Source organism: Sphaeramia orbicularis, chromosome 1 (genome assembly GCF_902148855.1).
Source record: "Sphaeramia orbicularis chromosome 1, fSphaOr1.1, whole genome shotgun sequence".
Lineage (NCBI taxonomy): Eukaryota > Metazoa > Chordata > Actinopteri > Kurtiformes > Apogonidae > Sphaeramia > Sphaeramia orbicularis.
The window spans coordinates 20,516,237-20,588,325 of NC_043957.1; the positions used below are offsets into that span (position 1 = coordinate 20,516,237).

At 37.7% G+C, this 72,089-nt stretch overlaps 2 protein-coding genes and 1 long non-coding RNA gene across 8 annotated transcripts in view; 1 reads left to right on the forward strand and 2 right to left on the reverse strand.

The window, feature by feature from the left end:
• The first annotated feature begins 9,159 nt into the window (after positions 1-9,159).
• On the forward strand, positions 9,160-42,416 carry LOC115428164 (beta-1,3-N-acetylglucosaminyltransferase lunatic fringe-like). Of its 2 annotated transcripts, none has more exons than XM_030147012.1 (8): positions 9,160-9,607; positions 26,857-26,905; positions 30,289-30,391; positions 30,481-30,634; positions 33,152-33,237; positions 33,346-33,505; positions 36,436-36,521; positions 40,359-42,416. In XM_030147012.1, exons 1-8 carry the CDS (start codon positions 9,266-9,268, stop codon positions 40,423-40,425), a joined length of 1,047 nt encoding a protein of 348 aa, XP_030002872.1. In that variant the 5' UTR covers positions 9,160-9,265; the 3' UTR covers positions 40,426-42,416. The 2 variants fall into 2 exon arrangements, with proteins under 2 accessions (XP_030002872.1, XP_030002880.1); XM_030147020.1 differs by having other exon boundaries at positions 33,155-33,237.
• Positions 42,417-52,826: 10,410 nt separating this feature from the next.
• The window catches only part of LOC115414114 (protein tweety homolog 3-like), a 71,507-nt gene continuing 52,244 nt past the window's right edge, over positions 52,827-72,089 (reverse strand). For 2 of the 5 annotated variants that reach the window (XM_030127433.1, XM_030127361.1), the window contains 6 exons: positions 71,106-71,198; positions 70,833-70,925; positions 66,011-66,147; positions 63,097-63,270; positions 59,748-59,823; positions 52,827-53,950 (listed from right to left, as the gene is read on the reverse strand). In XM_030127433.1, the coding sequence (XP_029983293.1) occupies positions 53,816-53,950; positions 59,748-59,823; positions 63,097-63,270; positions 66,011-66,147; positions 70,833-70,925; positions 71,106-71,198 (708 nt within the window). In that variant the 3' untranslated portion in view covers positions 52,827-53,815. The remainder of the gene's footprint in view (positions 53,951-59,747; positions 59,824-63,096; positions 63,271-66,010; positions 66,148-70,832; positions 70,926-71,105; positions 71,199-72,089) is intronic. The other 3 variants (XM_030127662.1, XM_030127510.1, XM_030127585.1) reach the window with 3 other exon arrangements.
• Positions 60,186-61,086, reverse strand: LOC115414411 (uncharacterized). Its single transcript, XR_003934659.1, has 2 exons — positions 60,655-61,086; positions 60,186-60,623 (listed from the first exon to the last, which is right to left on the reverse strand). It is a non-coding gene; the product is annotated as an uncharacterized LOC115414411 (long non-coding RNA).

The window sequence follows — 72,089 nt, forward strand, 5'->3', positions numbered from 1 at the left end:
ATTCTCCTCCTCCTCCTCCTCTTCATCTCCCCCATTCCCAATCACGTCCCTCCCTTCCCTCTTCACTTCTTCCCCCCTCTCCTCTGGATGTGGTTTAGAAAACATCATTGTTGTTTGGTCTGTTTCCCTCTTTCCCAATCACAGTTTTACAGTTTGCAGGAGTAACCACACTTAAGCATGCACTGATATTCAATTAATTGTAATATGGGGATGAAAGGGACTTTGAAAGCTCAAGAATCACTCTGTGTGTGTGTGTGTGTGTGTGTGTGTGTGTGTGTGTGTGTGTGTGTGTGTGTGTGTGTGTGTGTGTGTGTGTGTGTGTGTGTGTGTGTGTGTGTGTGTGTGTGTGTGTGTTTTGCTTTGTTTTTTTTTTCTGACTGTTTTGAGAGACTGAGAGGAAATGGGAGAAAAAGTCCCGACTTGAGGCTTGGAAAACAGTGACCTTGCACTCTGAATCCTGCAAACATATTGACAATGAGCTGAGAAACAAGAAGGGGGAGACAAGGACGTTGAGAAAACAAAGAAAAAAAGGGGACAAAAAATGGGAAAGAAGGAGATTTGGGGAGCAGAAATCAAAGACGAGGGGATTAAGCTGTAGAAAAAAAGGGGATTTCTGAGTGAGATTTAACTGTCTATGTATGTTAGTCTTGCACATATCATACAATACAGATGCATTATTTTCCTCCAAATACACAAGGGAAAAGGACAGTGATAAACACATATACACAGAGGTTTCTGTCAAGGCTTGGACTATAAATAGTGATGATTCAATCCCAATCAAAACCCACAAAATTCTCCAGATTCACATTCATGCACAAATACAGCTTTGACTCACTGATATGGTTTGAGAGGAAATTACAGCTATCATAAAGAGGCCAACTCGTGTGGAAGTGCATGTGCAGCTCAGCTGTTGTGGTCCGCATGATCTCCACTAGGCAAGTGAGCCGCTGCTGCTGCTATCTATTCAGGTTTTATGACAAAAAACACAAACAGAGAAGGGGAAATACATATGGGTCTGCTTTTGCTCTTCTCATGTTTTATTAATTCAAGATGGGCCGGCTGCGTTAAGGTATCAGCTCTGTTTCCTCTACATGTCGAGCAGAGAAGGAAACCTGCCCCCTGTGATAAGAAAGAGTGAAAAAAAGCTTCACAGGGGCCCAAAAGCACTTCCTGCGCTTAATCTTACTGCCTTTGTGCTGAAGATTACAGAGAGAAGAAGAAAAACTGTTAAAGAAAGAAGAAGAAATGCAAAATCTGTTATAAGGAATACAATCAGATGAATTTTCCTGCATAACCTTTAATAACTTTTTTTGTATTTATTTATGTTGTGTTTAACATTGTCAGTGTTGGGAAAAATGTAAATTCATATTCTGGGAGTAGAAATAATGTTTGTGCCAAATCAAGGTCTGTGGCTTTAAAGGTTCAACATGTACAATTTGTATTTGCTTGCCCCCCCCCCCCCCCCAAAGAGGAGGCAAGGGGTATTGTTTTATTTCAGTTTGTATGTTTAACACTCTACTTGCAAAACTATTGGTTGAATTCATACTAAATTGGGTTTACAGATTGCCAGTGATGCAGAATAGGTGCCATTACATTTTGGGAGAAGTAGGTCTTTGACAATGGTCAATAGTTTTGCTGCTAAAGTGTTAACAATCAAACAAACAAACTGAACCTAAAACAATACCCCTTGCCTCCCCGTGGGTATTAATAGTGTGGGAGGCTGCTCATATTAATGAACCAACTCAAAATTCTAATCCAAATATAAAACTTTTCTCAACTTTACAGAGCTTTAAACACACACTGTCATTTCTGCCACTAGAGGTCTCCAAAACAAAGACAAGTATGTCCCTCTGAAAAACTAAAGCTAAGACTAAAACTGAACTTTGGAAAGAGTGTGAGTGTAGAATGCTGTTCAACAGATAGCTATGAATCAAAACCATGTCTTTAAACTTCTTTCCTGATGATGATTAAAAACATGACTCAGGTTACAAAGAATATATAACATATACAAACATATTTGATCACACACTTGATGAGTTTTCATGATGAGTGAAAGCACTAATATTTTCTATCTGTTAAAAACATGTGCTACTTTATCCTATTACAAACAGGGGCTTGGGAACAGGTTGACTGTATTGTAAGGTTCTTTGGTAAGATCAATTCATATTAATTATATTAGCAATGGTTATGGTTTAGTACGTCAGAGATGTTGACAGAAACATGTTTAGTGGTCTGCGAAGTCTCTTCCTCAAAGCTTTAATGCTTTATCAGTCAGATGATGACACACAGCATTTGTGCAGTTGTCATAGTGATGCAAACATTGACATGTAAGTAGTGGTTTATCAAAGCAACCACAACACTCAGCATCTTTTTTCCAGGGTTTGCATGAAAGTTCCATCTTCGTGACAAGCAAACTGAAGCCATGCATGATGTGGTTCATCCTCCACTGGACGTTGACTTGAGGCATGGAGAGTTTTTATTTATTTCACTAAGCTGTTGTTTGCTTTAATACACTTTAACATCACACTTGATACAACAACAGTTTCATATGGACGCACAGTGGTGTGGTCGCCTTTGATATTCTCTGAAGTGTAATATTAGACAGTTTGTTTGAGCGGCCAGTGCAGATATGCAGCAGAGTCAAACTGCACGTTATTAAAGAGGAAACATTCCTCAAATGGTTGGTGGATCTTGGCTGCCTGGCAAGTCTGTCGTGTGTGTGTGTGTGCGTGTGCGTGTGAGGGTGTGTGTGTGTGTGAGCACTTGGCAACACTACACACACTTCAATGTCACGGCCTCCTTCAGCATCTGTCCACTTTGAGACTGAACGCCAGACTTCCACACCAACAAACTCTAGAGTAGAAATGTAGATATTCTGTCTTCACTAGTGTGTGTCACCTAGCTGTACAGATAGCTAACAGTTGTCCAGTAAACACCCAGGAAGCCTCTTGCTGTTTTGGATACTTACTTGATGACTGTAAAACTGTACAGCTGTTTCTCAATACACATTCTTGTCTGTTCTTCCATTCTCACGTTCTCGCGAAACGTCATCAGTCACGGTCCAAGTACTGTTCCAACTGAAAGTTTGCATAAACCAAGAACACATGGAATACCTGGATGTTGTTCCTGTCAGCTAGCTTAACCCAAGGATGCACTGGTTGGTGACTCATGTAGACTTCCTGGGAAATAACTCCCAAGATGCAGTTTGTGCCGGCTCGGCTGGGAGGCGGGGGCCGGGGGGTCGTTAGCCTGCGGGTTTGACCGGGACCCGGGTGGCTGTGCCCAGCTGAACCGACGACATGTATAAGTTTTGAAAAATATACAAAATGTATAAGTGACATGTAAATACTAGTACAAATGTACTGAAATCAAATAGAGTGACATTGTGGTGATTTGAGGGAAATACGTTAGGGAGCAGATGGTGTAAATACAGCAGGGACAGGGAGGAAAGTTCACAAGTACATCCATTCCACTCACAGATTGACTTGGGTTCTTGGGATGTACGTTCTCTGAGACCGTTCTTACCTAGACCGCGCTCGCTGAGTTCGCAAGACCATACTCCACGTTCTTGGTATTGAGAAACAGCCTACATACAAAACAAAATGTACGTTACTATCATGTATAATTTATTTTTTTATGAGCAAATAAAATGTGTAGAACATCAAAACACAATCTATCATTGCTTTGTATTATGTAACCCACACACAACATTCACCTATTGTAAGCTAGAGTTCCAAAAATACAAAAAAAAGTCAGTTAATGATAGCGATTAGCACGATGCTAAAATACATGGAAAATCCCATATGTATGCTAACGCTATTAGCATCTTCTGTTAATGCAAAAAAAAAATAAAAGTATTAAGCAACACAAGGAGCCTCAGCTGACTATGTACAGTGATTTAACATCTTAATATATAACAGTACTTACAGACAGATATATTTTTAGGGCCAAAAAATAAGTAACTGGTCTTTAAAGGTCCCGTATTATGCTATTTTTCAGTCACGTCATATAGGTCTCAGAAGCCCAAAAACATAGTATTTAAGTTTGTTCGCCCCAAAATCATCCTTTTTTCGGAGTTTCAGCGGTCGAAAAAGTCACTCTCACCAGCCCTCCTCAGAACAGGCTGTTTCTGGGCCTGCTTCCGGGTACGCAAATGAACGCATCTGTCCACGCCCACTCCCCCTCCCCTCTCTGGGAGAGGACGCGGCTTCCGCTAGCGGTACTACACGCTAATGTTGACTGTGAAGCCATGGCTCTCTCGTCTACAATACACATGTCTCAGACAGAACATCTTTCCAAACACTGGCTTTCTTTGCCTTGAGGCGTGATTGAGCCCCGATGGAAAACGGCGGTGTTGTGTCGGGTTCGTGGACCTGACACGGAAAGACGCCTGCCGCCACTAATGCAGGCAGCTACTAACAAGCTTGATGCTAACTATACTGATGCCAACCACAAAAGGCCCGTGTTCAAAGTAGTTCTGTTGAATGTCTCTGGATATTATCAGCTCTTGCATGTTAACGGGGACGCAAACGTTAGCAGCAGTAACCGAGCTATGTTAGCTGCCATGCTAACGTTAGATGTACACAACCACCAGCTTATACGTAATGTAGGGTTATGCAGTAAAGATACAAAAAAAATGAGAAGAACTTACATCTCCCACACTTGTACTTGGGTCACGAAGCGTTGGTACTGCGTCCTTCTTGATTCGGAGTCTTTGTGCTAAGCCGGAGCTGTATGGGCCCATGTTCAAAAAACACTCGTCCGTGAAACGCCGGGCACACACATACAAGCGTTTGGGAATGTTGTTTGGTACATGACCGTCACAGATAGAATCCAGACACTTTTTACGGAGAGGCTCGGAAGTGGGGAGCAAAAATAAACTATCGTGTTGGTGTGTGCAGCCAACAACACCACAACTTGCGTGTCTCGCCTTCGCCATGTTTGTTGTCCAAGAGGTACTTTGCCAGGGCGGGGCTCGCTTTGCCAGGGTGGGGGCACAGTCAGGGGGAGGAGTTAAATCCGCTTATGTCGTCATAAGCGGACCCAACTCAAACTCGGCCGTTTGAGCAGGCATTTTAACAAAATGTGGTGCAGCAAGGCAGGGAGGAAACAGACAGTTTTCAAATTCGAACCTCATAATGAGGCTACTGCAACACACACTACTATAAGAAAACTTTCACAAAGTGAGATTTGCATAATACGGGACCTTTAACTGTAATCAAACTGACATGGCATCTCTAGCAGTATGACAACTACGGTAGCTCTGAACAGACAAAACACATGAACCCAAACTGAATTAATGTGTCCACCAGGGGGCAGCACAGAAGACCCTGGTGCTAAAAGTACTGAAGTCACAAAAAAAGTGTGTTAAAATATTTATAGAGTGGACTCAGCTAAACAAATACAACATGTTTACATGCTCAACTTGAATTGTCCAAAAATGGGACTTCAGTGACTTCAGTACTTTTAGCACCAGGGTTTTCAAATGCTGCTTTCATCTTCTGCATCTCTAAAAATGCCTGTAAAGTCCTGTTTTTTTTTTTCATGTATCATTAGGGAAAATGATCAGTAATAGTGAGAATCACCGTTTGTCACTGGTATTGTCGCCATTTAATTCACTGTGACTCATTTTTATAAAGCAGAAAGAGAATGGTGATGAATTAGAGGAAAACCACAGTGAGCAGAGTAACATGATGAACGCAGATGTTTGAATAAAGAGCAGAAAACACCACTTAAAGCTTCAGTGTGCCATAGTCTTTAAGCGTCACTCTGCAAAAATTCCATAATTGTCTCTCAGTAAATTGTAATTCAGGTTGTCTGTGAGGAAACCAAACCTCTGCACCTCCTCTTGACTCCATATTCAGGCTGTAGAAAAGAGCTTTTGTCCATTTATAGGTGTTTTACGGCAGGGGAAGAGGTTAAATGGCTGAACACAAGCTGAACTGTGATATTTTGACTTCAGTCTCCCTTTAAATCGTGTCATATCTACCTTTGTATTCAGTCTTTTCATTTTGAAAGTGAAAAGAATTCCAGACAAAATGCATTTTTCACATTCTCATGTTTTTTCATGTGCAGCAATATTGTAAATTGCCTGTTCAGGTCTTGAAGCTGCAAGTGTCAGAATCAAAGAGAAAATACCACTTTTTGGAAACATACACCTCACGAAAGATGAAATGTAGATTTGATATGACAGCGTTGCACACAGCTGTAGAAATGAAAAGGCACTTTTCCAAGTTTCCATATACAAGTTATCTACAGGTTTGAGGAAGTAAAATGTATGACTTTTTAAGACCTTTTTCAAGGCGTCTTTGGCCAAATTTAAGACCTCACATTCACATAAATAACAATGTATATAACCTACAGGGCCCATTGCACTAACATGCACAAAAACATACAAAAGAATAGACCAAAATACACAAGAAATACACAAAAAATATGCTAAAATACAGAAAACATACCCTAAAACACACACAAAAAAGCTAATTACACAATAAGGGATTGGTTTGATTAAGATGAATTTCTGAATTTTTAAGACATTTTTCAAATTATCTTATCTTGTCTTTAACTGTAAAGGTGAGGTTTTTGAACTTCTGTATTAGCCTCACTTTAAGTGCTGGAGGTTGCTGCTGGGTTTGAAGTCCAACCATCATCAGAACACAATATGAAGGAAAATGTTTTGAAAGAATTGTTGCCCTGCCTCCTAAGTTCAGATTTATAACAGACTGTATGTGATGCAGCATCGTAATAAATATTGAGACTCCCAGTGGTTCAACTCTTTATGACCTGATACATAAGGAAAATAAATAAAAGAATGCATTGTTACCCTGTGATGAACTGGTGACATGTCCAGGGTGTACCCCGCCTTCATCCGTTGGTAGCTGGGATCGGCTCCAGCATCCCTGCGACCCTGCAAGTGCTAAGCTTTTCAGAAATCCAATGAATGAACACATTGTTAAATTCCAAAACATCTCTCCAGAAATTCTTTCAGATAATTACACTACATTTATTTGACACTTACAATTGTTTTAAAGCTGTGAGAAGAATCAAAGGGGGAAAAAATCAACAAAATATGAATGTAAACCCCTTTCCTCTGAGAAATAAACAAAAAATAAATAGTAGGCTATTTATTTATTTATATGTTTATTTATTTATTTATTCAAGACATTTAATAGGTCTTTCTACACAGTACTTTACTTTAGTATCTGACCACTTCAACTACTGTAATAAGAGACATTATACACATTTACATTCACACTGACACTCCAATCATTATCTGATTTCTGAAATCATCAGATCATTAAGTGATCATATAAACAGCATAATCTGACATGCTTTATCAGATAACAGCAGTAATACACCTGGATTTCTCCCCAGTACTCCAGTGTCTTTATGCATGTATGATGTATTTCATTCCTTTATATCTGTGAACGTGCAAAAACAGTGAAAAAAAAAGTAGAAAACGGAACTGATGTAGTCAAAGTGCATGCAAGTGAAGTGCAGATCTGATAACTGCAATTATCTGATTACTCCCAGTTATCTGATTTTTATGGTCATGTAATAGGGCTCAGTAATCACTTTTCCATTGACCCTAAAATTGCGCAAACAAAGGGAAAAACGACAATTTCGCCCAAACTCTGGTTTTTCGATGAAAAGTTTTTGTGCTGACAAGTGGTGGGTTTTCAGGTTTGGAGAAATTGGTATATCACACAAAAGTGCAATGGAATGACCTTTTTCCACAACTAGAGTGACATGAATTTAAAAAAAAAAAACAGATGTTGATGGATGTTACAATAACTGAACAAGAAGAGTTTTAAAAGAAACATGACGTGGGATTTGTGGACACACCAGGAAACTGAATCATTTTTTTTATTTAGTTTCGGATAGAAGGGTAATATATAATAATAATGAATATATCTGTAAATCAATGTGATATTTAGGTTCGTCGCCGTGTTTATGGAATGACTTCTTGTGTCATCTCGCAATAATAATTAAACAAATCATCGCATTTGTGATTTAGTGGAAAAAATGACATTACACACTTTGGTTTTTTTTTTCGACATTTAGTAAATATCAGTAAAGTTTTGCACAGATGTCCAGTGGAAAAGCCAGTGTTGAGGATATGCTTTCCATACAGATACAGACCACGCCTCTTCTTTAGTTAGTCCCGCCCCCTAAGGAGTGCACAGGAAACTGAATCATTTTTTTAAATTTAGTTTAGGATAGAAGGGTAATATATAATAATAATGAATACAGGGTGGGGAAGCAAAATTTACAATGAACATTTAGTTGTTTTTTCTCAGCAGGCACTACGACAAATTTTTTGAAATCAAACATATATTGATGTCATAATCATACCTAACACTATTATCCATACCTTTTCAGAAACTTTTGGCCATATGAGTAATCAGGAAAGCAAACGTCAAAGAGTGTGTGATTTGCTGAATGCACTCGTCACACCAAAGGAGATTTCAAAAATAGTTGGAGTGTCCATAAAGACTGTTTATAATGGAAAGAAGAGAATGACTATGAGCAAAACTATTACGAGAAAGTCTGGAAGATACTATTAAAGAAGAATGGGAGAAGTTGTCACCCGAATATTTGAGGAACACTTGTGCAAGTTTCAGGAAGCGTGTGAAGGCAGTTATTGAGAAAGAAGGAGGACACATAGAATAAAAACATTTTCTATTATGTCAATTTTCTTGTGGCAAATAAATTCTCATGACTTTCAATAAACTAATTGGTCATACACTGTCTTTCAATCCCTACCTCAAAATATTGTAAATTTTGCTTCCCCACCCTGTATAACTGTAAATCAATGTGATATTTGGGTTCGTCGCCGTGTTTATGGAATGACTTCTCGTTTCATCTCAAGATAATAATTAAACAAATCATTGCATTTGTGATTTAGTGGAAAAACTTCTTTTTTTTTTTTTTTTCGACATTTAGTAAATATCAGTAAAGTTTTGCACAGATGTCCAATGGAAAAGCCAGTGTTGAGGACATGCTTTCCATATGGATACAGACCACGCCTCCTCTTTGTTTAGTCCCGCCCCCTTTGGAGCGCTCACATTGCCCATTGGTTGAAGTCCAGAGGCTCCTCCTCCTGGTGGGGTTCATGTGTAGTAAACTCAGACCTCCTGGTGGATCATGTCTCAGAGGGAGGTCACCCACTCTGTCCTGCGTGGACATGCTGTGAACTACTTAGAACCTTTTTCACATTCACACTGTCAATGAGTGAACTTTTAACTCCATCCTTCACTTCACCATGTGGAAAACCTCCGGAGTACCGACATACGCAGTCAGCCCAGCGGGCCCACGCGCCGCTGCCGCCGCCGTCTGTCTGCTGCTGACCGGGCTGCTGGTCCTCACCGTCGGACACCCGGAGGACCGGCCGGCCGCTAACGGGAAGGCTTTCTCGGCTTATTTCAAGAAACTGACCCGTGAGAGGAGGGCGGTAAGCGGCCCCGCGCAGAGCAGAGTGTCCCCCGGGCCCGTGGAGCCTCTGTCCCCGGCCGACCTGTTCATAGCGGTGAAAAGCACGGGCAGATACCACCGGCAGAGACTGGAGCTCCTGCTGGACACCTGGATGTCCAGGAGCATGCAACAGGTGAGTTCAGGACAGGTAAAGCATACATGCACAGTGAGACTGCAGCCTCCAGGACACTGATGTCCATCCAGGGGTTCAGTGCAGGGTTTGTACAGGGGCTTGAAGTGCTTGAATTTGAATGATGTGAGTTCAAGGTCTGGAAAGTGCTTGGATTTTAGTGTAAATGACTGAAATCATTATTCTGTGGTTTGATTGATTGATTGATTGATTGATTGATTTTTAACCCTTCCATGCATAGTGGTCTCTCCAGTGGACAGTTATTCTCCAGCTGTTCTCTTGTATATTCATGGGTTTTGTTGTTTTACTTGCATATCAGCGAACACAGTGGACACTTATGCACCATCCCATAATACACTGACATTCAGACCATTACTGTAACTTTGCAGCTCTTGATAAACCTAATCTGTAGCTACGTATTTGACTGTAAATCAATTGCTAATTGTTATTAGACTGGTTTTTTGGGTTTTTTTGTTGTTTTTTTGAAGTTGTTGTGTTTTGTTGTTTTTTGCATATTATTTGAGTGAGTAATAACTACTATTATAGTATGTTAAAATGTGAGAAAACATCAGATTAGTGACATTAAAAAAACATTTATTTCATAAGTTTCACACAGTATTACAGTAAAGGCATGTTTCTTTGCTTCAAAAATTAAACGTATGGTGTCCATCTGAGTGGATATTTTGTTAATCCATGAAATATAGCTTCATAAAAAAAAAAATAAATAATTACAACATTGTTTTTCATGCGTAAAAAGGAATAAAAACACCCAGGAAAAAAACAAAAAATCTTGATTAAGGTTCTCATAATTCATGCATGAAAGGGTTAATATGAACTCTGCCAGGTTAGATGTCAAAGTTATTTATAGAGAGGTGATACATTTTGAAAACTAAAACTTCATGTCAAAAAAGACAATAAGTGGGTGCTCTCAGGTAGATTCCAGGTCCATTTTTTTTTATCTCAGTCTTTGGTTCTGTGCAAGTGTGTCTAAAAAATGCCAAGTGGCTTCCCTTTTTTTGGATAAAACTTTCTGTTCTCCTTTAATTTCTAAACTTTTTGCTATTTTGAAAGATAATTGTAGATGTTTATAGCATAATACAATGTATATCATTGTGATAAAAAAGTGAAAAAATAATAATCATGAGTGTATGTATTCCTGTAGATATGTATTTTACCCCAAGATAAGGTGCTGTGCTGGAAAAATTTGTAAATGACCCTTAAAAGTTCTTGAATTTGACCTTGAAAATGTGTATGAACCCTGTAAGTGTCCTCATCTCTTTTATTCCAACAGAATTACATATACTGCACTAAACGACTTTGTGGAATTATTTGTTTTGTTTCTGGGCACATGATGGATGGATGGATGGATGGATGGATGGATGGATGGATGGATGATGGATGGATGGATGGATGGATGGATGGATAGATAGATAGATAGATAGATAGATAGATAGATAGATAGATAGATAGATAGATAGATAGATAGATAGATAGATAGATAGATAGATAGATAGATAGATAGATAGATAGATAGATAGATAGATAGATAGATTTTAGTGATCCCAAACCAAAGACAAAAATTTGGAATTGTCAATATTTATAGACTTTTTTTTATTTTTTCCTATTAGTTTACTGGTTCAGTCCACTTGAGGTCGTATTAGGCTGTATGTGGTCCCAGGACTAAAATGAGTTTGACACCTCTGATGCAGACTATATTTAAATATGTCAAGAGAACGATGCCTCTGTGACTTCACCATGGATTTGATGACTACAGCTTTGAAGCTTTGACTTTGGCATTTTCAACTATTTCCAACTACAACTACAGTAGCACCATCTATCAGGAAGAATAACTTTTTCTTTTAATAAACAGAAGCTCCAAAAGTGCAACTCAACAGTGATGTGTTTATATCTGCTGTAAAGTTGAACATTTTAACACAGATGTGAGGGAATTGATTGACTTTTGTAGCTTTTGCCTTTATTCTTGTGCTGCTGTACATTTGAATTTCCCCCTTGGGGTAACAGTATCTTATCTTATCTTATCTTATCTTATCTTATCTTATCTTATCTTATCTTATCTTATCTTATCTTATCTTGTCTTGTCTTGTCTTGTCTTGTCTTGTCTCGTCTTTGAGCAGCAGCAGCATGACAGACAGCAAAACTAGAATATAAACAATAGAATACAAGAGCAAACACACTATACATAACACATTATAGTTTCAGAGGGCAGCAGTACAAACCTGGAAGACAGAATGTGGTTTGATTGGCTGATTATTATTTCTGCTTTCTCAGTCATTTACCGTCCTTTCCAGACTATTAGCCGCACTCACCTCGTCTCCAATGTCTCACCGTTGCTTCATTGATGCAAAGCTTTCATGCAGCAGCTCTATTTCCTTCTTCGTCAGCCGGATCAATCATTAGCCCAGAAAAAATAAATTAGCCGCATCATTTTAGAGCCGCGGGTTCACAGTATGTGGAAAAAAGTAACGGCTTATAGACAGGAAATTAGGCTAACTATATTTGCAGCAATTTCACTAGAATAAAATGTAATGAGTGATTGCGTTCAGTCATGCATTGTCTACAGTCCTGTCCACAAGCCTTAGGCCTTCATTAGGTTTGTTGTGTTAGTATTGTTGTGACTGTTACACATTTCCATACATACAAGCAGGACATATGGGAAAAATGTACACGCAGTATAAACAAAGGCCTCTGGAAAGAAACAGCTTCTGCAAACCAAAGTCTAGTATTTAGTGTGATGTTCCTTTAACTCTTTTAACACTTTTATTCAGACAAAATTACATGTACTTCATTAAATTTCTCTCATTTTACACCAGGGTTTATTCAACACGTCTAATGTTTCTTGACTGTTGCCCATGATGTTGGAATGAAATATTTTTACCACTTCTCATGATAAGATAGTGATCACATGATTTATTCTTTATGTATAAAGTGTAACTGGGTCTTAGTATGTAATCATTATGCCTGGTCATTGGTGATTAGTGATGTGTAGAAATAGGAATAAAAAGAGGAATGTGTCTGAAAACAAAATTATTCCAACTTTATGTGCAACAGTGTATATTAACACAGATCAAACCTGACAAAGTGGATTTAAAGTAACATTTGAACATCTCATACTAATATGAATCTTCATGTTGGCATTAGGTTGTCCACACTGTGATGTAAACTCACATATAAACAACCCCGAACCACTGGTTTAAAGGGGTCATATTTTGCTAAACCCACTTTTATTAATCTTTGGTTCATTTATTTGTGTATTTGGACTCTAATAGTTCATAAAGTTTGAATTTGAACCCTCCAGGTGCTAAAAAAGCTATGTTTATATTCATTTTGGCAAAAATTGAGTGGATTTCTACAACCTGTTTTAATTCCTGTTCAATTTGTTACGTTTATACTAATTATGTCACAACATTTACACATACAGGGGTTGGACAAAATAATGGAAACACCTTCACCTCAAGATGATAATGCCCCAATCCATACAGCTAGAATTGTTAAAGAATGGCATGAGGAACATTCTAATGAAGTTGAGCATCTCGTATGGCCGGCACAGTCCCCAGACCTCAACAGTATTGAGCATTTATGGTCAGTTTTAGAGATTCAAGTAAGACGTCGATTTCCACCGCCATCGTCTCTAAAAGAGTTGGAGGGTATTCTAACTGAAGAATGGCTTAAAATTCCTTTGGAAACAATTCACAAGTTGTATGAATCAATACCTCAGAGAATTGAGGCTGTAATTGCCGCAAAAGGTGGACCTACACCATATTAAATTATATTTTGTTGATTTTTTAAGGTGTTTCCATTATTTTGTCCAACCCCTGTATAAGGTCAAGACTTCCGACGAACATTTCTCCAAGTACACCATAATTGTTTGTCAGCAGCAGCGGTTGTAGTCCATACTGAAAATATGTCCAAACTTCAAGCTGATTACCTAAAATGTTCAGTTTCTGGTTGAACGGGACAGAGCAGCACAGCCAACAATCTGGAGGGGGTGGGGCCTGAAGTGGATCATGTGCATTTAAAGGGCCAGCGCTTAAAATGACCTTTCCGGTGTCATTACTCAGAAACAGGGTTGAAGATGGACCTGTGGAGTTGAATTAATGCAGAATTCAAACCCAAGCATAGCATTTACAGTTTATATAGACCACAGGGAAATGTTTTAAACGCATAATTCCATTTAAAATGCAAAATATCACTTTTTTACAGTAACTTAATGCTTTTACTCAGTAACTGTACATGAGGTGTTTGTACTATATGCTACTTTATACTTTTACTCCACTTCATCTTAGAAGCAAAGGTACATTTCACTCTACTACATTTGTCTGACAGCTTTAGATACTTCTGCGAATGTCCTATTTTGAGCAAAAATGGAAAGTAACCAGCATGGCATGAGGTGAAAAGCACATTTACATTTACTCTGAGTTCTCAGAATAGAGTGTGATGAAATGTTGTAAACTACCACAAGTCTATGAAATAGTTAAACTGAGTTGAACAATAAACATCTACTACAGTAAAATGAATCTAAAAACATATTTAATATTAAAACACTAAGGGACCATTTTTAAGGATGCACTGACTGCAAAACTGTTGGCTAGTACCAAAATTTAAAATAACATTTGTGCCAACTACTTACCTAATTTTCTGTTTCTTCATTTTATTATTTTAATTTACCCCCTTACCTTAGAAATCTTCATCATAAATGTTAAAATGGTTACTATTTAAAGTCTTTCAGCTCCTCATCACATTGTCTTTGAATGAACACACATTAAAACAGACACATTTTTGTAAAATCCTTTGATGTAAGAGGACAGAATAAATAAATGTCTTCCACTGGCTGACATGAAAGCACATCCTATATGCAGATATGATAGTGAACGATATCGGCAAATATCCCTCAGTACCAGTGTTTGCGTGATGTATCGGTACATTTTACATGAGTAAGGTTTGAAATGCATAATTGTAACTCTGACTCTGAACTGTGACTCTGACTCTTGACATTAAATTCTAGTCGCTTTAAGATAAAACTTGGCAACTATTTTAACAAACTTTTCAATTACAGCAGACTTTTACAGATTACACTAAAGTTTTCCAACCTTTTTGTCCTTTGACGTTTACAAAAAGCAGTGTGTAGTTGACTCACATGTCAGATGTCTGCGTGTTGGTCCAACAAATAGAGATTTTTCCCTCCAAATGTCTCACATGGTTTCATTTCAGTAAATGTACAAATCATTCAATATGTCTCCAAAATCAAACAATACAGAAAAGTGCAAACTGAAAACAGATTGTTTTTCCCTCTTTGCTTTTTCTCGCTGTGTATAAAACTGGGTATAAAGATGTTCAAATCATCTCCATTTCAAACAATATCCAACAGGACCATGCTTTCCCAACAGTAATGCTTCACTATTAATAATCTGATAACTTCTTCCCTCACTGGCCATGACCTTTTGTCCTGCTTGTATGATTTACCAGCTGCTGAAAGGTCAGATTAAGAAACACTGTCTACCTTGTACTTTATTTATATTGATCCAAGACACAATATCCAACCCCCAAAGTGCAATTCACCAGTAAAAGTCAAAGGATGTTATTGTCAGATAAAGTCAGACAAAGCTGGGTATTTTAGTAAAAAAAGGATATTTCCCCCTCTCCATTTAAAAATAAATAAATAAATAAATAAAATAACCTTGTGCAGACGTGACCGTTTTCTGAAAAATCTGCGTTTACACGGCCCCATATATCTACACCGTCCAGAGCATGCCAGGCCTGTAGATGGCAGTGTGGTGAGATGATTGAGAAGGGTCAAAACATGGCATTTGAAATCTCTCTGACAGGACATTTAGACACAATTTGACAGATTAGTTTTGCTAAATGACCCACATTTTTTACTTTTGAATTCATTTTTGCTTTAGTTGGACCAAAAGGGATTATCCAAAACAAGGAGCTGCTTTAAACTGAAATAAATGTTGGAATGGCAATCAGTTAAAGTCTGTTCTCTGACGGGACATTACTGTGTTTTGACCCCGTACCATAAAAAGAATTGCAACAAAACAATATTTCTGCTCTGAACCTACAGGGCAGAGGCGATTTCTCATAGACTGAAAGGGAAACTTGGCTTCCCCTAAAATTACAAAAATTAAATGGTCAAATATGTACGGTTGTGTTGACATTTCATTGACTACAAATGTGTTCGAACACGTTCATCTCACAGACGAGTTCGTTCAGAATCCGCTTTATCACAAATCAGCAGACTTGATGTTGTTCACTTCTCATACATTCCTGTTGCGCTGTTTTCTCATTCGATCTCTGCTCAGTGCATTTGCCCGTAGACGCTCAGCGTCCATGCACTTCAGTGGGACTGAGTGGAACAGTCTTTTTCATTGTCTCAAAACTGGACGGTAATTGGATAAATGCCACGATGTTGTCCCGCCCCCGGACGCTTGGCGTCTCTCGGGGTGAATGGAGCTGTGGGCGGAGCTTGGCCGGGCTGGATGCTGGGCTTCCACGTGCTGATTGGAGGATCAGTTGAAAGGCTGAATCCCGTTTGATTGACAGCTATTTTGAGATCTACTCCTTCACTTGACAGAGTTCAGTTTAAAACTGTCACACATTCTGCTGTGAAATCGAGAGAGAAACCACTACGAAATTACTCGTTCATTTCTTTACTGTAAATAAAACACACTCATTGTACTTCCTAGTTTCAATTTAACATAATTTCAATGTTTTCTTGTTTACTTGGTACGATAAGGTCACTGACCATTTTCTTAAAAAGGAACAGAGGGGACGAATTTTTGTTTAAATAATTTGACAATTTTTTTTTTTTTTTTTTTAATTTTTTATGTAAGCCGACAATGAGCTTCCCCTCTCTGAAAGACGAGCAGCCGCCACTGCTACAGGGGTGTAGTTTTCCAGGTTCCGGGTCCAAACAAATCTGAGACTTGTAACCAATGTGACTGCTTTTCTGATGTGACAGGAGATGAAAAAGGGTTTGGACTCTGAGTTGAACCATGTTAGTTCTGTAGTCGTCAACAGCTGCGGTCTGTTTTTCACTCATGTTTTGTGTTTAGTTGATGTAGACCGCTGCGTAAATTATTACTTCATTTACCTTCAACTGAACTGGACAGAACAGATAAACGACTGATAGACACAATATGAAGTATGAAGATGTGGAAACTCATAAATATCTTATTGTATATCCAGTAAATACATAGATCCTGTAATGCAGATGTAGTGGGCGCTAATTAGCTAAGATGCTAACATTCGCTAGCACCAAACTTAAAATTGTGGAACAAATTGTGTGTGGAGATAAGAGAAATATCAAACATAATTCAGTTTAAAAAAAGATATAAAGAATTGATTCTTGAGAGGTGCAGTATTTAATAATGAGAATGAGGGCTGTTTGTTTATGGATAATGTAATTATTGAAGAAAATTGTTGAATTGTTGAGTCTGTTTGTGTGACTGTACTGCCATGAGCATTTTATTGTGTATAATTCAATTACTGCATTATGTATTTGTTGTGGTTCAATGCTAAAATCAGGAGAAAATGTATTGTTTGATTGTTTTATTAAGTTAGTGATAAAGGTGTAAAAGCACTTGAGGGGTTGGATTAAATAAGTTCATACTTCTTCCTACTCCTTTTTGACCATGCAAAATTCAGACTTGTACGTACCTGAAGATAGATTCTGTTCATTTAAATGTTATTTTGTTTTTGTCTTAATTTGCTTCATTTTGTTTTATTTTGTTTCTTTACATGTTCGAAATAAATAAATAAATAAATTTATTTTCTTATTTAATACTTGTAACTTCACTTATCAGCTCTGTCCTGTTCCTCTATACTGTATTGTCACAGGTGTAGTGGTAGAATATTCCCTTCAAAAACTGTGACATCTGTCCAAGATCTTTGTTTCCCTCTGTTTACATGCAAATGCGAAAACGGAGATTTGCCAGAATTTCCACTTTGGCCTTTGTTTTTGGTGCACATGTCCATTGTTGTTGTGGAAACAATAAGCACAAACGCAGAGTAAAATCTACATTTTGCTAGATGCCCAGCTCCATGTAAACGTAGCCTGAGACTGTTTATTAGTGTCGTTTCTACCAGACCCTAATCCTGTTTCCTGCATCCCCTTCTGCAATTGCGAGTCCTACACCTCCTGAAATCTACCGGCTCTTTGATCCAGTGACTTGTGACACACAGATAGAAGTCTTTGTAATGGATGAGGAGATCTGAAGACTGAACGGGCTGATCACACTGCTGTTAATGTGTTGACATAATCCAAGGGGGGGTGGGGGTGGGGGGGTACGAAGAGGAAAGGCTTCAGGGCTGGAGATGAATGAATGAGCTGAGGAACGCTGGGTTTCATCCAGTCCTATGAATGAGATGCAGATTGGCTTCGAGACTGTAGAGCAATTGACAAACACAAGAAAAGTATTGTTCAGCTTTAGGGACGCCAAGACTGTCAACAACATGCTGGGTCCTTATGTTATGAAAAGCAGATTGGTCTTGGCTTTGAGTGGGTCACACGCAGAGCTGGAGAGCAATGAAGTCCATGTATCGAAGTACAAGTGGTACCTGAGACTTCACTGGAGTCATTCCTGTTTTGTTTTTTTTCTGATTGGAGTTCCTCTACAACCCACTTAAAAGACAAGTGTTGTTTTTAACACTTGATTTGTTGGCTCTGTAAAAGACTTTGCATGTTGAAGTAGTTACATTATACCCTTTGGACCTGGTGTAACATTAAAATGCTGCATGTTGGAATGAACTAAGTACTTTTACTGAAGTACTGAACAGATTTGCAGTGCTGCGCTCTACTTAAGTATTTATTTTAAGATACTTTTTTTTTTTTTTCACTGTACTTCTACTGCACATCCACAAGGCAAGTAAGGTTTAGTTACTTTTCTGATTACAGTTTTTCATCCCCATTCTGTCCAGTATGAACCATCTCCAAATGTGTCGGTATTTTCAGTGTGATAAACTGAACTCAACTTCTTCCTTTTTAAGCTCAGTTTGGCTCATTAACCGGTGCTGATATAAACTATTGGCAGTAAATAGCTCACATAGCAGCTGATTGCTAACATCATGCTTGTTAAATGGAATTACTGACTTTAAGGGAAAATAATTCAAGAAATAAAAAAGTCACATGGATTCACCAGTTTTTTTTTACAGTTAATTTGATTTGCATGTCCACAAATTCATCACTTAAGTTTGATGTTGACTGAAAGGCATGGGTTTATTGATTTGTTTATTCATTTATTAGCTCCACCAAGGGGGTTATGTTTTTGCCAGCGTTGGTTTGTCTGTCTGTCTGTCTGTCTGTCTGTCCGTGTGCAAGATAACTCAAAAAGTCATGGACGGATTTGGATGAAAATTTCAGGAAATGTTGATACTGGCACAAGGAACAAATAAATTTTGGTGGTGATCGGGGGGGTGGCACTGATCTGCCTTGGTGGAGGTCTGCACTCTGAGTGCTTTTGTGCTTTTCTAGTCTATTTAATACTTCAGCGTAGATATTCACTTCAACATTTATCCAGTTTCTAACATAACATGATAAATCAGTGATCAGCTTTTGGTGTTGCACTGGTTATTTTACTGTTAGTCAACATATATTAAAACCCTGTTGAATTCATTTTGCAAATTGAACTAAGATTTGTGATATAGTTTTTCCAAAATGTACATCCATTTTCATTTAAGAACAAAATTTTATAGTATTTCACACTCGTTCACCCCTAGAAAATCCTTCATCCAAACATTTGTTTTGGTCATGGGATTCTGGAAAGCTGTACATTCTGTTACACAGGAGTCTATTGTAAATGGTCATTAAAGATTAATACCCTCTCTATATTTACCAAACCATTTGCCTTGTGTTTTTCCTATTGGTTGATGTGGATTTCACAGATTTCATCTCTCTACCCTTAGGAGGAACTAACTCTACACTCTATTCTACAAATGTTTTCATTCTTTGAACCAGTATAGTAATGTCTGATGGAACTGTTTGATTCTGTTATGAACATACGCACTTTTGCATCAGTAATTTACATGAGCTGTGTCTGTGTATGTAAGGAATCTTTTTAATCACATTGTTTTGTGGTATATAGGTCACAGCAGTTTTTTGTCACTTGTTGGTTTGTGATGATCTTAAGTTCTTTTGTCTTGTTTGTATGTTTGATATAGTCACAAAGGCAAAAAAAAAAAAACAACTAAACCTTTTGTATTCTCTAGAAAATGCACTTAAACCTTAAAACAAGTCTGCTGATTTCTTAGAGAGGGATAATTACTACAGCAACACTAAAACATCTGATGATGCTGGTGTAATAGTGAATTTAATCAGACTAACTGTGTAACCCTTTAAAACCTGACGTGTCATCGCTGACACACCCTGTGCATATGCAGTTTGGATGGCTATAACTCTTTCACTGTTTGTGCAATTGGGAAAATTCCAACAGTTTCTGAAACGTGAGACATTGCGCTTTATAGGTTTTATTGGGTCATTACAGTAATTTCACTGATGCCTGTACTAGAAGCTGGAGAATAAGCTGTTTTAGCAGAATTATAACATGCACTAAATTCTAAATGATTTCTTGATTTTGAAAGATCTGGAAAGGGCTCTGGAAAAATGGGCAAACGGACTTGCTCACAGCATATTTCGTAACCCTTTTATAGTCAAAATAAGACCGAAGAGACCAAGGTGGACCATTTTAGGCTTAGGGTTGAAAGGGTTAATGAAATGTTTGAGGTAGGTCTAGCTCTAGTATTTAAAATGGGCTCCACATCAACAAACTCTAACATTAAATTTCTCTTACATTTGCTGGCAAAAGAGCAGAATAAAATAATTTACAATCATGGAAAGGAGCTATTCTTTATTTTTGATGCTTTGAAGTACATTTTGATGTTAGTTGAGGATCTATGTACATCTCCCACAACTGTTTACAAGTTAATTCCAATAACTGCAGACTTATTAGGGGTTGTATTTCAGAGTTTTACATTTAGATCCAGTGCATTGTCCTGCAGTACTTAACTATGTTTCCACTTTATTAGTAATTAATCTGCCTTGGAAGCCTTTTCTTCTTTGATCCGAAAGGCTTACATTTCTACTGGGTTTCAAAGGCGGATGGTGCTACAGGGGAGTTGGAGTCAGAGATAAATTTCTGAGATCAAATAGCAGGAGCAGACAGCGTTTTGGCCTGAATCTCAGTGGTGAGTGAGTCAAAGATGTATCTGCTGCTGTTATAAAACACATGGGGCTGCGGTGAGCTGCACCCAGTGGCTTCAAAAGCTCCTAATCGAATGCAGACGCGAGTGCGGACCGTTCAGCAGCCGCTCTGATTTCCATTTAAACCCCAGTGTTTAAGGAAGGACTCGCTCATCCCATGCTGCACTTGCACTGTTGACATGTAAATAGAGCTGATGTGGTGGAAATCAGCTGGTGTGTGTGTGTGCGTGTGTGTGTGTGCGTGTGTGTGTGTGTGACACATTCCTGCATGGACTCCCACGGCCAGGTGTGTAACCCTACCTGTTTCCCAGACACACCTTTATATTTTAAGACTGCTGAGTAATGGAATACAGGCAGCTCACAGTCCCACATACACGTTCTTACAGCGTTACCTTCACTAGACAAAATGCCCTGGGAACAAACCAGATTTCTCATGGGAAGTTAAAAATGTGTGTGATCACGAGAGTAAACACCCACACTCACACAAACACTACTTTCTCCTGCCTCGTTCTTGTTCTGGTTGCCGTCGTTTCCTGTGTTGTAACGCTCTACTCCTACCCCCCCTCAAAAAAAAAAAAATCACATTTCCCTCCCCCCATACACTGTTGTCACACACAGACACTCATACACAGACTCTCTCGAGGGGCTTAAGAGGCTCAAGATGAAAAAAAAAAAAAGACTGACAGAAGCTCACAGCTGGCTGAACTTTCTCTGTATTTCAGCCCACCACAGGCACCGATGTGATAAAGCTCAAACAGAACTTGGATCGATGATTTACGAGCAAATTTGTGCCGCATGGCAAGCGGGTTGCAGACTGGAACACTCTGAGCTTTGGTCTTTCCTCTCGGGAGTTTGAGGACACAGACACGTTTTGGTCGATGGCTTCTTGTCGTCCAACACGTCCAACAGTTTGAGGTTACAGCAGTGACGTACGACGGCTTTACATCAAAGACCAGAGGACAAAAAGTGGCAATTACATTAAATAAACTATTCAGTGTGATGTTGGCTTTGAAGGTCTTTGCAACCAATACATACCATTCAGTGTCTTTGTTCTTCTTTTTCCCTGCTTTTGATCTGTAAGGCTGCACTATAAGGCTGCACTACATCTATTCACAAAGTATTGATTAGATGAGGGGCAGATCAGAGCACAAAAGTTTATACAGCTCATGTGAGTTTAACCAGCATAGAATAAGTTTTGGCAAGTTTTTACAGTTGAAATATAATGCCTCACAGATTATTAGTCACCTTGTTGATCCTTTATAGGGTACTCATAGAAATACTCTGAAATTCAAAAGTTCAACCTTAGTGTTTTATTGGAGGACATAACAAGACTTTATTACTTTTGTGAAATTTTTCATATTTTGTTATTATTATGTAGATGACAAACTGGGAGAAAACTCTAAGGCACTCTCTTTAAACATTAAAATTCCTTTATTTCCATGGCATGGTCATATCTAGACCTTAAAAAACACTTCTACATGTTTCGGCTTCAAGCCTTCATTAGGAAGTCAAACAGGAGCCTGGAAAACTGTAGCTTCCCATATAGTAAATTTATAATATAGTAAAACTGTAAATTTCCCTGTGGGATGAATAAAGTATCTATCTATATCTCTCTATCTAGTAGAACCTAACCAATAGGAACTTGCCAACTGGGCTTGAAGCTGGAACATGTAGAAGTGTTTTTTAAGGTCTAGATATGACCATGCCATGGAAATAAAGGCATTTTAATGTTTAAAGAGTGCCTTGGAGTTTTCGTCCAGTTTGTCATCTGCTTTATGAATCCCTTTTTCCAAAGAGCACCTCGAACAAACTCTTTTTTGATCCTAGAAGCATTCCTTCCCATGAATTTTTGTTATTATTATGTTGAAAATCGTGGTCCATGAAGTTACCGTATTTGGTTCCTTACCCATAAGTGGCAACAAAAAAAAGTATAAAAAATACAAGAAAAACGGCGAAAGGCGAAAGGAACATCACTTTTAGAGCATTCCAACAACATAATTACCTCCACCAGGCGGTATTGTGGTCACTTTGCTTTGTGTGTTTGCGTGCATGTTTGTGTGCATGTTTGTTTGTTAGCAAGATAACTCAAAAAGTTATGGACGGATTTTCATGAAATTTTCCGGAAATGTTGAGACAGGCACAAGGAAGAAATGAATAAATTTTGGTGGTGATCGGGGGGCGGGGGGGCAGATGTGTCTTGGTGGAGGTCTGCGCTCTCTGAGTGCTTTTCTTGTTACCTCCGCCAAGGAGGTTATGTTTTTGCCAGGGTTTGTTTGTCTGTTTGTTTGTTTGTCTGTCCGTTAGTGTGCAACATAACTCAAAAAGTTATGGACAGATTTGGATGAAATTTTCAGGGTTTGTTGGAAATGGGATAAGGAAGAAATGATTAAATTTTGGTGGTGATCGGGTGTGGGGGGGCCCACGGGGGGGGGGCCACTGATCAGCCTTGGCGGAGGTCTGCGCTCTCCGAGTGCTTCTAGTTATCTGTGTTTTTGATTGTGTTGGGGTGTTTTTAATGCCTGAGTGTGGTTTTATACTTTGTCTTATAGCTGTGACAAAAGATAAATTTCTGTTTTTCAAATTTTTTACTTGGAATATCTATCTATCTATCTATCTATCTATCTATCTATCTATCTATCTATCTATCTATCTATCTATCTATCTATCTATCTATCTATCTATCTATCTATCTATCTATCTATCTATCTATCTATCTATCTATCTATCTATCTATCTATCTATCTATCATTCTATTCTATTCTATTCTATTCTATTCTATTCTATTCTATTCTATACATATTTTAAAGTGGATGATAAAGTTGAAAAGTCCTATAATTTAACCCTGGCAGTACATCAGTATAACCTGACAGGAATGTTTCCATTTTTATTGTTGAATATTCACGTGAATTAACTGATCTAAGAAGTGTATTACATTAATGCGTTTGGCCTTGGCAGAAGACAGACTCAGTAAAAGGCAGAGCTCTGAATCTGAGGACGTGCTGCCAGTGAGCGGAGCCTCTGTTGACCTGTGGAGACAGATCCTTGTAAGCCATCCCACTTTTAATGGGGCTGTACTTAATGTTGTGCCAACAGGTTTACTGACCTACACTGTGCGGAAATTTGTGTAAAAGAAGGCAATCTTGGCCGGAGATTAGAATGAATGTAATCAAATGTTGGCTTGTTGTGCTCTGTGTAATTACTATTTTGATCATTAACAGTAATTTAAGTATAGATTTCTTCACAGTAACACATTATAGTTGCTTTCAATCATATAGTGATGCAGTCGCCAACACTGAAAGAGGCTGAGCAGTTTAACCTCTTCAGTGTATTGTCCTGGAATACAGGCCCATCAAAACAGACTATTTACAGGCTGAACATGGGTGTGCTTACTTCCTGTGGAAACTTATGGGGTCTACTTGGCTTCCTGAATGTGTGGTGACCCTTAACCCTGTCACTCATCATACAAACACTCATGTACGCAGACACACACAGTTCAGGGCTGCGACCAGCTGCTGTGTTGGTGATAGACAACAGGCTCGACGTCGTGTTGGGCTTCGTCCTCTGTCAGCATCAGCTGCTGCAGGATGTGATAACATGTGTTAACAAGGGTGTTTTTGAAGTTTTGCACTGAAAATATTTATGGAAATGACAGAATTTGATGAAAAAAACTCCTCAGTCTTGCACGTCTTTAATTTTTTAAAAAATGTATTTAACCAGGGAGGTGAATTTAGAACCAGTTCTCAATTACAATGACGACCGGTCCACGAGGTAGCATAAGAGACAGATACCATAAGAACAATAAGCACATAAAGAAAAACATGTAGTAGTCCTGACAGAGTAATGTTTACGATATTTATAGTAACACAATGTTAAAAAATAAATGGCTAAAACATTCAAATGAATAACCCCTTACTGCATAAATATATTTGTAATTATAGGGAAAAAACTATGTTGTTGCTGTGACACAGATGCTAAATTAAGTGAGGAGTGTTAATTTGAATATAGTTATCTACAATAAATGATGCAAATTAGTGACATTAGGTATTATTGTTATAATAGTAATTAGTGCTGGGCGATATGGACAAAATCCTATGTTACGATATGGATTATTTTATATCACGATAACGATATATATCACGATAAACCACAATAAAGTATGTTTTCAGTTATTCTCTGAAAAGTTTGACAAAAATTTCATTGCTTACTTTTCTCCAAATTTATTTTGAAGTGAAATTTAACTGAACTGTCACAAATGAACTGCCACCACACTACAAACATCCTTCTCTACTTTGGCCCGGCATGCGTCATGTAAGCGAGGCAACTCGACTTTACTGAAGTGCTTACGACTGGGCATAACGTACCTCGGATCAAGGACGAAGTCTCAAAAGCTGTCCTTCTCAACTACATACATGGGAGCCATACCTTTACAGATGTAACACGAGATGGCACATGTGATTTTTTTATGGCGCTGGGACGTTTTCTCATACGGCGTGCCTTGAGTGAAAGACTGCTTTATCTTCAGCTGGCTATAGTTTTTCTTTTCACAACTTGCCCCTGCTGTTCCACAACTTGGTTTAGCTCGGATTTTTTGGATTCTTTTGTATTCTTTTTCGTGGACCTTCTTTAGGTGACAGAAGAGGTTTGTTGTGTTGGCATCAGACACGGGAATAGTCTTGAAGCATAGTTTGCATTTGGCCGCTTTCTGCTCCGTGTCGGACCTCTTGAACCCAAAATGTAACCAAATCACAGACATACCACCTCTTTTCGGTAAAAGTGCTTCTCCTTGGGCTGCCTGCATAGCTGTCTCTGTCTGTTGCGACTCCGGGCATGAAACTTCAACCTGTTGCGCGTCCATCATTCAGCACTCATGAGTTAAGTAACGTAAAGCATGTCGCAAAACCACGTGAGAATCAAAGAATGTAAAGCAGCGTCATGTCACAAAACCACAAGACAGCGTTTCTTTGCGAAAAATCTATTTTTTATTCTTCTTTATTTTCACTTATGTAAACTTAGAGTATGCATAGTGACAAGACAACACTAATACAATCGTCGCAGGCTATTTAATGATATATTTGCTGTAATAATTGATAAAATTAGGTTAGAAACGATAGAAGAGAAATGGCACGATAGACACTTTTCTGTCGTCCCCACAATATGTATCGTCATATCGCCCAGCACTAATAGTAATTAACCAAATTTTCCAATCTCAGGGATGTAGATTATTTTATTGTTGCCTCTATCGATCACTTCCTCCAGTCAATAATCCAAACAAAACAAAAATTATCCAAAAATCAGTAGAATGTCATTAAACTTAATTAATTAATTAATAAGACTGTTATGGAAACAGGGCATCGAAATTGATCCATGAACGTCAGAGGTCATAGATTAGCAGGTAACATGTACATTCACAAAGAGTGTTGAGCAGCACCTCATTACAAAAGCCGTGGAATACTGAGGTGAATTCATGACAGTAGTCTACAAAGTACGGTGGCCATGAAGGACAAACCACAACGACAAGTCACAAAGCACAGAAGAAAAAGAAAAGCACATGAGAAAAAACAACGCACACAAGAAAAAGAAAATCACGCAAACAAGAAAAAGTGACTGACCCCCACTCTCTTCTCAATATTCCCATTAAATGCTTAAGTGCTGGTTGGAGCAACAACTGATGTGGACTGATGAGGACACAGATAATTCCTGAATCACATCTATGAAAAAAACGCAAACAACACAACACTCTAATTCTTCTCTTCAGTCATTAAACTGCCATCGCTCTGACGCAGTTTGTGGAAACACCTATAAGCCACATTTTCTATTTTTCTTCTTTCAGCTTTTTAAGAGTTTGTTTCCAATTCCCTTGACTCGTTATGGAAACACAGTTCATATGTGTTCGACAGAGGAAACATGTGGTGTCGCACCTGAGATAAAACCAACTCCGTGAACATGAACTGATGATGCAGCTTCTGGTTGACTGTATCTGTTTCCCTGAAGGAATAACATGAACTGTTTCCCTTTGTTTTGTTTTTTTCCACAGACGTATGTGTTCACTGATGGAGAGGATGAAAACCTGAGAAAAAGGATAGGTGAGCTGAGGTTTACACACAGACACACACTCACAGGAGTCATGCTGAGTAGCGGCCGGCTTATCTGCCCTTTCAGAGGCAGGAAGGCAGGAAGCAGGCTGCTGACTGGGCAACAGCGTTTCCATGAAGAACAGGAAGTCGACTGAGTTTCATCAACAGACCTTTCCTCTTACTCATGGAATTGTTTTACTTTCAATGAGGTATTCTTCTCACTATCAAACTCACTGTGTCATTAACTCATAAAGACCCAAACATCCACCATCAGCCAAACGCATCTACTGATCTAAACCGCTGATCCACTAATTCTATCAATCCATGTAAATAATTGGTGTAAAATAGTTTGTCATCTTTTCATGGTCATCACATATGACCCATTTGGATGTTCTGAAGCTCTGTAGTTACCATGGAAACACCGTCATCTTCTACAACATTGATTCACAAATAAAATCCACGGAATTTGATCAGTGACTGGATGGACACACTGGATTTATGTTCAGTTAATGCTGTATTTTATTGAAAAAGTCACATTTTCTTAGTTTTTTCTGTTGTGATATAATAGCTCTTGAATTTACTCTGAGCTTTAATGAACATCTACATGATCAGTCAGTTAAACATAGGAAAATAGATGATTTTCACTGGAAAAAATGCTAAATTCAGAGGATAATAGTATAATAAATGGTGATGAATCATTTCGAAAAGGTTAGAGAGAAGAATTTGCTTGGGAACTGACCCAAAAATCACAATGGGTCCTTATGGGTTAAATTAAAAAAAAAAAAAAAAAAGTTCAGTAAGTGAATTTACTAGGCTGAACATAATAAAGATCATATGGCGGAATACTAAAAGCTCCTATGATTTGGTCATAGTTGTATTTAGATAATTACTTATATTTATTTATTTATTTTTGTAATTTAAATCTTTATTGAGTTTTATGTAGAATTGTAACAGTAACCAAAAAAAGACAAAGACAAACAAGAGACCCCCCCCCCCCCCCCCAAAAAAAAAGAACAGACAAATGAGAGCACAAATAAGTATGTTCTCTATATTTGTGCTCTGTACTTATTAATATTACTTATATTTAAATCTATTGTTCACACATTTTTTGTATTGGAAAGAAAGTATTCATAAGATAGACACCAAGATACAGAGGTTACAATTCAGTATTTGTGTGTTTATGTTGTGATACCGTAATACAAGAGCCTGACCAATATAAATTAAATTTTAAAAATAAATGTAACTAAAAAAATAGTTCAGATCCTTTCATTGGATAATTACTGCAGTGATAAATATGTTTCAGCAAGTTGAACTAAATTATACAGTGAGGAGCTTCTCATTTCTAAAACAATCATCAGTTTGTAGAGGGAATAAAGATTAGACTGTGTTTCAATGGATATAAAAGTCATGTGGTCTGATGAGTCCAGAATCACCCTGTTCCAGAGTTGAAGCAGGGTGTTTGTGCAGGTCTTGAAAGTCTTAAAAAGTATGGGATTTTGAAACACTGTTTTCCAGACTTTGAGAAGTATGGGAATTTTGTGTGAAAGTCTTAATAAAGTATGGAAAAAAGTTTCTCTCATAGTTGAATTTTAGAATTTAATGATTTCATGAACCGGTCGGTACTAGAAGGATTTTAGCTTGTTTGTGTGATATCCATGCACTTTTGTGATTTTCATATGTTCAGTCAGTAAAACATAATTTACTGCGAATTATGCATTCATCTATTTATACATTTATTAAAATGAGCTTTTTTACTAAACACAATAGGTACAAACTCAACCAAAAAAGTAGGCCCGCAAGTATAAAAGTACATAAAGTCAAGGTCTTGGGGAGGATTTTTTTTTCTTTTTTTTTTTTTTTTTTTTGGATAAAGAGAAAGCACCCTGTGGAGGAAGTGATTACCCATCATGCCTAGAGCCTGCAGTACAAGCCTGTGGGGGCAGTGTTATGATCTGGGGTTGCTTCAGTTGGTCTGCGTTATGTGTCCAAAAAATAATGGAAATAAATGTTGTGACGTTGCATAAGCTTATTGAAATGATGCGACAGAAAATTTGTGGCATAATCAAAGCTAAAGGCAGTCCATCTAAATATTAGAGTGGGGGTCTATAATGGCAGTTTTAGCAGAATTTTAACTGATACTTGTCATCGTGTAAAAGACACATCCCATATGGGTTAAAATAGTCGGATCAGTGGGCATTCAAAAAAGTCAGGGGAAATTGCAAAATTAGATAAAAATAAGCAAATTTCACAAACGTTCTACATTTGAGTGATGTAATATTTGCTTTGTCTTGCTGCGCCTTATTGGAAAAGTAGCTGATACTCTTAACAGGAGACATTTGTTGCTTTTCTCAAAAATATTCTAACACGAACATGTAACTGCTGTTTCCCTGGTGTCTACCTGAATATTCTAATAGTGTGAAAACATGTACATGATGAATAAATGAAGAGACATGCATGATGTTGCCTTTAGCTGTACCCTCTGGTGACACTACACGGCTAATTTGTATGTAAAACAGGCCAAAAGATCCAGGTCTACATTGTCCATCTTTTGGACAATGTAGACCACATCACTCAGTACATTTACCCTAAAATATGAGTTACATTTTCTGTCATTTACACATCACAATACCCCATAATGTACTGAGGTTTATGCTGAGAAACTCTTGAAACTGTTATCCATGAGGAGAAAACGTATTTTTATTTTTAAAATCAGAATGTTTAATGTTTTAAAGGATCCCCGTCAGCTTCCACCAAAGTGACAAGCTAATCTTCCTGGGGTCCACACAGAAGGACAACACAAAACACAGAACATAACAATACATGACATGACAATCACCATTCACATTATTGATCTAAAATCAAACTTAAAAGTAATAACCTTCATAATCATTAAAAACAAAACACCAGAAAAAATCAGAATGTCTTTTACTTACTACCTTTCTCTGTTGTCTTTTTTTTTTTTTTTTAAAGGATTCCTATTAAACATTTGTTACGGTTTCTCTGCCTTTTTAAATTTTTTAAGATTCAATCCAGCCTCGTCCTTGATGATCACCTTATTTCTCTGCATATACCTACACTTTTACGCTAGGCACTTTTTTGCTTTTCATGCAGTGTAGCCTTCATTATTGACGTTTTTCCTTCAATACTGAATTTGCACTTTGTTGCATTTCAGTTTCACTTAAATCCAGTTAACTTTTTCAATGTAAAACGTTCATAATACACAAATTTTTGCATGTAAAGTCAGTAGAGTGTTGTTTTTTTTAACAATAATGCAATTATACTCAAGTGTATCAGTATTTTCTTACAACTCTAGTGATTTGGTTTTAATGAAAGTCCAACACGGTGCTTACTTCACCTCTACTGTTGTTTTTCTGTTGAATGTTGATCCGCAGGAGTCCATCTGATCAACACAAACTGTTCAGCAGCTCATAACCGCCAAGCTCTGTCCTGTAAAATGGCTGTGGAGTACAACACTTTCATCAACTCTGACAAGAAGTAAGGCAGTTCACTCACACAGCTGCACACGGACATTTACATAAATGCACTCAAAGCTGTTTACTAACTCCCAGCATCCTCTCCTCCAGGTGGTTCTGTCACATGGATGATGATAACTACCTGAACGTTGGCTCCCTTCTCAAACTGTTGTCGCAGTTCAGACACACTCAGGACGTTTACATCGGCCGACCGAGCCTCGAACATCCCATAGAGGCCACAGAGAACATCGGCACCTCTGAAATGGTACAAAATCCAACTCATGGGTCCATTTAGACCACAGGTGTCAAACATGCGGCCCGGGGGCCAAATCTGGCCTGCCAAAGGGTCCAGTCTGGCCCTTGGGATGAATTTGTGAAATGCAAAAATTACACTAAAAAATTAACAATCATATTTTTTCAGGTTCCACATTCAGACCAATTCAATCTCAAACGGCTAGGACTAGTAAAATACGATCATAATAACATAGAAATAATGACAACTCCAAATATTTCTCTTAGTAAATGTAAATATTTTCATGTATTTACACTAAAACAAAGTTTAATTTTGCAAAAAATGTGAATAACCTGAACAAATATGAACAACCTGAAATGTCTTAAGAGAAGTAAGTACAATTTTAACAATTTTCTGCCTGTTACGGAATGTCGTTGCATATTTGTAGATCCACTGTGATCTGTAAGTTATAATGTACATGTGGAAATGATGAACTGAGGCAGAATATTGTTAAAATTACACTTATTTTTTCAGTTTGTTCATGTTATTCACATCTTTTGAAAGGATAGTTTGTAGATGTAAACCATCTCATAATGTAAATTTACTTTTCTCGCTCTAAAACATAGAAAAAAGTTTGGAGTCGACATTATTTATATATTATTATGTTATTATTTTACTGGTTCGGCCCACTTCAGATCAAATTTAACCAAATGTGGCCCCTGAACTAAAATGAGTTTGACACCCCTGCGCCAAAGGGTCCAGTCTGGCCCTTGGGAGGAATTTGTGAAATGCTAAAATTCCACTAAGATATTAACAATTATTTTAGTTCAGCTTCCACATTCGAACCAATTCAATCTTAAATGGGTCAGACCAGTAAAATACTACCCAGTAACCTATAAATACTCATAACTCCACATTTTTCTCTTTGTAAATGTGAATATTTTCATGTATTTACACTAAAACAAAGTATAATTTTGCAAAAAATGTGAACAACCTGAAATGTCTTAAGAGAAGTAAGTGCAATTTTAACAATATTCCACCTGTTACTAAATGTTTTGTGTATTTGTAGACCTACTGGGATCTGTAAATTATGTATAATGTGCATGTGGAAATGATCAACTGAAGCATGATATTGTTAAAATTACACTTATTTTTTTCACTTTTTTCATGTTATTCACATTGTTTGAAAGGATAGTTTGTAGATGTAAACATTTTCATAATGTAATTTTACTTTGTTCACTCTAAAACATAGAGAAAAGTTTGGGGTTGACATTATTTATACATTATTATGTTATTATTTTACTGGTTCGGCCCACTTCAGATCAAAGTTAGCTGAATGTGGCTCCTGAACTGAAATGAGACTGAAGAGGAATGTAAGACATAGAGGTGCTGAACATGAATATCTAAAGGGGTTATGGTTCAGTTTGGATTAATTTAACAGGTTTCACTGAGTCCATTTACATGCACAATAATAATGATTATTATAGATTTGAGATTATTCAAAGGATCATATAAACAGCATAATCTCATCTAGTTTATCAGATAACAGCAGTAAACTGATAATGAGAAATTAAATGAACACACCTGGACTTCTCTCCAATACTTCAATACCTTCGTGCATGTATGCCAGTTAATCGGATTTATTTCATTCTTTTTATATCTGTGCATGTGTGAAAATAATTAAATTGTACAAAACGGAAGTGGCATAGGCAAACCAGGGTTCCTATGCAAGTATGGAAAAGTACGGAATCTGATTTTATAAATTTCCAGGTCTGGAAAAGTATGGAAAATGGAAACAAACGTATGGAAAAATATTGATGTTTCCAAGATTGTTCCCACTGTTCTATTTTCTAAAACATAAAATTATGAATGTCTAAAAAAAGAAATGGATCAATCTGTTCTTTTAAGGTGCTTGTTAGCGCAGGTAAAATGTTTGTGTGAGAGCACATGCTGAAGGCTACACATCCGAGAAAACATTTGGGCAGATTGACAAGTTGAATATTCCGCCTGCTGCTCTTATCCTCCTCTAACCCATTTTAAGGCCCGCCCAGGTGTCATCAAGTTTCACTGCTGCTGTGACGGACAGGTGATGTCCACACACTATTAATGAGTGAGCTATTCAACATGCCACACATGATCGTTGGCAGAACTCATAATGGGTAGATGTAAGTTCTCTGACGACTGGCTCTTAAATCCCAAATATAAAGACTGGTTGGAATTTTTTTACCAAGACGTCTGGAAGTTAGGGTCTGGAAAAAGTATGGAATTTTCACATATCCGATGTGTAAGAACCCTGTCAAACGTAGAAGTTTGATTGTGCCTTCACAAAGTACGGACACGCTCTGAAAGAAATCCAATAATGGACAGAAACGTCTAAACCAGGGTTTTTCAATTATTGCATTTCTGAAGTGCAGGTAAATGTGTCAGATCCAGTCATTACAATTATCTGATTACTAACAGTTATTGGATTTTTGTGGTCATGTAAACAGGTTCAGTGTTGTTTGTGACTTTTATATATATATGTATATGTGTGTGTGTGTTTGTGGGCAGAAGCAGGTGCGATTCTGGTTTGCGACAGGAGGAGCAGGATTCTGTTTGAGCCGTGGCCTCGCTCTCAAGATGAAACCTTGGGCGAGGTAAATTTTCACTTAGAAGAATTAATTACAAGATGATTTTGGCACTGTTAGAGGCATGTCTGAATCACAAAGAGCTCTGTTTTTACATGCTTTCTACTCTGTCATTAGCGATGGTGCTTTCATGGTCACAGCCGAGCACATCCGTCTCCCTGACGACTGCACGGTCGGTTACATCGTTGAGGCGCTGCTTGGCGTGAGCCTCATTCGCTCAGCGTTGTTCCACTCTCACCTGGAGAGCCTGGGACTGGTATCAGACATACACAACCAGGTATATGCACACGCATGTACACATGCATAAGTGTGATGTGACGATGTACAAATCCTTTGTTACTGTACTTTAAAAGGGCTGTATGTAATATTTATACTTTATAACATTAAAAAATGACCTAAACATACCTGTAGAGTGTTTAGAATAAAATGTCCTGCACTTATGCCAATGTATTGGATTATAGAGACACAAACTGAATTTATGTGACCACTAGAGGCAGTAGTAAGTCATTCTGTGGTCTCAGATGGTGAAGAAAACTAACACCACAGGGCCTATGAGCAAAGCATCAGAAAGTGACCAGATGAGAACCACTAAGAAACAGCTTTTACATTCAAAGAAAGTGACAAAATGATAAAAGGCAGAAACACTGTTGTTGTTTTCTCCACTGGACACAGCTGTAAATGTAAGGAATGGAGTTTGATGCTGAAAAAACAGCATTTCTTCTGCATGGGTGAGTTTGATTCTGAGGCTTATGAAGGTATAAAGTTATTATGGGATGTTATTATCTTTGCTAAGTTGCCATTTATTGATTCACAGTTCAGATTATACTGTGACAGTTCTGATCTTGTTTGTTTGATTCCAAACAGATCTTTAGTTCAGCTATTGACAACACAAACAGAGAAAACAGAGGTGATTTGTGGTTTAACTGTGGCTGTTTTCTGTCTAAAAACAGAGCTAAGCTAACAGAGCTATAATGTAAACTATCAGCTGATGAAGCACGTGAAGATCATAAGACAATGTTATTTAGAGTGGCTGTCAAAATAAGCGTCTATGAGTTTTAGTTTGAAGAAGAAAACTTGATGATACCATAATACAGATGTGTGTAAATAATTAATTATTTATTCAGTGACATAGTCTGTGGATACAAAGCACTGAGTCATTGGTGGTTTTTGTCCTAAGTGTGTTCTGGTATGTGAAAAACAAAAAAACTGTGCTATTGCCAAAACTTTGGGTCATTACTGTATATTAAAAAGGGTGACACAACAGAAATTTCATACACAAATTCGGTGAAGCAGTACCCACAATGTCCATTCTAATAAACAAAGTAATGAGTCCAGACAGTCCATCAATAATCTACAAGCCGTCCACAGGAGTACAGCCCCTTAATGGAAAACTGTGTCCTCAGTCCAAAACAAGACCACAAAAACCTGCACCTCCAACGATCAGGCCGGTAATAATCCACAGCAGGTCCGTTGAAGCGGTCTCTTCATAAGGCCCAGTATATATTCAGTGTAAATATCCTTCCTTTATTAGTCACAGTCTTTCTGAATCCCATTCACTCACTGGTCTCCTCTGTCGACAGCTGAGGGGACGTTTTGCCGATCTGAGAGAAACTAAACAATACCTTAAAACAAACAAAGGGACAACTTCACAAGAGAATACAACCACAGAGTTATCTGATACCCTTCTCTAGTTACCAGTGCTGTATTTATTTATAATTACCCATTACCCTAAAAACATGAGGTACCTACTGTATGTATTGATGCCACAATCCAAATAATTATTTCCTGTCAACTTGTCAAGACAAGAAGGTGTATTTGTTAAAATACAGTATCTCAGGAATGGTTTGGGACTAACCAGAACCCAAAGATGAAATAGAAATAGACTGGCCAAAGGTCAAGGTCACTAATTAAACAAACTAAAGGTAACTAATTGTAAGTTATAATTGAGATGACTGCATGAACAGTTTATGATGAAAGTATCTTGTCTCTTCTTACTTTTACTCTTTATATTTTTTTCACATAAATATCTATACTTGATTCCTTACAATTTCAAAACAGGCTTGTTACTTTACTATTGCATTATCACGACATTATCAAGACTGATTGTAATCTAAAATAATAGACAAGGAACATATAGAGTCTGGTTTCGACCAGCTCTATATGTAAAGTGTCATGAGATAACTTTTGTTATGATTTGGCGCTATATAAATAAAAACTGATTGATTGATTGACATAGAAAGGGCAATACAACAACAAGACAGCCAGTAACTAATTGGTGCTATGAGTAATATTAATATCGTTGTGTTATTTCGTTCAGGGCAGGACTATTATCAAACATCAAGTTTGGTTTTAATCGGATGAAAAATGGCTGAGTTATAACAGTTTTGTTTTTCATATTCATTCAAATTTTTCCAGCCCACCCTGAACACGTCGAAGGTCACCTGCCAAATCGGTTCATAACTTTTCATCTACAACCTTTTAAGACTTAACTGACCGAGTGTGAAGTCAATTGAGTTTAATCCCTAGGAGGAATTTGACAAAATAGAAGGTCAGCGAATTGCCAAAAATGGTTGGTGAATGGTTTATGAAACCTATAAAATATCTAATTTTAAGCCGTCACTCATGATTTTGCCAAAAACACTGACTTTTCAAACATGTTCAGGCCCTCAAAAATGCAAAGGAAGATCCAAAATAATCATAAACACATGAAATACAATAGAGCCTTCGCGGGCCATTGCATGGCCTGCGCTCAGGCCCAAATAAAACCAAATGAAATCACTGCTGTATTCTAAGTTTGTTATTATGTACTTATTTTGTGAATTGAACTAAGCACTCACAGTGTTACATCAAAATAATTCAAATGAGCACAATCTGAGTGCTTTATAATATGATAGAAGCTGCAAGAAGCAATAGTTGAATGGTAATGTTTCACTGAAATCAGATTTGCACATTAGAGCAAAGTTAATGTTCATTATTTTCAACAGAAATGACTTTGGAGGACCTACTGTTCATGTTTATACTCCGAGTGCATTTTAAATCCTGTCATTTTTCACTTTTACTGCAATGAAGAAGTCGAATCAATGCTTCTATTTAAACCAGAGTCTGTTGTACTTGATTAGAGAATATGCTGCCCATGTTCATCTGTAATTACAGTATCTGTCAGTGCAGACACTCATCTGTGTGTTTACATTCTCATCCTTGCTGCAGGTGACTCTCAGTTATGGCACTGTGGATAACAGCAGAAACACTGTGAGCCTGAAAGGACCATTTTCAATAAATGAAGATCCCACAAGGTAATTTGTATGTTTTAGTGTACGACAATGTTAGGGGGTTTTGTATCTTTGTTTGCAGGCACTAACACCTGAAACATCCAAAATATGTGAAGAGTAGAAAATGAAATGTCCTCACTATTTGGGTAAATGGACCAGAGAGAAGCTAGTGGAACAATTGGGTACAATTATCCTGCTTACAGTCCTTACACACACAAACACAAACAACACATCAGCAACTTTAAAGATTATCCGGCGTCCTCTGTTTTCAGCTGTGCTTAATGAACTGTTGTTATCGCATTAAGGAGACAGGACTCAGAAAGTTTTCCTTTGGCTTTTATGAAAGTTGTAGTGAATAGAAATTGCTTTGCTTGATGAATTAATGCTAAGCAAGCTGTTTACATTTATTTTCCTTATCAGTCTGTTTTCTAAAGGTGGAGTAAGTGGTTCCTGAAGAGGACTATTGATATATGAACTCCAGCCAAATAAACTTCTGTTCCGTCAGATCAGAAATAGAGAACAAGGGCAACCTGCCCCATTAAATTAATGGGAAAAAATGATGTTTTTCTGCAGTTTCACATAGAGCTTATATATGGAGAGAGTAAATACTGTGTCTTTCTTTTCTGTCTTTTTCCTTTTAATCAGTCTCTCAAATATACTTAACTGTCCCCAATAACTGCACACCAATATACGCACATAGTACAATTACACACATGCATACAAAACAGATACTGAACAACTCTAAATTCACCATATTGTGCATAGATTATTGCATTTACCCCCCCCCCCCCAAAAAAAAAAAAAAAAAAATTAACAAATCATCATTAGCCTAAAAACACTTGAAGTAAAACCTAATCAACAACTAATGGGTAAGATCAATGGGAAAAAAAATTATGACTAAAATAAACTCAAACCAATAGAGATAAAAAAGTCTCAGGAGTAAATGCATGACATACATAAAATCGAAGCAACACTCACCAGCTGTGCAGCACCACCATTGTTCAAATAATCTAATAATTATAATAACTAATGCATACTTATATTTAAGTACACATTAGTTTAGAAATGAACCTGTAAACATGACCACAGACGCATTTTTATACACTATCGGAAATGGCATAAATCCAGATTAAACTGAACTGTCATGACATCACCAGTAGAAGATGGAGCAGGAATTCCAATACACATTATTATTATTATTATTATTATTATTATTATTATTATTATTATTATTGTTATTACTATTATTATTATTATTACTGTTACTTATATCATAATATTGGAAGGTTTCAGAGCGTCTGTGTGTGTGTATCTGCACAGATCTGAAAAATTGAGTCGTTTTTACCAGGCCAGTTGCGGAATAGCCCCATTTCCACAATAAATATATCAGCAAGTTGATAGGACCGATATTTTGGGAGACATTACTCATTTTGGAATACAATAGCCTTACAATCACATTGCTTGGTTGACTGGAAGCGCTGTACCAGGCTGCATGATGGGAAATGAAGTTAAAAACAGGAACAACGCATTTTACTAACTTCAGTCCCTAGATATCTGTATTTATATGACCTGTGGTTCCCCATGGGTCAACGCGCTAGTTGGATATAATTTTGAACTGCCTGATCACTGTTAATCAAGACTGAGCATCCTTTCTCTTGGGTCAAAGCAAATGCACAATCTTTGACCATAATCAGTCTTTGTCATATGATCTTGCAGATTATGTCACCATTGTCCAAACGTTCATACTTTGATAACATTTGTTTTCAGTGGCTCATTTATCGGTGCAGTTTTGGCATTTGAAGGAGAGCATTGTACTAACCAATATAAGTGTAGTTCATTTCAGTCCTTTTAGAGCGGTAATTTTAACATTAGTCTGCATTAAAGTGTTCAGGTTCAGTCTGTATTAAGTTGCAGAGTTTGTGTGATGTGTTGTTTTTGGTGGTGCTGGAGAAATTATGACAGAGTTACACAAGTCCTAGTAAAGCAACATTACACGGGTCTACAGTTTTTTTTTTTTAATAACTGATCTGCCTCGGAGATTAAATGTACTGAACCTCACATACTTTAATAAGATTAATTGGAAACAAATGACAAAAGTGCAGGTCAGCGGATGTTTTCTTTTTTTTTATATATATATATAATTTTATTTTTTCATTTGGAAAGATACTTTACAACAGATAACTAAGCACATTTGTACACCATGTCTGAAAAATCAATGATGGTGAAGCATGAAAAACGACATACACATGTTCCATGCAAGTTCTCTGTTTGGAAAAAAACCAAACAAAGACAACTGTTCTTAAAGTCTTCCCTTTTTTTGTTATCTTTTGTTAAACATACCTTAGAACAAAAAAATGTCACATTTTTCCCTTATTTTCATTATTCTTATTCCAAAAAACAGCTCCAGTACATTAAACCAGTTCAAATATAACCTGTCAATTCCAGTTAAGTTGAATCTGGCCTCAATGGGGTCATATACAGGGTGGGGAAGCAAAAAGAAAGACAGTGTATGACCAATTAGTTTATTGAAAGTCATGAGAATTTATTTGCCACAAGAAAACTGACATAATAGAAAATGTTTTTATTCTATGTGTCCTCCTTCTTTCTCAATAACTGCCTTCACACGCTTCCTGAAACTTGCGCAAGTGTTCCTCAAATATTGGGGTGACAACTTCTCCCATTCTTCTTTAATAGTATCTTCCAGACTTTCTCGTAATAGTTTTGCTCATAGTCATTCTCTTCTTTCCATTATAAACAGTCTTTATGGACACTCCAACTATTTTTGAAATCTCCTTTGGTGTGACGAGTGCATTCAGCAAATCACACACTCTTTGACGTTTGCTTTCCTGATTACTCATATGGGCAAAAGTTTCTGAAAAGGTATGGATAATAGTGTTAGGTATGATTATGACATCAATATATGTTTGGTTTCAAAACAATTGACGTAGTGCCTGCTGAGAAAAAACAACTAAATGTTCATTGTAAATTTTGCTTCCCCACCCTGTATACAGTCCATTTTAACCACATTTCCATACAACGAATGTTTTCAATGTATATCATAAAGTGGTATTACACATATATACTGGTTTATGTCTATTTATGCAATAGTTTTATAAATGTTCCAGTATAAACAACCTGTAAAGTGAATGTATGATAATGTGCAGACAGTGTTTTGAAGTAGATCTGGTAGTTCTGACTCAAACATTCATATGGAGGAAAACCCATTCTCTCTTTAATTCACACAATGTCACACTTTAACCAAGACTGTTTTTATTTTTAATTAGTGACTCAAAATTGGTAGAGTTTCTGTAGAGTTTCTCTTAAGTTTTTTTGATTCCTACATGTCATTTTCCTAAAAATCATTGTTCATCTGTTTTATCATTCTCCCCCATTTCCACGTTTTCCTCCTTTTCGTTTGATTACGCGTTGAAACATCTTCTTTTTACTTGTGCATCTTGTCAATAGACTGTGATGGCTGTATGCCCAAAAGAGGGTTTGAGGGAATGAGATAAGAGGTCTATAGAGATCTGTGCGGAACAAAAATATAATTCAACATGGTCTTAAACAATGAGTAAGACCTACGGTACAATAGAGTACAATATATTCTCTATATTTTTGCACATTTAACAGCTGCTTAGCTTGTTTCAGGAAAAGCTTTGGTTTTAAAACATGTGTACGACAATTGAGCTTTTATGTAAGCGCTCCGTGTTGTGTACGTCGTACTACTTTGACAAATTTCCTGGCTTTGTTTGGTGTGTGTGTGTGTGTGCACAGGGCTAATTGTATTCACAGTCTTAATTTTGAAAATTCCCTGTTGGTGACTTCCAGGCATTGTGACGCTCATTTCCCTGTCTGTCTCAGGTTCAGGTCTGTCCATTGTCTGTTGTACCCAGACACTCCGTGGTGCCCCAGTCCTTGGCGACTTTAACTCCTATCTAGATACTCCGATAGGGCACAGACTGATGGAGGAGAAGTCGTCGATGTCTGACCGAAGTCGACTTTCTGAAGAGGAGAAGGAAATTGTTGTAGACATCCAGGAATAAAGAGGCCTGCTCTGACTCCACAGGCCTGAAAGATCCTTCTGTTTTCAACTTCAATCATCCATTTACAGAAGAATACACTTAAAAAAACTCCAGCGAATGAGATGAGGAGCGGGAGTATAATGGAAAATCACAGATAAATGACTGAAATGTGACACGGCAATACTAAAAACAGAAGAAAACGCATCCAAGGACCACAGATGAATCGAAATGTGTGACCTTTAGTCCTGGTGTTGTGATATTTTTTAGATACTTACTACATCGTGTAACACAGGTCGACCAACAAGATCGAGGGTCCAATTAAAAAAGTTTATAGCTTGCGCTCTTTCATGCATGTCCGCAAACATTTTCGCTCCCTCATCTGTGAAATCTTTTACTCTGTTACCAATAGACAAAGATGTGGCGCAATGTCACACAAGAAGGCACAAGAAAGGATCGTTCATTTCCTTTTTCATTCACCGTAACATGGAGTATAACAGGATTTTGATTTAAATACGGTTTAATTGAATTCAGAATCCGTATCTGAAGTTTTATCTTGTCAGTGTGCAGTATTATTTCTCTGGAGTGAAGGCCATTATCATGACTGAGCACTTTGCAGTTTTATTTTTGCTCTTTGTAATTCATTATACAAGACACCAAAGGAACAGCTTTTTTTATGCCAAGAGTGAAATGAAAAGGTTGATACTGCTTTTCATGTCCATGCTGTAAATAAAGCAGCCACTGGCAGCTTGTGAGCTTAGATTAGCACAAAGTCTGGCAATGAGGAAACAGATTTACAAAGTAATCTCATCTAAAGTCATGTAAAGTTGTGTGTGTGTAAAGAGTGTACCAGTGTCATCACTGTGAGCATTGCATTAGCATTTCATTAGGCAGGCAGACTTTGTTGGTTTTGGAAAGGGTAAAGCTAGCTGTCAGTGTGCTGAGCTAAGCTAACTTGTACCAGATTGACTTTGGATTCTGTGTTGATTAATCAGTCAAACATTATGATTGAATTTAGTGTCAGAAAGTGTACAAAATGTCCTATTCTCTTTTGGCCCTTCCACTTTTCAGAGACCATATTGACGGGCTCATGACTTTAACTATTTGAAGCCAGCTATGGCTAACTCCTGCAGCTAATTACTGTAGCAATTTCAGCAGGAATCGTATTTTATTGCAACATCACCTACAGTGACATTAAATTTGGGTGGCGTTATGATATTTTACTGCCATTTCACCTCAATATTATATGCAATTATTTGTTAGACTTAAAATTGAGATTCCAAATATTTCTTTACATGCCAGATGCTAACATGCAGAGTAACCTTCAGGTCGACTGACCAATAGAGAGGCAGGATGCACCCCCAGTACCCGCCCACTTCACTTTTTGAGAGCCAATCACAATGTGTGACATCACCTGTAAACGCAGGACCCAAGGCTGTTTTACTTCTGGTTTCAGGATCATATTCAGCAATGAAAATATGACTCTTGTCATTTATCCATGAGCAAACTTTATTTTTCTTTATTTCCCAAATTGTCATTCTGTTCTTTGAAAAACTCTGACACAAGGTATTCTTTTAAATTGATGGATATGAATTGTTTTTAATGGGTAGTTACTATTATTGATGCTTTAAGACATTCTAGCAGTTTAACGGATATTCCCTTTGAGGTTTTATTGAAAAATGACTCATGTTGGGTCGTCTATCATTCTGTCATTGTGTGCAGTGAGAGCAGTTGTTATAATTGTGCTGCAATGTATTGAAATTTTTAAATTAATGTTCATTTCTGTCCCTTAAAATGAATGTATATGATGACAAATTGCTTGTGAAGCATACATGCTCTCTCCAGTATCTGGACTGTATGTAGAGATTATGTTAATAAAGTCATTTTCAATCTTGATTGTCAATCTTTTGACCAGACCTTTTTGTGTTGTATGTGGCATTTAGTTAGGGTGACCATATTTTCATTTCCATAAAGGAGAACAATCGACTTTGCCCCGAGATACTTGATCACACGTATGTAAGTATTGTAGTATTCTGAGCAAAGCACCCATAAACCTGGAGAAAATATTTCAATGAAACAGGCTGCATGAAATTATTTTATTATTCTAGCTGTAGAAGTGTCATAAAAGCTGCTGTGAATATTTACTGGAGTCATTTTATCAGTTCATATTTGTTCAGGTATTTCGTATTTTATTACCATCGCCAAGAAATGACAGATTATGTTTTCATCGGGGTTTGTCTGTCTGTTTGTCTATTACTAAGATAACTCAAAAAGTTATGGATGAATTTGGATGAAATTTTCAGGAAATGTTGATACTGGCTCAAGGAACAAATGATTACATTTTGGTGCTGATCGGGGGGGGGGGGGGGGGGACACTGATCTGCCTTGGCAGAGGTCTGTGCTCTCGGAGTGCTTGTCTAGTTGTTAAAGGATAGTTTATGTAAATATTTTCATAATTTAATGTTTTTTTTTGCATTACCTATAGGCATAATATAATTAGCAATTTTCACATTCAACCAAGGACATTTGCAGTCATTATTTATAGGTTATTATGCTACTATTTTACTTGAGATCACAATTGGTCCTTTTGTGGAACCTGAACTGAAACAATGTTGACACCTTTGACTCTTAATAACTTTAGTATGATTTTTTCACTTTCCAAATTCATACCGTGGGCCAGATCGGAACCGTTGGCGGGGCAGTTTTGGTCCGTGAGCCGTATGTTTGCCACTCCTGCTATAGTATATGAACAGGTGCGTCCATCCCTATATCCACAGGCTGGTGTGGATCAGTGGATTTCACTGCCCAAGTGTCCCATATGTCACTAGAAAGAGTAAAGTCTTTTCTTCCAGCGGGATCTGGAACTTTTCCGTTTGCACAAACAGTGACAGTGATAGACTGTAATGATCACCTCCCTGTGTACTGTTGCTTTAAATACTTTTGATTATTATGGTGACGCACACCGACGTGAGGACATAACCTGTACACTTCGAGGTCAGACACAAGTTGCTAACTGTACGATACGCTGCTTTTGTTTTATGAGTTGGGACTCTCAAAACTCTTTATTTACTTTTTCCAGAACAAACGTGTGAAGAATGTCTGAGCTTCCCTGGAAACATTAAACGTGCAGTGTGATGGTAAAGAGCTGTTTTGAGTCAATATTTTCAACTCTTCTGACTTACAAAGGCTTTCCTGACCACTACAAGACATTGTAACTGCACTTGTGCCTATACATACACATTTAAAGAGGTTTTCCTGTGAAAAACAATGAAAACCGCATATTTATAATTTATAAAAACCATCCAGATGCTCCAGACAGGATGTGAAAAGAAGACGTTTGGTTACCCTAATTTAGTGGCATGTAGTGGTGAAGTTGTTGACCCAAAAAATACAAAGGTCAAAAGCCTTGTTTGAGACAGTATCTGTTTTGTCCAGCGCAAACTTCTTAATCAAAGGGATATTAACTGTGGTTTTATAGTAAATGACACAATGCACCTGCTATAAAACAGAAAAATAGGACCAATGGCCCTGTAGCTTACCGGCCAAATTAAAAGCTTTGGGAAATGCATCCAGATGCCATTTATTATCACCCAGTTCTGTGTATTTATTATATTACAGAAATAGCCCATGTTTTGGTCATATTCCAATCAGATCTGTAAAAAATTCAAATTCCAACTTGATATCATTGATACTTACTGATATATTGGATCAATCCACTTCCTATCTGTTATAATGGGAAAATTTTTCAAAGTCATACCAAATCCAGAATCAGATCCGGATCGAAATAATTTCAATACCTTGTGTTGACATCATCATACAGAAGCTGTATACCAAGTTTGAAGTCAATCAGAACTGAAGTTTGGGAGAAAAAGACGATTGAGATGTTTTCGCCATAAGAGCCCATGTTAAATTTTCCGTAAGTTCCTGGATCCAGAAGAAGATCCTGATCAGCATGTGGACATTGTTTTGGTCATCTCCCCATCAGGGCTGGACTGTAGAAATTTACACTGGATATCATTGATATTTACTGAGTTATTGCATCCATCCACTTCCTATCGCTTATAATGGGGACATTTTTCAAAGTGGCACCAAATCCAGAATCAGATCCAGATCCAAATAATTTCACTAGCTTTTGTTGACATCATCCTAAAGAAGCTGTATACCAAGTTGGAAGTCAATCGGAATTGTGGTTTCGGAGAAGAAGACAATTGAAATTTTTGTAACGGACGACAGACGACGACGACAATAGCTTACAGCCTGTCAGCCGGTAAGCTAAAAAAAGAAGACAGAGTTAGTTCTGAGTTATCGTGGAAACGCTGTGGATCAACACAGCAGCAGAGGAAGCCGTCTCCACTTCATTCTAATGTAACAAAAACACAAAGATTATCGTTTGTCGTGTGAATTATGTTCTTCTTCTGTTATTAGGTCCTGGACACTAGACCTTAAAGGGGGTAGAAAGAGGTTTAAGAAGGACGCAGCTCTGACCTTTGGCTTCTGACCGTGTTTATGAGTTTTGGGATTCCTGTCTGCAGACCTCCCCTGAACTCATAACTTCACAGAAGTCCACCAGGCGCACACACACACACCCAGACGACGGCAGCAGCCTGCTTATCTGATGCAGCCAAGCACAGGGTCATGGAGATAAAGGCACAGCTGAAGATTAGCAGAGTGCATGTCCAAGTGTATGTGTGTGTGTTGTCTGTCAGATGTCAGCTGTGTGGGACCAGTTAGTGTTGTTACACAGTGGTGGGTGAGCCATATACTGAGAAGACAGTGACATCTGCTGGCTGAATGTGTTACTGCCCAAGGTAAGAGATTAGTTTTACTGCTGCTATTTGTGAATAACTTAGTGTTTTTCAACCTTGGGGTCGGGACCCCACATGGGGTCGCCTGGAATTCAAATGGGGTTGTCTGAAATTTCTAGTAATTGATAAAAATAAAAAATGTACTAATAAAAATATATGGTGAATTGAGAGAGACAATCCCAATACATAACAGACATGACAAACTGTGAAGCTGAAACTGAAGCACTGTGGTTCTGTTTATCTTTATATGTTCATTGTGGTCAGTTTCAGATGCTGCAGCTCTTTCATAATTCATAGTTTGAGTTCTTGTTTGTTCAGTATTAATTGTCAGCCTTGTAAATCCAAGCTGGACTGACTGTACATATCCTGACCAAGGAAAATAAAATTCTCATTTTGTGCAGTAATCTACACCTGGCTTTTCTGCCTCCGTCCATAATAATATACATTATATAGACTAAATGTCATCTAAAATTAATGTTTATGTGCAAACTATTATATGATCAAAAACAAATTATTTTAGAAAAAAAAAAAAGTCTCCGTTTTTAATGTCTGGGGTCGTAAGAAATTTGTGATGTTAAAATGGGGTCAGGTATTCATTAATAGGTCTTATGTATGTTATTGTATTTTTTTGTAGTTTTATTTGTTTTGTTTTCTCTTTCTTCTGCCCAGTTTACTCAGTTCTGGTTGTAGTTACTGTTACCATTATAATTATCACCATGATTGTTACTGTTTGTATTGTTGATACTTCCTTGTGAGGGTCTTCGCCACCTTCTTCTCTCTTGCTCTCTCCCCTTCACCCCCCCCCCCCCCCCCCCCCGCCCCCCATGTCAGGTCCGGCATCGAAATGTGGTTCAACAAAACGCATAATAAACACAGTAGAATATCAAGGGGAGCTTCATATACTTTATGAGGTTCCCCTTGGCAAAGCAAATTTGTTCAGCACCAAAAGGCAGCCAGACTACCATTCTGCTGTTAGGATGCTGGACAAGACAAGTAGGAAAGAAAAAAAAAGTAAAAAAAGAAAAAAAAAAAAAAAAATGGGGTCATGAGCCAAAAAAGGTTGGGAACCACTGGACTAACTACTTTAATTTCCTTTAACAGACTGTAAAACAATTTGACATTCATATCATATCTAAAATGCTCAAGTTATTGTTTTCAACACTAAATCATGATATTTACAGGTTAAACTGGATAAGCAGTGGAAGGAGTCTTTAATTTTTTTTAACCCTCAAAAACAGCCTATAGTGACCGAAAGCATCCACTGATCTGAAATGTTTAATAACTTTAGAACCACTAATCCTATCAATAAATTTTTACATATTCTGTATAATTCTGATAAAATACAGTTTGTCATCAGATATGACGAGTCATGGTTACTTTACTTTATTTATACCCGTAGGTAGAGGCAGAGGATCCGTAGTGAAGTGGAAGTGGCAACATCATCATCTTCACCATTAAAACATGTAGTTCAATAAATGATGGTGGTTGTAGAAGCTTGTTTTTACGCAGGTTTAATTACAGATTCATTTTTTTTTCTCCTCAGTTTTCTGTGTTTTAATATAACCTTTGAATTTACTCTGAGCTGTCACAAATATCTACATGATCAGATCAGTAAATTAAACCAAAAAAGACCTGATCTTCACTGAAAAATGCAGAGGATAATATTGTAAAAGAAAAAAAAATGAAAAACTAGAAAAGTGCTCTGGGAACGCAGACCTCTGCCAAGGCCAACCCCCCGCACACACATCACCACCAAAGTTTTATCATTTTTTCCTTGTGCCAGTATCAACATTTCCTGAAATTGTCATGAAAATCCATCCATTACTTTTTGAGTTATCTTGCTAACAGACAGACAGACAAACAAACCCTGATGAAAATATGACCTCCGCCGCTCGTTGGTGGAGGTAAAAAATACCACACTGATCATGTAGAGGGATTCAAAACTCTTACATCAAATATGATACGTTTGGTGTTACAGGGTTCAAATACACATTGTCTAGACCCCAACAATTTCAATAATCTCCACCCCATATCCAACCTGCCTTTCATTTCCAAAATTGTTGACAAAATAGTCGCCACTCAACTCCACACACACTTAATGACCAATAGTCTCTATGAGCCCTTCCAGTCCGGTTTCCACCCACACCACAGCAGAGAAACCGCCCTTCTAAAAATCACTAATGATCTCCTCCTTGCAGCTGACTCTGGTTCACTATCCATCCTGATTCTTCTCGATTTGAGTGCAGCCTCCAACACCATCTCACACTCCATCCTCCTCAGTAGACTATCATCTATTGGCCTCACTCATATCCCCCTCCGCTGGTTTCACTCTTATCTGTCAGGCCACACTCAGTTCGTTTAGCTCAAATCTTTCAGGTCAGATCCCTCCCCAGTTACCTCAGGTGTGCCCCAGGGCTCCGTCCTGGGGCCCCTTCTTTTCATCATTTATCTTCTCCCCCTCGGCAATATCTTCAGAAAATTTAACATCCAATTCCACTGCTTCGCGGATGACACCCAGCTCTACCTCACCACCAAACCTTGCTCCACACTCCCGCCCTCCTCCCTCACCTCCTGCTTCTCTGAAATTAAATCCTGGTTCACCTCCAACTTCTTGAAACTCAATAGTGACAAAACAGAAATTCTCCTCATTGGCACAAAATCCACTCTCTCCAAAACCAACACCTTTTCCCTCACTATCAACAGCTCCTCAGTCTCCCCCTCTCCTCAGGTTAAGAGTCTGGGTGTCATCCTCGATAGCCTACTATTTTTCAAATCCCACATCAATAATGTCACCCGGTCTGCATATTTCCACCTGCGCAACATCAACCGTCTCCACCCCTCCCTCACCCCCCATACCACCTCTACTCTTGTACACAGTCTCGTAACCTCCCGCCTTGACTACTATAACTCCCTCCTATTCGGTCTCCCCCAAAAGTCCCTCCATAAAAGCTGCAACTGGTCCACAACTCTGCCGCCCGCATCATCACCAAAACCCCCTCCTACCACCACATCACCCTCATCCTCCAGGAACTACACTGGCTCCCAAACAAACAGAGAATTGAATTCGAACTCCTCCTGTACACATTTAAATCCATTCACAGTCTTGCTCCTCAGTACCTGTCAGACCTCCTCCATGTCACCACTCCAGTCCGTTCCCTCAGGTCCTCCTCCTCTATCCACCTCACCGTGCCCCCTGTCCACCTCAGCACCATGGGAGGCCGAGCCTTCAGCCGCTCTGCTCCTCAGCTCTGGAACTCCCTCCCATCATCCATCCGTAACTGTGATTCTCTCCCCACATTCAAATCCAGACTCAAAACTCACCTTTTCAGAATAGCCTACCGCCCATAAGCTCTACTCTCCATCCTACAACTTCATTTCTTTATATAGTAATTATTTTTTTTAATCTGTTTATTTCTTTGTATTTTATGGATTGTTTGTTTTATCTTGTTGTACAGTGTCCTTGGGTGTCTTGAAAGGCGCTTATAAATAAAATTTATCATTATTATTATTATTATTATTATTATTATTATTATTATTATTAGTCAAGTGTATCTTAAACCCACAGACTGACATGCAGTAGTGGAAGAAGTATAAGTGTATATCAGCCAAAAGGCAAGTTAGTCATTGCACAGTAAAATGATCTGATGTTTTTGAATCCTACTTGTGATGCATTTATGTGTCTGTCGCATTTTATTGGTAAGTTCAAGTGCTTTATACAGCATTGGATAGTTTTACCTCCAGAATGATTGCATTACCTGAAAAAGTACCAAAGCTGTCTGACAAATGTTGTGGAGTAAAAGTACAATATTTGCCTTTGAGATGTAGTGGAGTCCAAGTATTAGGCTCCAGAAAACACAAATACTCATGTGCATCCAAAAGCTTTTGAACTACACAGCCTGAGAAGCAACTTCCATTTGTGGATCAACCCTTATTTAACCACCTGCACTTTTTTAAGTAGGTTAGTGCAACCAGAAATAGCATTAAAGGCACTGATCTCTCTAGGAAATACTTTCTATGCAGCTTCATGGTGTGCAGTGAATGTCCATATATACATGCATAAGAGAGACAATATCAAGCATCATCTCAGTCACAGCGATTAAAAACAAGCCCCAGTCTTGATCAGTAAGTTAAAGTTGCTTTAATTTCTTTTTTAAAACATTTATTCCAGGCTGAATGATATCATTACCACAGTTTTGACATGTACATCATTAATATTTTAGTTAAACCATCGGAAAATAAAAACAGCCATAGAAAACATTGGTCATCTGTCACATCTGGACAAACAGGTGTATTTGAAGTCCTGTAAATCTCACACATACACACAAACAGGACAAACTTTTCAACGTGAGCGTGGCTCGATACTTTTCAATGACATTTTATGCCAAGTCCGTAAAATCCCAGAAAGCATTGCACAGGAGTTCAAATACAGCTTTGAGTCAGGTGTGCAGACTACACTGGAATAGTTTTATTAAAACATAGCAAGACAGAGAGTCATTCACCATTAATAAGAGAGGAAAAACGCTGCTCTCGCCTTAATTCTCCTACAAAACAGCTAGCTATAATTTTATCTTTAATTTTTACAAGACAGAGAAAAAAAAACATGTGATATGAAGAGTGTTGTAAGAGTTTAAAAACATTATGAAAGGCCATTTATCAGTGACTAGTCCCACAGATCTTAACATTGCTTGCATTGGTGCAAAAACACTGTAAAGTACAAGACCATAGGTAGCATTGTTACCATAACATGGACATTTCTTTCTAGTAAAATCACACATGTAAGATTGTCTCGCTAATACGAGAAGTGGTCATTGATTAAAAACAAGAAAAAGATTAAAATGCTGTACAGGAACTGTGCTTCGCATGTTAGAGCTCGCTCAACTAATTTTACTAGAAGCTCTTCTGAAATGTTATCACTACACACTACATCACCCATAATGCAAATGGTTCAAGTGTGATGCATGAAAATCAGCATGATGGGTGGGTGTGGGGTTACTACAGCTCTAGAGGGGGATGGAGATAGGGTCACTGCCCGATGTGTACCAGAAACCTGAAGTGAGTTACATGTGTGAAAATGCAGCTACTTCCTGTCACAAGTTTTTCTAAGCAAATCAGGACCGGGGGGGGCGGCGGTGTTCTGGGGCCGTGAATGTTTTCTCCAAATCCCTGAATCTGTTAGGTTTTCAAAAGGACTTGGAACGGGCAAACACATCCCAGAAACAGCCTTAAACTGAAATGGGAAGTAGTTTTGCATGAATAAAGCCAGTCAGGTTTCTAGTACAGATCGGGTGGTGAATGGGATAAAAGCAGAGGCTAAGACGCGTTTTCTACCAAACTGTGGCGTCTGCTGAATGTGTGTGCGCAGATGAAAACATGCTCGGCGTCTGTGTGGAGATGATGACTCAGGCTCGTTCGATCGGCCGCTTTGCTGACACACTGATCACTGTACTTACACACAGGAACATTGAGATAGAGTTATAGCCAATCACGCTGCAGTGATGTCACACACACAGGTTCACGACTACAGTTTATTTTTTGTTTTGTTTTTCTTTGTTTTGTTTTGTTTTTGTTTTTTTTTACACTGTACAAACTTCAACGCAGGAGAAAAACCACTGGCAGTGTCTCAGGCAGTGTGTTTTATTTCTCCATCTCACAATGTCAGCTTGAAAAGAATTTGTGCTTGTGGGTCAAAAAAAAAAAAAAAAAAAAAAAAAGAAAGTTAGAAAAAAAACATTTATGGCGGCTGAAGGTAGAGTTTCACACACCCTGACCTTGTGACCTCTTGAACACCTTTGACCCACTGTTAAAGGTATAGTTTGTAAGATAAAGATTCAGAAATTAATCCTCTTATCACCAGAGGGGGGCAGCATTTTACCAGAAGATTATGGTCTTGGCATTTATTATCAAACTGCCCCTTTCCTTTGCATCTGTCAGAGTACTGAAGCAACACTGCTTGACCTTGGCCTTCATTAATAATAATTATTTATGAAATTTTTTGGAAAATGCAGAGTTTCAGTAACAAATAGCGACAAGATTGAATCACTGATGTGCAAATTAGAATGTAATATCATCTACAGATTTTTCAAGCAGGGCTCAGCTACTTTGCATTGAAACATTTGGCAAAACTGGATGTTGTATGTTAAAATGAGATCATATTAGCATGCTACTGCTATTAGCACATATGTCAATGTAGTAACAGCTAATTTACCAATCACAGCCACATAATGACTCACTATGCAGGGCTGGATTATTTCTCTTAGTATATCCACGACACCATCGGTGCTATTTCTTCTTTGTGTCATATTAAAATAAGAGTTGTCAGGACTCTACAGATGCAGGGATAAGCTGGTTAGCATGCTAACTGCTGAAGCTACAGGGTGGGGAAGCAAAATTTACAATGAACATTTAGTTGTTTTTTCTCAGCAGGCACTACATCAATTGTTTTGAAACCAAACATATATTGATGTCATAATCATACCTAACACTATTATCCATACCTTTTCAGAAACTTTTGCCCATATGAGTAATCAGGAAAGCAAACGTCAAAGAGTGTGTGATTTGCTGAATGCACTCGTCACACCAAAGGAGATTTCAAAAATAGTTGGAGTGTCCATAAAGACTGTTTATAATGGAAAGAAGAGAATGACTATGAGCAAAACTATTACGAGAAAGTCTGGAAGATACTATTAAAGAAGAATGGGAGAAGTTGTCACCCGAATATTTGAGGAACACTTGCGCAAGTTTCAGGAAGCGTGTGAAGGCAGTTATTGAGAAAGAAGGAGGACACATAGAATAAAAACATTTTCTATTATGTCAATTTTCTTGTGGCAAATAAATTCTCATGACTTTCAATAAACTAATTGGTCATACACTGTCTTTCAATCCCTGCCTCAAAATATTGTAAATTTTGCTTCCCCACCCTGTATCTATCCAATACAATGCCCATCCTCAACATCACATCCAAACTCTTATTCCTTTACACTCTGGTGTTAATTTAGGTTAATTTCTGACTGTTTCCAAAAACGTACTATTACAAATTGTACCTTTAAGGGGCAATCCGAGGTCAATAGCTGACAGAATAATAGCAAAGGAGGAAAAAACAACAGCATAAAAGAAGGAGAAACAATAATATAGTTTGTCACAGTATCACATCCCAAATGTCAGCTTATGTTACAACATAAAAAACACCCACTGTCCTTCATTTTCAAACACTTTTATGTTAACTTGTTTCAGGGACATAACTTTCAGGTTTCAGGATACATTTTCCATTCATTAATGATGGAAAGATGTGTTATTTACTGCGTTTTGAATTCCTGATCATATCCCTGAATGAAAACTAAATATTAAAGAAATAAAAACCTTTCCGTCGCTCCTCAGTCCTGATGGTCTTCGGGGACCTTGTGGCTAACATAGCACCAGGCATACGTGCTCCGTTTTCTGTCCACTGCTCTCCTTTTCAAGTGTCTTTCCCTTATTATTTACAGTTGGAGGGAAAACAGTCCGTGTGAGTTTATTTTTTTCCCTTTTTTGAGACATCTGGAGGCAGTAGGAGAAAAGGACAAATCAGGCATTCCTCTTTAGGTTTCAGAGTTTTTTGGCACATGTTGAGCCTTCTCATGTTCCTTGTCTCTTTGCTCCAGTTCCCACTTTCAAGAGTTATTCCACAACAGGATTTCCTGGCTCATATTAAAATGCATTAATCATGTGCACGTAAACAGATACGGAGAGACGTGGACGCACTTTTTTTTTTCCGAGCTCACGATTCAAGTTATAGGTTTTAGTTAAATAACGATGTTAAGATAAAGAGGATGTGGATGTAGTGTGCACCATCTAATCTAAACATGGCTTTCCGATTGACTGGCTTATTACTTATACCGACGAGTGCTTACTCAGACTACATTATTTGTGTGTCCGTGTGTTTGTATGAGAGTTACAGCAAAAGTTTCCATGACGCACACGCAGCACACTACATTACCAGTAATGATTCAACAGTCTACTTCATGATTTTAGAGTAAAGCACACGTTTACTATTTACAGCTCTGTACAGTGTGTGTGGATGTGTGTGTGTGTGTGTGTTGTGAGTCTGTGTGTGTGTATATCTGAATGTCAGTGTGGTGTAGCTGGGTGGAGTCTCCACTAGAGGGCAGTGTATAGATCCCAGTGGAGGAGGACGAGGAGGAGGATAGATCTGACGAGTAGAGGAGGAAACTGTGTCGAGGGAACCAAGGCGCTTTAGTTATTGTGCATTGTGGGTAATGTGAGCCGATCCATCACAGCGTGGGTGTGTGTTCACGGAGAAGAAGTTGTGGTTTTGCAGGAGGAGCGTCAGTTTCTGGATCGTTCTGGACAAGATGGAGATCAGAGAAGTGCAGTCCGTTTCTGAGGTGTTTGGTTGATGAGTTGTGGCCTGTTTTTGGTGAAGTGGTGACGTCTGAACTGGGTCTTGTTGGCTGTGAGAACTGGATTTGGGCAGTACTGAGGAGCAGGACCCTGGTCTCTAGTGGACTGAGGACTGTGGGCGGGCAGTGGGATGAGGTCGGCTAGCTGGGTCCAGTTGGTCGTTGGGAACGGAGCGTCGGTTCTGTTCCGGTCGGTTGGTGGCCAGGTACTTCGCTCTCATACTGGAGGTGTACTGAAGAGAGGGAGGACGGGGGTGAGGGTGGGGGGGGAGGTGGAGGTGCAGATGGGTGGGAGAACAGACAGATATGTTGGGAAAGGAGACAACCAGAGGGAGAAACATAGTGAAGTTAGAGGGAAAGATAGAAACAGAGACAAGAAAAAAAGAAGAGAATATTGGATTATCATCAGATCTTACAATAAAGAATAATAGATAGATAGATAGATAGATAGATAGATAGATAGATAGATAGATAGATAGATAGATAGATAGATAGATAGATAGATAGATAGATAGATAGATAGATAGATAATACATCATCATGTTACTTCAGGAAAATCATTGTGATTGAAACTTTTACAATTCAATAAAAAAGACTAAATACTTGTTTCCGTCTTCTCGCATAAAAACACTAATTCCTTTCTGTAATGATATAATGGAGTATTTGATGCTAGGTAAGATCACTTTTACCTGTTAAATTAAACTCCTGTTGGTAAATTTGTTTTGGGTTTTTATAGCCAACTTCAGTTAATAACCACAAAAACAGTCAGTGGCATTCTCTACATAACCACCCAAAATGCGCAAGTTAAATGTAGTTTAGCTAGTTATTTTTAAACAAGTTTAACTCAATTACCCCGGTGGGTTTTGTGATTTTTAACACTCGCACAATGTTGACATTTTGTTTCTGTTTTTATATTTTAACTTGTTTTATTTATGGGTCAAAACACGGTATTTGAAATCTCTCTGACGGGACATTTTAGAGACAATTGGACAGATTAGTGTTGCTAAATGACCCAAATTTTTTACTTTTAAATTCATTTTTGCTTTAGTTGGACCATAAGGGATTATCCAAAACAAGGAGCTACTTTATTTTGAAATAAATATTGGAATGGTAATCAATTAAAGTTCGCTCTCTGACGGGACATTACTGTGTTTTGACCCTTGTCTATTTTTATTTGATTTTAATGTTTTTTTTTTAATGCTTTTACTAATTTTTATTGTGCTTTTAGTCATCTGTACAGCACTTTGGTCCACTGTGGTTGTTTTAAAGTGCTGTATAAATAAAGTTGGACTGGATTACAATCAGTTAATTATATATACTGTAACAATGTCTGAATCAACCCACAAAACCCACACAGATTATGTTAACTACTTTGTAATTTTGTACAGAACTAATGTCTGGCTATTTTTCACATTATGTATTTATGTTGAGTTGCTGCTGACTCCCTATAGGTGCAGTTGGAAGCTAAGGTGAGCCTTAAAGGTTCAATATGTCAGATTCACTCTTGCACTTAGGCACAGTTTGTGTTCGTTTATGTCGTCCAGGTCATCGGTTCACATTAGCTGAAAGTGTACAAGCTATGCATTAGTTTAGAAAAGTCTCCAAAAGACTCCAACACAAACTTCACATGAGCATGAAAAAATCTGACATGTTCTCACTGGAGTAAACTTAACTAAGAATAGTGTTTATAGTTGTTCATATGATGTAAATTTACTTAAAGTCTCGTCCTATATCGAGAACTGAAGTACTGCGACTTCCAGTGAGAGAAATAAATAATTCTTTCATCCTGGTTGAATAGTGCCACCGTTTACACATATGTTTGTAATTTTAAGAGATAATTTTATACGTCATCAAACTCATGCTTTGTGGTAGAGATAATAAAGAAACATATAGTTTTGTGTTAAAGAGAACCTAGATTTAGTCTCTTGTTGCAAGTGATACACGTCACCAACACCTAAATGGCAGTTGACTGAGCACATTTTAATATAATCTCAGAGTGACGTGAAAAAGTATCATTAAGAGGTCAAATTCACTACAGTCTGGTCATGTTGAAGTTGCAGAGAAAGCTTCAGTGAATCTGAACAGAATATGGAGAGACAATTACAATGACGTCACCTCTGTTCCTTTCAGGTGTGTGCTTCATATTTATGTTCTTCCACAGTCTGAAATTCAACAGTTTTACAACAAACTGTGACTTTTTTAAACTTGTAAAATTATAATTGAAATTCACAAACATCTTATGTGTAAATGATGTTATGATTCAATCAGCATCAAAAAATATTTTCTTTCTTACCATTGAATGTAATGCAGTTATTTTCCAAAACAATGTCCCATGTGGCACAACTGGAAGAGGCGGGACTTTGGCTCTCTATAACAATTAGGACTGATAAATAAACATGAGTACATTTATTACCCCATCCCCTGTAGGGAAGGCAAGGGGTATTGTTTTTGGTTCGGTTTGTTTGTTTGTTAACACTCTAGCGGCAAAATTATTGGTTGAATTCACACCAACTTGGGTTTATACATTGCCAGTGACCTGGAATAGATGTGGTTATATTTTGGGAATAGTAGGTCAAAGTTCAAATTTTTAAATGAATTTTTAAAATCTTTTTTTCTCCCATTTACTTACAATGGGTGAAATTTCAGATGTCTATAAAAACATCAATTTTATTTCAATTTACTTCAAACTTGGCACATATATAGAGGCAGTGGATATGCTGACATCAGCACACACATAGACATCATGACGTCAGCTGGATCAATGCCAAAATAAGCTACAATATGTGTGAGGGGCGGGGTTTGTTGTGCCTGGCACCACTTGTTTAATAATAAATTAGATTTTGCTAGTCCTTCATATGGGTTATAAATGTACTTAAATTAAAGTGTCTTGTGTAAAGTGTTCTGTAGACCTGAAATAATTCATCAACTCGAATCAATTTAAAAAATGATTCCCTATTGAAGCTTTGTTTCCTTAATTTTGTTGTCGCTAAACATTGGTTCCACTGTTGTGTTTCACACAGACACTTATTGTGACGTACATGTCTCCGGGATCACCACAAATTGTACTTTAGTTCCACCTTAAGTTGTTAGTAAGTTAGTGTATTAAAGACTGCAGTGCACGCATTGTCTGTAGATGTCATTTGAGTTGTTTGTTGTTTATATCTAGATATTTTTATACTTATATACGGTTCTTACTGTTGTTACATATTTTTTATATATATCCTTTTACTTTTATACTTTTTGTGGTTGTTGTTTCAGCTGGTTCTGGAATAGTCATTTTCACATTTTTGATATTTTTTTTCCCTCCTATTCAAATACTCGAATTGAATCGATAGATTAATCGATTACCATAATAATCCATAGCTGCAGCTCTAGTGTTATGTGTACTTTGGTTCTGGTTTCCATAACATACATGTACAACAGGATGAGCTCCACTCTGTGGTCTTCACTGACTTCTAACCTAACATTAACTTCATTGATCAGTTACAATGATGGTCCTGGTGTGACATAATGATGATATAGAAACAACACCAACATGCAATATCAGATAGCGCAGATAAAACAGATAGGATGTAAAATACTTTCACCAGTCATTTGGACAGCCAGGGTTTTCATTACAACAGTCATTCATTATTATAACAGCTGATTAGGTCTGGATTGTGTTATTGTAAATTAGCACATGTGGTTCATTTTGCCAGTGGTTTGAAGTTAGTGCTCTAGTTCTGATGTAGTAGGTTAGCCTGGTATGAGTTAGTGGTCTAACTAGTTACAGTTGGAGGTTTCTTGTTGTTTCCAGTCGTGGCAGAGGCTGATGACAGACGAGCGCTCAGGCCCCGGGCAGCGGCTTCACATCGACAGCCCCCACCCCGCCTAAAAAATGAAGCACCGGGGCCACGTTGGTGACTGCTACAGTTCAACAGTGGAGGTGGGAAATGTGCTCCGGTGACTGTTTAATGGTGAAGGGCGGGGGGTGGGGGGCACAGAAACAGAGAACACATACACCTCGACCAGATAATGCACACATAGACACACTGTGGGAACAGGGGGAGGGGGAGCAGGAACTTTAGAGGCTTGGGCTCGAGTCTTTGTCAGGGGCATAACTCCAAAAACACTGCATTTGAATGCAGGATATGGTCACGGAGCAAGGAATGCATCCCAAAAAGTGTAATTTTACTGGTTTCTGTTGAGTACACCTCATCAGTCATCACTATCGTAGCCCCACAAACTGCACGTTACAATATTTACAACTATGAACTCTGCAGCACCTTGTGAAAGTCACAATCTGTTTTCATTTAACCCTTGTGCCTCACATTAAAACAGTTCCTTGTGGTTTAGAGGATAAAATTAATATTCTTACTAATTTCACTGAGTTAAACATTTTAACCACTTTCAATTCTGATCAGAATTACCAAAATATGTGTTGATTTTTTTTCTATAATTTTAACCCATCAACTGCTGAGAAAAAATGTATTATTGTCCATATAACAAATACGAGGGAAAATGGACTATTAATGTCAGAGATGCATCATTTATATTTAACACTGTTTTTAATGTATTTTTATGCAGTGTAAGTAAATAAATATAAACTGTCCCTTTCCTTTTACTGCAAAAGAAATATAATATTTAAACATTAGTTTCCACTTGTACTGAACATATCTTTCAACCAACATCAGTCCTGGTCATGACATTTTCAGTTATTTTCAGAATTGTAATCACCTAAACGCCAGGTAGTTTCTCTAAATTGATGAAAAACAATTTTTCAAACTTCACACGTAAACGACCTCATACACACATCACTCTTGGACCGTCAGATGAACACACACACATCATTTTAGTTGCATACACTCATCTGCAGAGGAACAGAGTGCGTATTTACCTCATAGGGCGCACATGAGTTTATTATGAAGGAAAGTAATCCAAAATTCAATTTTTAATACAGCCCCTAATATACATAATAGAATACAGGGTTTTATGTTGTTATGGGATTAGATATGTGCAGTTTTAATGGGCTGATTTAAGAAGCTGAGTATAGGCTGAGTTTATTATAGACTTATTACAGGAGCTGAGGTTGAACTTCGAACATTCAAAACATTTACAGCCCTTTAACATCCACCTTTTTAAGGCACTTTCACTTAGAGTTAATGTTAGGCTTAGAACTAAACAACTGTAAGGACAAAGTGCATGTATAAGACTGTGTTCTGGTCTGTGTTTGTGGAACAGGACGCTAAAACAGAACTTCAACAGTTCATTCATGTGCAAATCTAATTCTAAACCGCTCACCAGTGATCAAATTGAATAAAAGATTAAGAAAATGCATTTTATATACAAACACACAATCAAAACAGAAAAAAATCTGGATTAAAAAGCCAAAAAATGTCCCTAGTGAGGCATAAGGGTTAAAACAATCAGAGCGATTCAGTCACCTGCAACACAGGCAGCGTTCTGTTTTCTACTGCAGACAAACCTGCTCCTGTCGTTAACGTCTAAACACTCCGAGTGTTCTGTCATTGCTGTCTCTGTGCTGGTCAGCAGCAGATATATGTTGTTTCATGGTCTGCAAATAGTCATCACATGGCACTGGCGGCCACAGTGAAGCCACTTTTTACATCAGAAATAGAGGACAACTCTGTGTCTAACATGTATTAGACCGACCCAGCGTTCCTCTAAAGAATCCTGATAGAAACCAGGAACATAGCATGTATTTGCCTCTTTTGATGCAAATCCCACTAACAACCAACTTCTTTTTAAAACCTACAGTTTTCCCAGGCTGCCAAAATGACCTTAAAGAAGTGACAGGGTCTTATTTGAGCACAGAGGACACTTGCATTGGTGTAGGGATCGGACACTTCCTTCCAATATCCACACTAGCTTGGTGTTAACATCAAAAAGAATAATTCATCAGTGCTTCTTTACATTTTGAATAAGATATTTGCATCACTGTGGGTTCATCAGTTTTCAATATTTCCCAGCAGTCCTGTGGGTATTGGAAGATAGTGGAGGGAGAGTGTGATCTAGAAAGTGTGCACTTACAGAGGGTGGAGGGGACTCCCTGCCAATCAGGGGGGTGTTCTCACACCGAGGGTTCTGAAAGTTTGCGTTCTGGCTCCTGCATTATAGAATAAGAGGTTACTGCATGTGGTCACCCTGCCACTGGTTCTGCTGATCTCAGGTCTGGCCTTAATCATATTATAATTACTCTCTGACAATAGCCTGAGAATCACAAATGATGGACTGAGACTCGGTGTGATGTATCCAGGAGTTAAAGGCCACTGCATCCATCTAAAACTAGGGAAGACTGTTTAATAATGCAAGGAATTCAACATTTAGTCTTACAAATGGTCTATGTGTTTTTAAAAGTAACTCCTATTGTGACATTTTCAGCATTTAACTATCATGTGTTATTAAATATTTTCTTATTTAGCTTCAAGTGTCCCAAGTCATTTAAAGCCAGTTCCTTGGCTTCCAGTATTTTTATCTAAAGTTATCTAATATAAAGAGGGTCTGAATTTAACAAGTAAATTATCCTACAGAGAAAATAACTGCTGTCAGTTTGGAAGAATAGCAGGCAACTTCTAAACAAAATACAGCTCAAAACAATTAACAGATTTCTTTCACTCACAGAACTAATCCATGGTTTTGCATGTTTTGGTCCATTTCCATAGAAACAGTGCATAATTATGGTTAGGGCTACTTTAAATCCTGAACACCTACTGTCAGATAGATGACAGCTGCTTAAGACTGACACTGTAAACCATAACTATATGTATTATTATACATATATTTTCTCAAGTATGGTACACGTGTGAGAGGACTACTCTAAAAAATAATTTGCTATTGATTCATTCAAAGAAGATCCAACAGCTGACAGAACTCGCTGCTAAAAAAGCATTGTTTTCACAAGCAATGCTGTCGTTGTGAATCAGAAACACTAAGTAACAACGAAAAGGAAAATGATCATTATAACTGAGATCTTTGGCAGCTGATTGACTATGATAAATGATACATTCACTCAGTTTGACTCAGTCAAGTCTTCTCGTTGCACTGAATGAGAACCTTCAATGAACCCTGTAGCGCCGCATTATGTAATAATGGTGCAATATGTAATAATGTAAGAATTTTTCACCTCATTATGTAATAACACTGCATTTTGCAATAAAACTCTTGCACGCATTTTGTAATAAACTTTGCAGCATTTTGTCAGTCATACTTAATTAGTGCAACTTTTGACTCTAGTTTGCAAACACATTTTCCATTATAATGACTACAGTTACATTTGATTTAGGTTTGACCAATGAAACATCCTACTTGTTTTTTTTGTTTGTTTGTTTGTTTTTTTTAAAATTAATTCTAATTAAGCTGATATGCTTAATGTTGTTCTGCTGGTATGATGTTTTTTCCAACTAAGGCATCAATTTCAATGGTTTATTACATAATGCACCAAATAATTATATTTTCTTTTAAAAAATGAGTGATACACCCACATTTTGTAATAACTGTTGCAATATGTAATAAGTTATAACAAAAAGGGGCAAAGTTCATTACCAGATGTGTTCAAGAATTTTATAAAAATGCAGTGTTATTACAAAATGCAGTGAAAAATTATTACATATTGCACCGTTATTACATAATGCAGCGCTACAAACCCTAACCCTAACTTGACAGGTTATATGGATATAACACAGCATTTTAACATCCACTGTTTTCATGAATGTTATGCTTAGGATTAGAGTTAGACTTGTAACAGGAAAAATGGAACACCAAAATGCACGTATAGTTATTTCATTTGAGAGGAAACATCTAGTTTCTGTGTTTAACATAGAACACAATCTGAGCGACATGACTTGAAGTATAGTCAGATGGAATACTAACCCTAAACATGCTGTTGGGTGTTCAGAGATGAAATTAGACTTCTGCACCCTTTCAGCTCTGTTTTCAAGCTTCAGTCAGATTTAGTCTGTGGTGGGTAATTGAAGGGTGACAGATTCTGGGGTTTATTCCAAATGCAGCAGCTCCACGACTAAACATATCTTCAATTTTCTGTAACAGTATAAAAAAGTATTGCGCTGTGTATCTTTATAGCTGCACAAGGAAAGGTGTATTTTCAAACCCTGGTGTTTTTTTTTCATGATTTCAAGGCAAGACGACTTAACTGAATCAAACTGAATCAACTAACAGTTTTTTTTACAGTGTTACATTGGTCTTGTATGCAGATTTGACCCAGGGTTTCTGCTCTTCACAGAAAAACATTACTTTTAGGTGACTACCAGGAATGTACTGATCGTGAAAGTCCAATACTGATGTGTAAAATAACAATTTGGACAATACCCAATATCAATCTGAGATCAATGTTTTTTTTGTTTGTTTGTTAGTTTTTTTTAGATCTCACCAGTTTACCAACCACGAGCAGGTGAATTAGTGTCTACGCTGACTTATCAGCAGAGACGTATATGGTTCACCATGGGACACTGGACATTCAAGACACTAAGAACTATATGGTAGCATGTTACGCTGGTCTTAGTGAAACAGAACTAAATAGAGAATCTGAGCGGTCACATCATCAGGAAATGAGCTCATATGAAAACAGGTAAACACCGATCACTACCATGGCTGAATGTCACATGATTTACTGATGAATCAATAGCCAAAAAGGCGCATGTCAACTGATAATGATACTCAGATGACAGATCGGTACAATCCTAGTAATGACCTTGTTCAACTAAATATTCATATATTTACTAAAACTGGGAATTAGATTATTTGAAAGGTGGAAATACTTGGATTCTTTGGAATACAGTAAATACATGATTTGTGATTGGCCCAAAACTTGCAAAACATGGACACTTATAGCTTTATGAAACTAACCTTCAGGATAAAGGCACTGTTGGTTTGTCTTTTTCTATCATCAGGGTTTCACTTAAATACAGCAAACAACATATTGTGCTTAATCATCGGTTCATATCTAAAACAGTGGCAAGCAGTGGCAGGCTGGAAATGTAAATATTCTTCCTCTGTGTAAAACTGTAATAAATAGATAGCAAGCACGGTGATAATTACTAACTTATGCTATAGTGAGTGCAGCCCTGAATCTCCTTTTGTTTGCTAACATTGAAACAGGCAGGCTGGCCGACACAGCAGGGAGCTGTTTCTGCTTCAGAGGGAAAAGCTAGTGAATGGATCTAAACTCACTAAAGTGACAATTACTGCTGACAGTGTGTCACAGTGTGAACTATACATTGCATTGAACTAGTTATTCTAAGCTGACGAGTCGCAGGCAGTGAGTGTGGCTATGTCTCTAGTCTTGGGGGGCAAGCACCATCTACCTACGCCAGGCAGTGTATAGATCCTGCTAGCCTCTAGCCAGCGATGGGTGCTAACTCACATGTATTCAGTGACGGGGGCATTGCTGACAGTGTGGGCTGTAGCGGGCAGGCTAGCTTCACTACCGTAGCTGGAGCCACAGCTGTAGAGACTGGGCATGTGAACGCGGTACAGGTTATCGTGCACGCCGCCCCTTGAGGCACCCGACTCGTCCTCTCCGTCTTCCTCATCCGTCCTTCAATTGGTCAGGGTAAGGGCAGGGCACGAGAGGGCATGATGGGTAGGAGGAGGGAAGAAGGCAGAGGGGAGGGAGATCCGAGAGAGACAACAGAGTGTAAACAAGTGGTTTAAGAGGAAGTTAGGAGAGGGGGAGGTTTACTGTGTGGAGTCCTCTGATACAACAGACTGGGTCAGGCCAGGCCTCCAGCCCCAAAGCAGCTGAACAGAAAAAAACAATATGGGTAGCATTCAACTACAACACTACAAGTACAGCTGGGTCTCTAGTACAACTGCACAACCCCATTCCCCAGCAAAGCACACCCCTAAAGCTATGTTTCTGTGTACAAATACATATTATTGAACCGTATAACACTCAGTACTACTCCCTGAATCCCCTTCATAAGTGAAAAACATGCAGTCATTGTCTTCATGCAGTCATCTTCTCTTAACATACAATATTTACTCCAGGGAATCACTACCTGTTTCAAGTGGTCCAAGCAGCACTGAGAGTTTTGTTTTGGGGTTTGTTTGTTTGTTTGTTTGTTTTATTCTTTTATTTCATGCATCTCTGAGTGCTCCATGAAAATTAAAGCAAAAACATCAGGAAAAAAGGAGATAATATGGCTGGTTTGGGCAAACCATTTTCAGACAAAAAATGGTCAAAAATGTAAAACGGCCAGCAACGCAACAGAATGAGGCATTAAATAAGATATGTGCTGATTTGGAAGTTTGATCTCTGGCTACAGAAATGTACTGGCTTCATGATGCCTATTGGAATAAGCCACTCAAGACAGTTTCACACCTAACATGTTTGGTCTGGAATTTTTGGATTTTTCAGAGTTTTGAAACCTCACCTGAACTGAATGGCCAAACGTTGGTCTAAAGTCAAACAGATCAAAATAAGTAATGGTTGGGTTTGTTTTTTGGATGGTTCAGATGTCTGTACTAATCACAAGAAGTTACAGCAAGATGTTGCCAATCGTTAAGAAAAATATGGAAAAGAACCAACATATGAGCTGCTTTAAAAAACACAGGAAGAGGAAGATAATTTAAAAGAATTATGGTCACAGCAAAGTATGAAAAAGCCAATGTGAAAAAAGAGTAACATGAAAATGCTAAAACTTGAATACTGTGCTTCAAGTTGGTGCAGCTGATAGAAATATCACAATAATAGTAACATTAGCGGCAACAAAATGTATCTGTTGATCAACTAGAAAAGGCCACACTCTGAAGCCGGATCAACACCAAGATGAGACACAGCCCATGGGTGTGATGACAATAGGATGTAGGTATGTCATGCAAAGTTCTTTAGCCTCATAACATCCATCATTTTAATGGAACCGTTTTCACAGTTGGATCATCTGGTTTGTGTGATTAGCATGTGGCTAAAACAACTTCACCATGACTCAAATGTAACACTGACCCTTAAATAGGGCAAAAGTGGATGTTAATGAGCTCACAAGATTTGCAATGTCAAAAAAATGGATCAATTATATGAAATGTAACATAAACATGACTATTTCTTTAGACCTCAGTTTGGGTGTGAAACTGAAATCACAGCCTTAAATGACTATAAACCCTTTAGCTTTTTACTTGGCAAAATATTTACTTGTTGGTTATTAGTTATTATCAGGAAGTCGGTCCAGACATTCAGACCAAAACTGCAGGTGTGAATCCTCATCTGTGCATAAACTACATCAAACACATGAACCGTGGTTTGGATTTTCAGGTGAGGCCTTGAGTGAAAGTAGGTCTTGTAATCTTTTTTAGCCTGTGAAATATTACTTGTTGGTTGTTCATTCAAGGATGTAAAAAGGAGTGAGCTGTATGACATGTGTTTGAGAAAACCCTATGTGAATAGAGACAAGAGATAGAAAACAAGTTATTTCCCTGGCTGGACACCAGATGGAGGTGTTGCACTCCGACAGCCTTAATGCAGCTAAGCTAACAGATGCCAACCCAGAGCACTTACTGTTGTTTAATGCAGTTTCTCTAGGGTGAGGTTATGGATTGTTATTATTATATACTTGGCTATATAGCAGCATTGCTGGCAATCCACATCCACCAACAAGTGTCAAACACAAGTTCTATGGCACAGCCATTTTCATAATCAGAACCGCTCACCAGTGTGATCACTGCAATCATTTTACACACTAAGCACAACCCACCATGGGCTTGTTTAGTTGTTTGATTGGCTATTTGTATTAAATAGGCATTTTTATTGGACCATAGGGTCATTGAGTTTCCTCAGTATCCACCATCATTCGCTGAAGCCCAAGGCATTTCCAAATCAGGACAGGGAGAGAGGAAGGGAAGGAACAGAAGGACAAAGTGGGGCACAGAAAAAATAAAGTGGTGATATATAATCTAACACAAACACGGGTGCTCCAGGTCCACATTGGAAAAAGAAAATGAGAGATATGTACAAACACAAAAACAAACAATCAGCCAGACTGGCAGTGCTGACGGCAAACGGTGAAATAAAACGAAACTTGCAGAAAAAAGTGGATGGATGCAAAGATAGGCAGGAGGACAAACAGAAGGATACGACAGCCTGGGACGCAAATACATGTAAAGAATGACATGCATGGGCACCACGTAGATTCTGACTGGTTCTTTCCCCTGTTTTCAAGTCCGCAAAATTAACTATAGTCAGACAATTAAGATGTTAGAACTAGTAACATGTTAGCTGTTAGTGTACACATTGACTAGAGATGGATTTATGGATGTGAAGACTTGCAGTGTGTGTGTGTTACCTCTTGCCAGGCCAGGTATGTGGAACACTGCATACAATGGAGGAGAACATCAAGGCAGTGACAAAGGAGAAGAGAACCAGGTAGATGAGACCTTCCACTCCGTCATAACACAGACCCGTCAGAGCCTGAACGTAGTCCTGCACACAGGGCAGCAGAGACAGGAGGCCCAGGTCATTACAGGAGGAATGGAACAACTACTAAAAGTGTCGTGTTGCACCTTGATTCGGGGCAGACATAAATACAAATGATAGATTTACTACAACGAAGACACAGCATTAAGAAAAATACCAATAAAATATTAATACATACAAAGAATAAACAGGACTATGCTCATTAAAGTCTGAGCGGTTTAAACATTATCTGTCGGTGATGTAAACCAAATACACAACACTGACTGGAATAAATAAATAATATCACAGCAGCAGCAGATAAAGGTACAGACAGATGGAAAACAGAAAACCCAGTCTAAGGCTGTGTCACTAAATGTCTTCAGGGGGTCAGAGTTCAGGTTTGTGATGACACTGGGGTAAAAGCTGCATCTGAACCTGGTGGTCCTGGTTCTGAGACTCATGAATCACCTTCCTGAAGGCAAAGATGAGAATAGTGTGTTGTAGAAGAGGGAGGGGTCTTTGTGGATATATCTGTTCCCTCTTCAGGCACCGTTTGTTGTAGACGACCTGGACATTGACCTGAATAATAACTTGATACGTTTAAGGGTACCAGCTAAATTATACTGGTATTACAGAGCGCAGATTCACACCAAATGAAACACTTGGTACCTGAGAGAACATCTAAGTGACAGTACAAATATAACGTACAAGTGAGAGGGGTGGGGGTGGGGGCGTTGTTTTATGCAGGAGGGTCTAAAATGTACCCCAACTAAGTGGCAAAAAATGTAGGTAGATGTTCAAATAGGTGAGAAAAACAGAAAAGAACCAACTGAGATTTTAGTGAACAATGCCTACTTGTATAGAATTGTAATAACTGCTGGCAAAAAGCCTGTGACCAGGCACTGGCTCCAACCTGAACCACCTAATCTGGAAAAATGGGTAGATTTTGTGAATGAAATTTACCAGATGGAAAGACTAACCCTCTCTCTTCGATTACAAATGAACAAATTTTCAAATCTATGGTCAAAGTGGATATTTTTTGTTTACACTTACCAAACACAATCTGTTGGAACCCTAAAAGTACAAGAAATGACAATATAATGACAATGGATCTGGAATTGTCTTGTTTTTTGTGTATTTAATTAATTCTACTTTTTATATTTTATTTATTTTTTGTTTTTTTCTTTAGAGAGAGGAGGTCAAAGTCTCTTGGTCTTTCGTATGTGTTTTCTTTATGTGACAATGCATCCATTGTTCACTGTTCAATTGTTTTGTTTATTAACAAAAAGAAAAAAGAAAAACTGAAATGTTGAGAATGGAAAGATTGGTCATTGGTCACATACTTGTTACGTGACCACAATGTAATTTAAATGTATGTTGAACTTTTCTCAATATTTCTAAATAAAAATCTGAAAAAAAACAAACAAACAAAAAAACAGAAAAGAACCAAAGGAGTTAAGGTATAAAAACTATGCTGAGAGTTTGTACTGTTTGTGTCCTCTGTTGTTTATGCTGGAGTGTGATGCATAAAGAGATGGGGACTTCATGATGCATTCAAGTACACTTCGTAAACTCTGCAGTCAACATGATCCAACAAAGCACATGATAAGGGGAGTTTGTCCTCAGAGATTTATGGTTGGAAGTCTTTTGTCAGGCTGTTGGAAGATGGTTAATTTATCCCAAAACGTGATTTTTTCCCCCTAAAACTTAAAGTATTTAGAAACAGAAACCTAAAAGTCTAAAAGTCAGACTTCCTCTTAGGATGCAAACTAGCCTCTTGCATGAAAATAGCATTTATTGGGTGTTCCATCTGTGGACATTTTTGCTTTATTTATTTATGTATTTACACTGTACCATATACATTATACAAACAGTAGTGGTGCATTTGTGATAAATAGAAATGTAATGATTACCGGTATAATGATAAACCGCAGCAAAATTCCCAATGGTTAGTATTCCCGTTTAAATTCTAATTATCGTTAAAACTGTGATTAATTACCGCACTTTGAAAACTCATGGAGATACTGCTAATTTCCTTTAGAAGCGGCGACACTTCAGGTGCATATGTGCAGTTTACAGTGTTTGGCCTGTGAAAGCATGGCTGAAGACACCTGCACGGACAGCGTGGATAAGTAGACTCCCACACGGACCCGGTACAAGCGCACCTCCATCCCAAACATCTCTCTCTCTCTCTTTCTCTCTCTCTGTCTCTCTCTCTCATTGTGACATTGTGAATGATTTGATCTGGAAAATGGTCAAACAAGCTCCACTATGACCTGTCCAACTATTTTTTTTCCCACTCAGGAATCGATAGGAGAACTGATAAGGAATTGGATTGGTAAGCAGAATGGACAATGGCACTGATATTGATCATATCCAATCAATTCCCACCCCTGATGCAGATATCTCTTATGGCCATAAGGTGCCATCTTTAATGCACATTTAAATATTTGATGTTTACATGTTAATATTTTAATGTCTCTGCCCACAGAAAGTACATTGTGCATGTTATTTTATTTGTTTTGTTTTGGGGGGTTTTTTTCAAAATACAACTTGGTTAAATTATTTAACATTTTAGCAATAATTGCGATAATAATGATAACCGTGATAATTTTGGACACAGTAAACGTGATACGAATTTTTCATATCGTTACATCTCTAGTGATACTTTATATAATATTATATATTATATTGAGAATCACTCCTAAGTCAGTGAACTGTGCCAAGTATTGTTCCATTCTCCAAACCCACATGCTCTATTCCATCGAGGTCAAAAGTAAATGTTTCAGCAGATAATGAAACACATCCAGGGCATGACATGATGAAACCAGCATGAATTCAGTTTTGTTATTTTTTCTTGTTAACAATAAATAAAACAAAACAAAAAAATCATTTGCATTTGTTTTTGTCTGTCTGAAGCAGTCACACACTTTCAAACACAAGATTTTTCCACAAAAATTTCATGATAATATTTGTGTAAAGTTTAAGGGTGTCCCAAAACTTTTTTTTCACTTCTGTAGTTTCTATTCATACTATTTCTGTGTATTTCTGTGTATCCTAAACGATGGAATGATCTGCCTCTCCTTAACAGACAGGCCTCCTGTCTGTCTGTTTTTAAATCCCTTCTTGAAACCCATCTTTTCTCCTTGGCTTTTGAAACCATGTGAGATGTCGGAATGTATTATTTGTTATTCTACTGTTTTATTTGATATTGGTTCATTGGTTTTATTTTTTGTTGTTTTTAAATTGTACAGCTTTTTATGTTTTTTTAATCTATTGTTGTATTTTGATTTTTTATTTATTCTTCTGTATGGCACTTTGGTCCACTGTGGTTGCTTTAAAGTGCTTTACCAATAAAGTTGGATTGGATTCTTATACTTTTTTGGGAGTTAAGTTATATCAGGGTTATGGCCTAAATTCCCTTACACATGTTGCTCTTACCTTCTATTCTTTACTATTGCACTGCTCTTAGTGTGACTCTTACATCTGTTTCTTACTTTTACTTTTTCTGCAGTTATTTTTATAGTTTTTTACTGCAGTAGTGCAAAAAAAAAATCTAAACAATAGGATTTGTTGTTTTTATACTGAACAGAACATATACAAAACACACATACAACAAAACCAAAAAAAAAAAAGGTTTCTTACTTTTTTTAACCCTCCGGTATCCCGTCCAGCAAGGCCCTTACTAAGCACCAAGTGTGCCATTTTGGCACACTTGTGGAATAATGTCAAAAATTTTTTCATACAGTTTGTTTTTAATTCTTTTACACTTTTTTCTATTTCATCAACTTGAGCCGTAAATAAAAATACCAAATACTCAATAATTTTCACATTTTTTAACCCTTTAAATGCTGTGTTTGTAATGTAAACAAACCATTCTTTTGGATGCAAAAAACACAAAAAATTAATTTTTTTCAATATACTACATAAAAAGTGGATCACATATTATTTGATTTTTTCATCCTGGCATATGTCAATGATTAACTCCAACATTGGTTATTTGCATTATTATTTTTGGCGCTACGTCAAATGTTCAAAAATACTAGCACCTGTCCCCAAGTGTGCCAAAAATGCACACCTATAAATTAAATTATTAAATATTATATATTGATTTATTTTTCTGCTCTAATTTGATTTTATTTTTGTAAATCAAGGTCAGCCCTAATCATACATATCAAATGGAAGAAATAGTGCGTTTTAGGCACACTTGGGAGACAGATGCTAGTCTTGTAATTTTCTTTTGTTTACAATGTGCAAATTTTAGTTGGTGGCCAGAATTTAAAAGATCATGCAAAAATAAACAACTTTTGAATTCTAACTTTATTTAAATTGTGAAAAATAATATGAGGTTTTTTAACACGAAGTGCAAAGTGTGCCTAAAAGGCACACCCGGATACTGGAGGGTTAATGTAGAGATTGTGCTTTTTGTACTTTTGTGCTTTTAATATTCTTCTTGCTTTTGCTGCTGTCGTTGTTTTTTGCTGCATTGATATGATGTGACATTCTGACCCAACATGACCTGTGAATTTTTTCATCTACCACTCCCTGAATCAGAGGTTTGGATGACATTTTTGTTATTACAGAGAGAGATTACAGTAATAAAGGTACGACTGGAAGTACATGCATTCAAATGTGAACGGTACCAAACCCTATTGTTAGGAAAGTCTGGCATTTGAAGACTTGTTGTATTTAACACATACAAAGTGACTCACCATGTGTAGGCTGCGACAGTCAACTAGAGCCGTGAGCTGGTGAAGTCCAACCTCAGTGGAATTCAGCACATACTGGATTTGCTCGAGACTCCCCTGCACACATCAAGCAAAACGTTACACATGCGTGCACACATTTATATCCACACGACAAAATAAAACATGTGAGGACGCATTCATCTCGCTTCTACTGATGCGAATCCACTCACTCATCCCTGAAAATACAGACTCACACATCACTGCATTCTCACATAGCACACACACACAAACACACACCTTGGTGTTGGGTTCGTCACGTGTTGCTGATCTCAGTAGCTCTGCCACATCATCCTGCATCTCCACCAAGGCTTTGTGGCTCCCTGACAGCCTCTACAGAAGAGACACCATCATGAACAAATGGACATACGACTGTGGATGGACGATATTCTGATTATTCCATCACACTTTAACCTCCTAAGACCCAGCTATGGGTTTTCTGTCCACATTTGTGGAAAAGATGTTCACAACTTTATACAAAAAAAAAGAAAAGAAAACTGTCCACCACAAAGGACATTCCATAAAAATTTTAAAAACTGCATCTGAAAAAACTGTTGCATCTTGATGTTTCCAATATAGGCACTTATTTAATAAAAAACAAAAAAAGCTGGTACTTTGCTGACATTTCCTGGCTTTTAAGAGGTTAACCCAGTGTTTTTCAACCTTGGGGTTGGGACCCCATGTGGAATTCAAATGAGGTCGCCTGAAATTTCTAATAATTGATAGAAATAAAAATAAAACCTTACTAATTAAAAAATATGTGGTGAGTTGAGAGAGACAATCCCAATACATAAAGGACATGACAAACTGTGAAGCTGAAACTGAAGCACTGTGGTACTGTTTATCTTTAAATGTTCATTGTGGTCGGTTTCAGATGCTGTAGCTCTTTCATAATTCATAGTTTGAGTTATTGTTTGTTCAGCATTAATTGTCAGCCTTGTAAACACAAACTGGACTGACTGTACATATCCTGACCAAGGAAAATAAAATTCTCACTTTGTGCAGTAATCTACACCTGGCTTTTCTGTCTCTGTCCATAATAATATACATTATATAGCCTAAATTTTTGTCTAAAATTAACATTTATTTACAACATAGTATAGAAAACTATTACATGATCAAAATCAAATTAATTTTAGCAAAAAAAAAAAAAAAGTCTCTGTTTTGAATGTCTGGGGTCGCCAGAAATTTCTGATGTTAAAATGGGGTCATGAGCCAAAAAAG

Bases quoted from the DNA above. Each gene is read 5' to 3' on its own strand.
- LOC115428164 (XM_030147012.1), top strand. From the start codon at position 9,266: ATGTGGAAAACCTCCGGAGTACCGACATACGCAGTCAGCCCAGCGGGC. The intron at 30,392-30,480 runs GTAAGGCAGTTC...CCTCTCCTCCAG, and splicing joins TTCATCAACTCTGACAAGAA to GTGGTTCTGTCACATGGATG. The intron at 33,238-33,345 runs GTAAATTTTCAC...CTCTGTCATTAG, and splicing joins AAGATGAAACCTTGGGCGAG to CGATGGTGCTTTCATGGTCA.